Source organism: Macrosteles quadrilineatus, unplaced genomic scaffold (assembly GCF_028750875.1).
Source record: "Macrosteles quadrilineatus isolate MER2022 unplaced genomic scaffold, UCM_ALF_1.0 Scaffold_2__2_contigs__length_208266976, whole genome shotgun sequence".
Classification (NCBI taxonomy): Eukaryota; Metazoa; Arthropoda; class Insecta; order Hemiptera; family Cicadellidae; genus Macrosteles; species Macrosteles quadrilineatus.
In genome coordinates, this window is record NW_026542595.1 from 102781534 (window position 1) to 102853622 (window position 72089).

General features: G+C 32.6%; 1 protein-coding gene across 1 annotated transcript; it reads left to right on the forward strand.

The window, feature by feature from the left end:
* Positions 1 to 2959: 2959 nt before the first annotated feature.
* On the forward strand, positions 2960 to 32247 carry LOC128988017 (uncharacterized). Its single transcript, XM_054409189.1, has 7 exons — positions 2960 to 3249; positions 23679 to 23799; positions 24766 to 24853; positions 26032 to 26117; positions 28795 to 28902; positions 31582 to 31641; positions 32147 to 32247. Exons 2-7 carry the CDS (start codon positions 23695 to 23697, stop codon positions 32231 to 32233), a joined length of 534 nt encoding a protein of 177 aa, XP_054265164.1. The 5' UTR covers positions 2960 to 3249; positions 23679 to 23694; the 3' UTR covers positions 32234 to 32247.
* The last annotated feature ends 39842 nt before the right edge of the window (positions 32248 to 72089 follow it).

The window sequence follows — 72089 nt, forward strand, 5'->3', positions numbered from 1 at the left end:
ACACACAGACATCACTTCAAAAACCACTTTTTTGGGTCCAGGGGGGCCCAAAACGAATATATCCACTCAAAACTCAAACTCGAAAATTTTGACGAAAACAATACTTTCTCCATATACTATGGTATAGGGGGAGAAAGTAAAAGGGATACAGAGTCATGAGCTAATTTTGTATTTAAAAGTTGTCTCTTTGTACTTTGTGTATGCATTCACTGCATACTGTTTGTAATATCCACAAATAAAATCAGAACAAGAGGTGACTAATAAGCATAAACGACCAATTTAAGGACTGGAAAGAGAGTACACATTAACAAGAACGATGGAACGCTCCAGACTTAACGACCTGAGATGAAATTACTTTAACGGTTTCATTAAGAATACCGTCTACATTGATAACTTAATAGAGCTTTAAATTTGGCTTGTTAACTTTTCTCGTTATTTTTATAAACTTTTGAGATTACCTTCATAAGAAAAGGATTCTAGTTTTCGTTTCACCTAACTAAATGGTAGACAGAGGCTACTCTATTTTAAATTTCACCAAAAGGACAGCAATTCAAATTATTTTATTATATTTATTATAAGAATATCTGGCCCAATTATTTTATTAGTATACAATAGACATATTTGTGATTATTATTCATTAAACTAAAAAAAAAGAATTAAAACTAACTGGAAGTTTTTTTTACACCAATACATAGTGCCAATGCCAGCAGTAGAAATGAGATTGTGTAACTGTTATTGTTTAAGTTTAAGGAACCAAATATTTTTGTTAGCTATTTTGTATCAAATCTTAATACTGATATGAATACAATAATAACTAAGCATATACAGGAATTCAAAGGGTAGTGAATAATGATAGTTTTGGACGTTCTTATTATTTTTTAAAAGCGAATTGGCAGAAAATATGTCTTTCTAAAACGTCGAAGCTAGATAATTCCACAATAAATCCAGATATTTCTCCAAAAGAACATCCGACCTCAGAATAAATGCTTGAAAATCGAGTTATTTAAAGCACATTAGGTATGAAGATCAATAATACCTGAATCATTGAAAACAATTTTGAAAGGTTTTCAACGAAGGTTTCACACTTTACACTGTGTATATAAAAATTACATAGCGTACATTATATTCCTTTCCGTTGATTATTACTATAATAATAACTTACCTAAGAACACGTTTTACTTGTGCTACTAATATTCCTTTTAAACTATACAAACCTTTTAATCTATGTAAACTTACAAAAAAATCGATTTAAATATTACAATACTGGAAAACAAATTAAAGTTACATTAACAAATAGAACGGGGAAGTATATTACATTTCCCGCAAAGAATGAAGCAAGTATTGCTCGTTCCTCACGGGAATACAATATGATCCATCGATAAGATGTTTATTTGATATCGTGGTTCCGATTTGGTGAAGATATTGTATTGGTTCACTAGCACCTCACGTGTTTTATCATTGAATGTTGTTATTTTCAATACTTTTCAACAATAAGGATCCGTTCCTTATAGAAATCCCATATCTGTACATTATATCTTTTTACCGTTTGATAACCTATCAGTGCAATTGTTTAAACTTTTGATGTTTTTAAATCAAACAACATGGTTAGATGTTTGTACAGTAATAATGTAAAATCTATGTACATCAACTATTTTATTAACATTGCAAAACCCATAAAAACTTTTATATTATTTCTTGACCCGTAATTAGGTGAACCCTAACCCGCTTGGCCTTCTTTTGCCTGGTCTGTACAACAAAATATCGTGATTTCTCAGCTGTTTATTATTCGATCTTAATAAACATGGTGTTGTTTGGTAAGAAATTGAAGTAGGCCATTTATATAGTAATTTGAGTAATAAAAAATAAGCAGCCGCCATTTAAAGCCCAAAGAATATATTTCAATGCTTATTATTCTCTAATAGCTTATGACCCTTTAAAATTTTATACAGTAAAGATTTCATTAATAGGTTTTTTACTGTATTAGAATTTGATTATTTTATACTTAAATACGTAAAAAAACACACACAAACATACTATGGAATATATTACAATACGTAGTTTTTGGATGAAACGTAATTGCAATTTTTGTTTTATTTTCAAGTACACCCATTCCAAAATATTCGGAACACTGTTGAATTAGTTATTTAGATTTTTTGAAACCAAATCACCTTTGTATGAAAAATATCAAAAACAGGATTTAGAAGCGGAAACACATCAACACATTTTAATAAATATGAGTTTAGAATTAATTAAGTAAATTTTTTAGGTTTCATTGTCATATGTTTTTTTACAATTCAACAATCAAACAAAATTTCTAACCAGATATTATATTTTAGTGTTCTGACGTTTTCCTATCGCAACTGTGAAATAGCAAATCTAAGCAATCTTTGGTATTCGAAGTTAAATTCATATTTAACCATATATGTAGCCTAGTGTTTATCAAGTTCACCATCTGAATTTGGGTGGTCCTATACCCAGTGACTTTGATATTACACCAGATATATGGCTTTTAGTTATCAATTGAAGAAATGTGATTAGGGTTTGAAATTACCCTCGCAAAAACGCTGAAAAACATCAAAATGAACTTTAAAAGTTTCCAAAACTGCCTGAAATCTACTATTCAACTTTCTCTGAGGTCCTCAAACACCTGTTAAAAATTTATCACGCGCGACGGGACGGTCTTCAACTCCCACACAAAGTCAAAGCTACCGCACTGGTTACGCGATTAGCAGAGCTTATCCCAGAAAGTGAATATTTAAAGAGGACTATCTGCCACATGAATTATTCAGTTAGAATCTGTGTGGAAACGTCGGTATAGGTTGAGGTCGGGTGATGACGTAAATATATGGGGTGGTAGTACACCGACTGGCCGGCAGGGGCGCGTCGAACGATGGGGCGGATTTAACTCTCCCCTCACGCCACGGGAGTACGGTCAGTGTATTTCGTGCTGTGGTGGAAAACGCGTACTCTCCGCTATTTCAAAGTATACTCGGTATAATACGACTCGTAAAAGTATTTCCCTTGTAAACAATAATACTATAATACTTGTTACACCTCTTACAAATTAATTAACGTTTACTTAATTTCATTCTCGTTACAAATTCGACACGCGGATTTTCTTACAGGTAATGTCATAATGTCACAGGTTAACTATGACGTAATGATGCATTGATTTTGAATATTCTACAATTGCGACTTCACAATTACTGAAACAGGATGCACGGGTCCACGCGTTTGAGAATTTTCAGGGTAAGTTTTTTACCTAAATTCATAATTATAGTTTGAATTTAGTTTAACATAGAACCAATTTTAGAATTCATAATAGAAAGTTGTAATGCAAAATAAAAATTTACATTAAACATTATTTTAACTTTATAATCTGTTTATAAAATACATCTCAAAACAATAATATAGGAAATGGAAGAGCGCGATATTATAAACAGTTATCAGGGTGTGGTCAATGGACTTAGTTTACTGTAATTTGCTACTCACGGTCACTGTTGCTTCTATCTCTTCATTTTGTAATGTACTCGCCATAATTTTTCAATGTTTTTAAATTTTATATTTCACTTTAATAAAAGTAATTTTTTGCGGTTCTCACTAAAAAATTAGATTAAATTGTTTACCTCAAAAGACTTTCTGTTTTGAATAATTTTAATGAATAAAGACATGTTTTTAAAAGGTAATAAGTGGCGTTATAAAATAAAGTATTTCACTTTGGAAGTGGTATTATAATAATTTACATTATGGTAAATGTTGTAAATTAGTAATCACTCTATAACTATATAGCTGACTTAAGTCATATGATTATTCAATATTGAATACTATATGTTTAAATTATACAGAGTGGTTGAAAAGTCCCAGAACGGTATAATATATTTATTACCAAAAGAGATAAATTAATGAGACTTGATATATCAATAATAGCCATAATTGTCTACTCTTTTAGCTACTACCACTTATTATCCCTTAAGGGGAGCAGCACATGAGGAGTCCGACAAAATTCTTAAACAGTAGCATGGGTCGAGTTTGGTATGAAATTATAGGTATCCGTAATGGTTAAACACAATGCCACAAACCTAAACTCAAACGGAAAATGGAGAAAAATCACAGCTGTTAAAAATTCCTTGAATTTGTAATGCTTATTTTTATATCAGGCGCCCGCTGTAAGTCGGAAGAAAATCATAATCGTACGCATAGGTCTACATGCACATAAGATTAAGTTCTTTATTAGTAGAATACAGTGCAGCAAATTTTAGCTAAAAAAAAAGCCGAATAAAAAATGGCAGTCGTTCAAAGATTAAATATGACACAATCGAGAAATATTTGAAAGGCTGCCATTTTTGACTCGGTTGTCCGTTTGAGTTTGAGATTGCGGCAATGTATTTTACTAAATAAGGCCTTTAATTTGATACCAAACTCGACCTATGATGCTATTTGAGAGTTTAGTCTAACTCCTCGTGGGCCGAACCCCCTTAAGGAATAATAAAAGTGATAATAGCATAAAAGAGTAGACAGTTATTGCTATTATTGATATACCAAGTCTCTATTGTAAAATAATATATTACACCGACCGGGAACTTTTCAACCACACTTGTATTGTTTGATTAAATTAAAATTGAATAGTTTCACTTGATAAAACAGTAAATATTGCAAAGTTAACGTTTTTCAATATAAAACCAAACTGTTCCAGTTTGCATTGTGGTCCAGGCCATGTGTTACTTACCGCAACTTCGATTGATTCAGAATAAATGTTTAAAAGCTTTGTTGGTTAGTAGTAAATGTTATAGTATATTTATTTATTAAACCGGTTGCATTGTACGTGACCATTTTCTGTGAATTTTGAGGTACCTCAATATTTGTTGTATTCAACCACTCTCGGGGAATACAACTTCACTATTTCTGTCAGTTAATTTATTTTTTCCAGTTAATTTTGCCAGTTTGACTGACTGTTAGCTTAAAAGAAGGCGTCAAGTCGCAATCTTTTTGATTGTTAAGCCTTAAGAGAAAGGAAATCATACTTATTAAAATTAACAGAATGATTGGTCCAACTACACATATGAACGGTTTTTTTATATTAAGCATTAAGTTAAAGAAGTCTCGTTATATACTAAGTTCTGGAGTAACATTTTATTTGAAATATGAAAAGCTTAAATTCAAGGAAACCTAATATTGTTGAACAAGTAGATGCTAAAAAGTTAATTCACAACCATGTCCACAAAAAATTAGTTTATCAAGATATTTCAATGCGATCAAAACTGCATACCACTCAACCAAAACTAAATATTAATAATAATTGAGTGATATTGGGCAAAGGTTTTAGTTTTTATCCTAATAAATATTAGAACTATTCGCACGCTGCGTTGTAAAAACATATTCCGTAATACGTGAACGCGTTAAAATATAAAAGTGGTTTTTTTTTTATTTAAAGGCAACGTGCAATTTCTATTTGATAAATCAAACATTGCCAAATACGTACGCAACTAATATAAAATAAAAATTAAACAATAATGTATACTTACGGTTAGTTATCGTATGAATAAAAATATTTCAACACACTAAGGCTATAAGTAAAAATAAAATATTATTATTACTAGTTTAATACAGTTGCCGTAGCAGTGACAAAATTAAGATAGTAATTTATTAATAAAAACAAAGAGATAAAATCTTTTTTTGTTATTTTATGTGTATTTTCAATAAACCTGAGGAGTTGATAACAAGTTAAACAATAAAATAAAATATAGTTGATAGACAAAAGGTGTAAAGTGTTATTTATCATTGATAGAAGGACAAAGAGCAAAATGAGTAAACTTATTGCTTCTTGAACGATGTCGAGTTTGTTTTAGTCTTTTAGCACTGTTATTAACTCTTTTGTTGTTTCAATAAAGTTCTAAATGATGCCCTATAGATTGTTATGCAGTGTGATAAGTACAGCAACAATGTAATATATTAAATACAATTATAGATAAAGGAATGAAACTCAGTAAATCTTTTATAGCCATTAATGTCTACTCTTTAAAGCTATACTTTTTAGATAAATATGCAACAATGCAAATTAGATCATAGTCAACAAAGTTTAGAAACAGAGATACGATCATTTAAGCTGGTTTTGTCGTTAAAAAGGTGGTTCACGTTAGTTGTAATTACTTAGGTTGCGTTAAAAAACATCATGTTTCTTCTCTAAAGTCTAAAGAAGAGAAATAAAGTTTTGTCAAAAGCTTAAACTACGAGTGACACGTTCCACTTCGTTACATTTAATTTAGTAACTGCTGGTGTTGAGACGTATTCTTGGTATGTATTAGTAATCGGTTAAACAATGTCGAGTTTACCATCATACCTAACTATGAACCACATTTACTCATTATAACCATTAAATATTGGATAGTGAAGTAGACTTCCCATCTATATGGACCAGCTGTAGCAAAATTCTTTTATTAGAAAAGAACGTAGTTGTGCCGGTCACAGAATGCGCTAGTTTCTAAAATTCTATTGTATATCTTACTAGCTGTTGTACCCGTGCTTTGCAACGGGAAGGGGACAGGAAATAGAAGATTTTTGGTCTTTACGTTTGCTGTATAAAATAGTTACACCCTGTTGGTAAGCGTTATAACTTGTTAATGCTATTTAATACCATAGAACCAACTTGTGTATTTGAAACAGCTGACGAAACTATTTTATTCCTTTTAAATATGATTACTCATAAGGTTAACATGGGAAACTCCAGAGCCATTGGGGCGGAGCCCGAAAGGAATTTTGCGATAAGAGTGCGTCTATATGTTAATTGGGAATGTGAGCTATCATCATACCAAATTTCAGCCCAATCCGACCAGTATTTTTCGCGTTTACGTGTCACAAACATACATCCATACATTCTCATTTAAAATATTAGTAGGATTTTCTCTGTTGCTGACCAGGTTAATGAGTCATAACAGTTGCTATAACTGATCATACGTCATTCCCTAAGTTTGACTTGGTAAAAGATGGTGTGTATTTGACAGAATTTAGTAATTTAGATCAGCGCAATCTGTTGGTGGCTCATATCAACTACGACGATTTTTATAAAAATTCTGGCTATAAATTTAACATGGGGATGGAATGTCAAAGCTGTAATATAGCAATCGTAATTGAATAAAAATGGAATATTTATCACGTAAACACTGATTTTAACATCTCGAAACAAAGATTTTCTACAATTAATTACATGCCAAGAACTCCGAGCAATTTGGCTTTGTTCCACATTAACTTGGCCGATTACACCTATCGCTTACACTAAAACACGTGTTAGTGAGTAAAATACATTTTGTGTATTTACATTATTAATTGCATTTACTTGGTTATTTAAACCGACTTACATTCTTGTTTGTTGTTAATTACTGACTTTACCAATGGTTAACAATGTGGTATGAACACAGGATGAGAAAATCCATGATACAAAGCTATTGTACATATATTTTGTGAAATAGAATAACTATTGCTTACAGAAAAACTATATATTCTATGTTACTTAAGTATGGCTATAGAATAACTGCTTCATCAATTGAGTCCTATAATAAACAGTGCTTCATAAACTTGAAAATATCAAACATTTACCAATATATTCTCTTATCGTAAGTATGAAGACCGTTTGGCTGACATGAATACTACATATGTAGTACTCGTGTGTAAACAGATTATATTTATGCAACATTTCAGCTAATAGGGTCTGAGCACGACCGAAAGACAGACAGATACACATTTTGATAAGATATAACTAATATTATTAGTTTTAGGTATTATATTACGTACAAAATTAAATATAGTGTCCCAACACAGTTTAAAACATTGCCCTTAGACAACACATTTACCATAAGATATTGAATATAGTTTTAATATTTAGTTCAAGAATATCTGTAGTATTTTTATCATAATTTAGCTTGTTAAAATATCATTTTGAAAACTGAAACTAAAAATTTAAGATGATAAAATCTTAAAAATATTTTTTGTACAATTAGAAATCAGGATTTACTTTTAAAAACACGTTATCTATATATTAATAGGCAAGCATGTTTTTACAACATTTTCTCTCAGCTCGTGTGCATCGCAGGAAAAATATACGCATACTGTTAGAAAGATATTTTCCTGTAGATGGGCAGAATCCCTTTATAAACTAAAATAGGCTCAAAATAAACACATAAAATTAATTTGAAATTTGAAAAGAATTAACATGGCCCTTGTGAATTACCAGCTGGTGACGAAATAACAACGAAATATAAGCAAAAAATTAAGACAAATTAAATAAATTTCAATCGCACGTTTTATTTACAGCGTGGCCAAGTTATCGACCACTGAACGACCTCTAGAATTTCTAAATATGTTCAAGTTATATTTAAAAACCTTCGACATGCTGACTACCTTAACCAAATTAAAAAATTGATAATTTTACCATATAAGATACTTTTATATGATTGATAAAACGACGTTTGTCCTACATAGTAAACTATTACGCCACAATGTTGCTTTGAAATGAATATGCATGTAATGCGTTCGTAAAATTGAGTAAGATAATCTGAATAGGTTTTTTACTGACTAAGATCCTTTTTTTAAAAAGGACCGTTGTAAAACCTTCCAATTTTAAAGGATAGCTGCTTCCAGTTTCCATAAAAAATCTGCTAGCTCAGAATAGACCCGGAATCTATGTTAGACCATCACTATAACTACTCAGCAAAGCGAATTTTTTTTAAAATAAGAATGAAGGTAAAAAATTTACGTATACAACTGCATGAAAAAGTTACACTCAAAAAAGGTTTTCGGTATTACTTTATAACGCCTTAGTGTACAAAAGTTTGAATCATGCTATTCTATGTGTGTAAAAAGTTTAAATAAGTTCTTTTTCCAAGCTTAATTTGTTCCAAAATATACCAGAAGCTCCTAACTGTTATTTAAACGCTCCAAGTTGTTCGTAGTTACTTAGGACATAAACTGTTGTAGTTTGTTCCTTAGTGATTAAACTTGAACAAAGCTCTGACCGAAAAACTCTCTTGTCTCCTACACTAAAACAGACACTTTGCTTTCATTAGCATATTCTCAAATATTAACAGTAACCACACATTTTTAAAATGTTTAAAATGAAGAAATAATAATATAGGAACCATGTATCAATTGGTTTGAAAGGGATTGTGCGATGAAAAATAAACATATTCTATCGAGAAATATATTTCCTTGCTTTGTTCTTTCCAAACACCAAAAGCGTATTATATGTTGACCAAACATAATAAATAACAAAGATTAGAGCTCGTTAAATGACGGAATCAAGTTATAGAATATGCAATAACGTTTAGCAAGCTACAAAAATGAGAGAGTCGATTTAAATTAAAGAATAACAACAGAATTTGACATTGTTAAGGGGATCAAGTAATTCATTTATTTATTTATGTAACTTGTGCTTTTTGGTTATTAGAGATTCCGTGAATTATTATTATTAGTCTTTTATATTTTTATCAACAGTAATCGGTAGGTTTTATATACACTGATCCGGCAAAGTTTTCCAATATCACAGGGTAATATGATGTTTCAACGGCGTTTTAGGGAGCAACTCCGCCCTTACAGAATTTACTGACCTTCATAAAATGTTTGATAGGAAAGGGCCCTTTCACAAAACGTAAGAATCTTTATGATGTCACCACAGTATTACAAAAAAGGTCAAATGTACACTATAAGAAGAATGCTTTTACCTTGAATATTTTTACTTAAACTTACCTCGCAAATAAGAAAGAATTTTTATCGCTAGACTATTATAAAAACAGAATATCATGACAAAAAAGTATACATTAAGTTGTTATATGAAGTTTAGATCACAAGAACATAAGGTCGATTTAATGAACTCCTTTATATCCTAACCTTTCTATTGACAATATCAATCACAATTATATAGTGACACCACACGACCACAGGACCTTAAAAATCTTGCGATCTTTAGCAACGTAAATAGTGAATAAAGTTGACATGTTTTAGAAGAGATTTTAGTACAAATATAATCAGGCTAATGAAAATTCACATAGCTTGCTGCGGCGGAGGTATTGTGTGTAGTAGTTATTTTAATACATTTATTCAAGAAATGTAACTTGTTAATATTTTTTCACAAAATTCGCGATATTGTTTCTTTAGATAGCAAAGTTTCCATTCACGTCGCATGAACAGCCTCTGAGGTTAAAGTGGCGTTGCCTTTGAGCGCTTATGTTCCTTCTCTGCGAAATTTGCTCGTGCATAAAACATCAGTTGACTCCTTATGTTTACAGACAAAATCCTGGCTTTTTTCTTTTTGTGCAGTTTTTTTTTTATCAAAATTATTGTATTTTCTATGTTCCATGCCTTCTATGTTTTTCCAACTTACTTTAGCAATTTTATAATAGACATAATTCAATGGCACACAAATTGATATGAGCGTTGTAAATGTTTAAGCAATCACAATGTGTAACGAATGTGTAAATTTATAAGAAGAGGCTGTAGAAGCCTATTAAAAAAAAGTGTGATTTCATAGTTCATGTACCGTGGTATGAACGATGAGAGTTGAAAAAAACACAAGTTCTAACATGATGAAATATTATTTACTAACTAGAACAAAAAATATTCAATATAATATTAGTACGTAAAATGGAGCATAACCAAATCGTATTCCGTGGTTGTTAAGTTGAGATGTATGATTTAATTTAAGTTGTTATATGATAATATATTGTTTCCAATATGAGTTAATCGACATGTTAATTATTAATAGTCATATCACAGATTTTAACTAGGAAACAGGCAAACTTAGATACAAATCAAATATTTGATGATTTACATAATTGAAAGTTTTCTCAATTACGATTTTAAGATGACATATTCAATTATAAGTTTTTTACTAAATCACTACTATAGCCATAATCATCAAACACTTAAGATTTGCTAAGCATTACACCTTGATGTCAGCTACAAGATATATCTCCGTTTAAGATGAGCGTCCGTCCTACGTGACGATGAGACTAAGTGATACAGTTGATAATTCATCATTGTGTATAACTCAACTACTTAAATGCCAGCTACAAGAAGCATCACCGTTGTAGGAAAGATCAAGTAGCGTCTTATATGAGTTTGTGACCAAGTAAAACAGCTGATAGTTCATCATTGTGTAGTACTCAGGACTTTGATGTCAGCCACAATACACATCACCGTTGTAACTAAGATCACGTAGCGTCATACGTGACTATGTGACCAAGTAATACAGCTGATAATTCATCATTGTGTAGTATCAGGACTTTGATGTCAGCCACAAGACACATCACTGCTGTAACTAAGATCACGTAGCGTCATATGTGACTATGTGACCAAGTAATACAGCTGATAATTCATCATTGTGTAGTACTCAGAACTTTTATGTCAGCCACAAGACACATCACTGCTGTAACTAAGATCACGTAGCGTCATATGTGACTATGTGACCAAGTAATACAGCTGATAATTCATCATTGTGTAGTACTCAGAACTTTTATGTCAGCCACAAGACACATCACTGCTGTAACTAAGATCACGTAGCGTCATATGTGACTATGTGACCAAGTAATACAACTGATAATTCATCATTGTGTAGTACTCAGAACTTTTATGTCAGCCACAAGACACATCACTGCTGTAACTAAGATCACGTAGCGTCATATGTGACTATGTGACCAAGTAATACAGCTGATAATTCATCATTGTGTAGTACTCAGAACTTTTATGTCAGCCACAAGACACATCACTGCTGTAACTAAGATCACGTAGCGCATATGTGACTATGTGACCAAGTAATACAGCTGATAATTCATCATTGTGTAGTACTCAGAACTTTTATGTCAGCCACAAGACACATCACCGTTGTAACTAAGATCACGTAGAGTCCCACGTGACTATGTGACCAAGTAATACAGCTGATAATTCATCATTGTGTAGTACTCAGGACTTTAATGTCAGCCACAAGACACATCACCGCTGTAACTAAGATCACGTAACGTCATACGTGACTATGAGACCAAGTGATACAGCTGGTTATTCATTATTGTGTATTATTCAGAACTTTGATGTCAGCCACAAGACACCTCACCGCTGTAACTAAGATCACGTAGCGCATATGTGACTATGTGACCAAGTAATACAGCTGATAATTCATCATTGTGTAGTACTCAGAACTTTTATGTCAGCCACAAGACACATCACCGTTGTAACTAAGATCACGTAGAGTCCCACGTGACTATGTGACCAAGTAATACAGCTGATAATTCATCATTGTGTAGTACTCAGGACTTTAATGTCAGCCACAAGACACATCACCGCTGTAACTAAGATCACGTAACGTCATACGTGACTATGTGACCAAGTAATACAGCTGATAATTCATCATTGTGTAGTACTCAGGACTTTGATGTCAGCCACAAGACACATCACCGTTGTAACTAAGATCACGTAGAGTCCCACGTGACTATGTGACCAAGTAATACAGCTGATAATTCATCATTGATTAGTACTCAGAACTTTAATGTCAGCTACAAGACACATCACCGTTGTAACTAAGATCACGTAGCGTCATACGTGACTATGTGACCAAGTAATACAGCTGATAATTCATCATTGTGTAGTACTCAGAACTTTTATGTCAGCCACAAGACACATCACTGCTGTAACTAAGATCACGTAGCGTCATATGTGACTATGTGACCAAGTGATACAGCTGGTTATTCATTATTGTGTATTATTCAGAACTTTGATGTCAGCCACAAGACACCTCACCGCTGTAACTAAGATCACGTAGCGCATATGTGACTATGTGACCAAGTAATACAGCTGATAATTCATCATTGTGTAGTACTCAGAACTTTTATGTCAGCCACAAGACACATCACCGTTGTAACTAAGATCACGTAGAGTCCCACGTGACTATGTGACCAAGTAATACAGCTGATAATTCATCATTGTGTAGTACTCAGGACTTTAATGTCAGCCACAAGACACATCACCGCTGTAACTAAGATCACGTAACGTCATACGTGACTATGTGACCAAGTAATACAGCTGATAATTCATCATTGTGTAGTACTCAGGACTTTGATGTCAGCCACAAGACACATCACCGTTGTAACTAAGATCACGTAGAGTCCCACGTGACTATGTGACCAAGTAATACAGCTGATAATTCATCATTGATTAGTACTCAGAACTTTAATGTCAGCTACAAGACACATCACCGTTGTAACTAAGATCACGTAGCGTCATACGTGACTATGTGACCAAGTAATACAGCTGATAATTCATCATTGTGTAGTACTCAGAACTTTTATGTCAGCCACAAGACACATTACTGCTGTAACTAAGATCACGTAGCGTCATATGTGACTATGTGACCAAGTAATACAGCTGATAATTCATCATTGATTAGTACTCAGAACTTTAATGTCAGCTACAAGACACATCACCGTTGTAACTAAGATCACGTAGCGTCATATGTGACTATGTGACCAAGTAATACAGCTGATAATTCATCATTGTGTAGTACTCAGAACTTTTATGTCAGCCACAAGACACATCACCGTTGTAACTAAGATCACGTAGAGTCCCACGTGACTATGTGACCAAGTAATACAGCTGATAATTCATCATTGATTAGTACTCAGAACTTTAATGTCAGCTACAAGCCACATCACCGTTGTAACTAAGATCACGTAGCGTCATACGTGACTATGTGACCAAGTGATACATCTGATCTGATACATCTGATCATTTATCATTGGGTAATCCCACAAACTCCGTCCATCCTATCCGTACAATACAAGATAGAGCATAGCTTTTTTAAGCATGGCTTCTTGAGACACACGTAGAAAAATATTAATAAGGATAATTGATGTCTGAAATCAATTTAGTAATAATAAATAGTCTATATAAATTATTTTTCTGAATAACAATATACAGTATACTGCAATTTTAATAATTGATAGAAAAAATATGTAATTACTTTTTCAGAGTAGTTTTAAATAACTCTTTATTGACAATGCTACATCTCTCTCTTTAAATGAAACACTTACTGTGAGTTAATTCCCAAATATTTTAGGATGAATCTGAAGTTTTTTTTTACCTTTTTACAAAACTGAGTTACGATGAATACAATCCATCAAATGATATTGTGGTCAATGATACAGTTTGGTTGAAAATCTGACCGTTCAATATTAGGTTATCGCTATTGGTTATTCATTGGCCTCGTTTCCGGTTTGGCAAGTTGCGCAAGTAGTTGTAGTTATACTTTGGTGGTTCAATAATTTTCTATCTTAGGTTATGGTATAGTAACCATCAAGAATTTGGCCGTAGGCCAAAATCAGTACCCTTGGACTTAAAAATACAAGTAGCTGGTTTAGACTAATCAATTTACTGGAAGTAGAAATTTGTAATTTTGTAAAGTGTCGGTTTGTGCCCACATTACTATATGTTGAAAACAAAAAACAGTAGTATTTTTTAAAGGATGTATTTTTATTTAAATATGTTATTTTACAACACCGAGTAATATCAAATTATAACAATTATGTCATTATTGTACAATACAATGTTTCGTTAAACTTTGAATATTCAACTGTGTAAATATACAATTTTAGCTAAGCCTTTCATGTTGTAAAATCACGAAAATTTATTCTACAACACACTTCTGTCATACAAGAGTTCAATTCAATCAAAATGTAAATGTAGAAAGATCAGTTCCCGACTTCTATCTCATAAATATTTCATAAATGCAACCACTGCGAAGCTCTTAGCGAAGAGTTTTCATGCTTTAAGCTTCATTAAGAAAATATTTTAACAATTTACCATCAATAAATCATGTTACTGCTATATTCTCTAATGATTTCTATCAACAATACTGTTTGAATTGCGTATTCAAACTTAAATGAAATATTAGTATAAGATGCCCTGTTTATCTATTTTTATTAGAAATATCAGTCGTTTCTTTAGTCCTGGCTATTTAATTATCAATCAAGAAAATATATGCTGCTTATCATGAAGGAGTTTAATTAAAAGCCCAGTGTTCAAGATAAACTTGGACAATGTTTCGGTCTATCAAAAAATTACTGATTTTCAGAATCGAACTGGGGTTTTATATTACTAAATGAGCACCATACCCATTCAGCTACCCATAACAAATTAAAGAGTTAATTTATACAATTTGATAAAACATAACCCGCCAGAGCAAACTTGCAGACTTAGCGAATTTATATTACTTGACTGAATTTTCAACAAAATATTCCTTAAAATTATAAGATTTATTTCCTATTTTAAGAAAAGAGTTCAAAGTTTAAAATTGAATGAGTACTTAGGTTAGCTGCTACAGAAAAGGTAATAAGGTGTTTTTTTTTATTGAAATGTTGATAGCTTGGTATGAAATGAATAAATTAGTCAAATTCAATATGAATATAACCATAAACAACCAAATTACTACAGTTCATTAATACTCCATTAGAACAACATGGAAATTTAAAATTTTAAATAAATAGTGAAATGTTATGTTTTACGGTAAAAAAGGGGATAACCAATATTTTTACCCCTTAAAACCCACTATAAACCCCCGTTCCCATAGTCAGACCCCCGTTCACGCTGGTTCGCGAACTCGTTCAATTAAAAATTGGTTTACACGTTTCTACCAAATTTCATCAAAATTGGATTATTGGAGTCATCGAGTTATCGCACTAACTGACAAACACAATTTATCTCAATAATATTACACAAATAATATTAATAAATTTGAAATGATGGTGTTTTTGCCCATGGGGACCTCAAAACTAAAAAAAGTAAATCGGTCCCGGGTCCATGTCTTACCATGAGGTCTATAGTAATAGCTTATTATGTATACGGGAAATTCGCTAAAATATCATCAATTATTTAAATACTTTTGGTAACCCAAATGGACAATTATTCAGGATAACACATACACATAATACTACGAAACAATAATGTCCAACAAGGACACACTAAGTTATACACCTGAAAGGTTCCGGAAGGTTATTGGATACTGGCCGGTGTGACAGTGCCAATATACTTTCATGTCAGCCCAAGATATATACAGCACAGCAGTTATTGCAGTCACGCACCCTCTTCCGTCAGTTACGTGATCATAACACAGAACGGGTCACTTGGTTCAGACACTCATTCATCATACTCACCTGCTAAGTGAGTGGTTCATGAATGATGCTGACGCAAACCACAGTTTTAAATACAGTTCAATTCACGTTCTTACGAACAACACTTTCAAAGTTGTCAATGAAGTAAGGATTTGAACCACGAATATTAGAACAGAAATGGATCATAAACATAAGCAATATCTTAATTCTTCCGAATGTATAATAATAGTCATAACAGCTGGTATAGTTTTGACAGTTACATTGAAATATTGTTAAAATATTTTTACTTTCGAGCCAATGACGTAATTTGTATATGTTAATGGTCCATATTGTTTCTGTTGAAATATTCGTGATTTAGGCTCCATTTTGCATACTTAAAACTTACAAACTGATGCTCAGAAAAGAATCAAAACCATCTACCACATCCGCAACTGAAAATGAAATGAGGGTAGTAGGGCTGAGTTTGTTTTGATCAGTTGGCAGCACTTGAGAGCGCCGCTGCGGCGCGTCGCAGAGTATAAAAGCTCCTATATCACGCAATGCACTTAGAGGCCGCACGTTTCTACGCCGTCCTGCATCTAGCCAGCTGTCAGCACCCATTTAAGTCAATGCATTTATAGGGCCGCAGGCCGCAGTGGCATGCGGCGCGCCACAGAGTAGAAAAGAGCTTCAAAGCGGCATCAGTTTTACATAACGTTTGACAAATAAAAAAAAAACTTCATAATAATAATATTTCATACGGTGGTGTGGTTATACTTTTTACTAACGTTTTTGTCAAGAATATTTACCTAACCCACCATGTTAAACTTCCCTATCCCAAGCGTGATGTATACAACTTCCTTACTTCTCGAGTGATGTAAAGTTGAAAAACACTCACTCGGTGATGTAATGAAACCCATTTAAATAACATTGAGTGGATAACTTAAAAAATACACTTCTATGGAGCCATCGACGTTCAACGCTAGAAATCAGCTGTGTGTTTGGATTTTATTGTTATGCTTTGAAGAATTTTCCAAACCTAGCTTTTGTTTGTAAATGAACGTTTATGTTAGAAGATGAGTGAAATTGATAATGAAGCATATTGCTCGTAACCTCCTGAATATTGTCGGGTCAGGTAAAATCTTGTACGTTACACGTTACGCAAGAGCGTGTTTACATCACTTCGGTGAATTATGCAACTCGCCTTCGCTCGTTGCACAACATTCACCTGCGTGATGTAAAAACGCTCTTACTACACTTGTAATGTAAATAGCTATTACACAATAAATAAAAACTTAGTTTTTCTGGCTCTAAAACTTGTTATTTTAGTCCAGGTTTAAATATGTATGAACAAAAATTATTATTTGGATATTTTTTTCTGTTTGTCAAGGTTATCAAAATGGTTCATGGCAAAGAAACAATTTCACAAATGAACAATTAATTTGGATTTCTGAAAACAGACTCGCAGGCCTTTGGCGGAAAACTTCAATAAGATTAAAGCGGTGGTTAAGGCTAGAAAGAATAAAAATACATAATTTAATTTTTTCTTACGTATCACACTCATTCACTATATTAATGTTTCTTTTATCGGGAATTTGTATATTAATAACTTAGGAATAGTAAAAAATATCTATGTACCTGAAACCATTCTCTTTTAAAAATACAGAGCTTTCAAGTCAACACATTGGCATTACCTATCGTTGTTGTAGTAGCTATAGGCAAAATGTTTACACTTGGTTTTAAGAATATTATAACTAAGGGGTTGTTTTAGTAACTATTAAAGGTCCAGGTCAACATTCCATCAATGGCCATTGATTATCAGCTTCCATGTTATGATCTAATGTTTTAACACCAACCTTAATCTGTAAATCCACCTGGATAGAAAAATATATACATATCAAATTATGCGAACCTTCCTGAATCAGATAATTCCCCCCATATGGTAAAATAATAAATACCTAAGTAGAAATGTTTATTGCAGTTTTAAAATATATGTAAATTTGAAAACCAATTAATCTCAAGATTAACGATGCTGAAACAAATGCGGGAACATGCGCGAAATTGCAAAGAGTAATACATTAAACCATCTGATTAAACAGTTCATTTAACAAAACTCTTTGAGAACAACCAAGTTTAATGTACGTTCACCCAACTAATCCCCTAGCGTGGTTAATCCTCTCCATTAGTAAATGTACAATTATAATTTTTAATATAAAAGTGTTTTAATACTATTATTTTAATATTTGAAAGTAGATTTACAAACTTAAAATCAGTAGCCATGATTTTTTAATGCTATGGTAAAGTTAAATCAACTACTTGAATTTCTTAGAGTTTGGGAAGAATAAATTAAATCACTTAACTTTTAGAATTTACTTTATTTGTCTTTGCAAATTAAAACAACGTGTTTCAATTCTGTAACATTTCGTTCCCACCATCATGTTATGTAAGCTCTTTCTCTTTTTAGTCAATTTGCAGGTTATTTGCAATTATAATTATCAAGTTTTTATGGCCACAGTGAAATTATATACTAAAGACTATTTTGTATCATTCTACCCCCAAATTTGAATAGGTATAAGTGCAACGAAAAGATGATTCATGATGCATTCAAAATAAAATCAACCCAACCTGTCAACTTCTATCCGAGCTGTCAACCAGTTATTTTAGAAGGCCTTTCCTACTTGACTCTGTCAATTGAATTATTCACGTGTTTGCTTAGGTGCATTTGTGGAAGTTAGGTTATTTTACCCTTGATGGGCGATACATAGTTAAGGCCTAGCTACTAGTTTTGGAAATGTCATAATATGAGAATCGTTCCATCCTCCAGATACTACTACATTTACACCGCTTTAGTTCAAACCATAAAAGTTTTAGGTGTACATGTTGACTGAAAATTAAAATAAGATTAGCATATATAACTTTTCACAAAAAACTTAACTCTTTTCTCTTTGCACTAAGTGTAATTAAAAATACATATACTGATATTTGAGAACTAGTATATTATGCCTACATTGAATCAAGACTTAGATACGGGGATACAATCCCAAGACAAAACAAACTTTATATAAATTATCATTGGAAAAAATTTACTATAGCATCATAGCAGATTTTTTTCTGCATGATCTCTAAAAGTAGATTGTACCACTCATTAAATAAAATCTACCGCAAAAATTACTGTAGTCAAATCGAATGCAGGTAATAGCCTGCCCTGATACAGACCAGATTGGTATTTCTTTATGTACCGTAGTTTAAGCCTGGTTTTAAAAATTTCCAGAAGAGCACATTTTTTTTCATTTGTAATATATTTACTTTTTGATGTTTTAATTGTAGTTGGTGTTATCATAATGAACTTTGACAAAACTGCTATCTATGTTCATTGTACTACAAAAAAGATGTTATGACTTAATAACGAATTTGAATTTCATATCACCAACATGGAACATCAGAATTAAGCTACATCACATAACGAGATGACCTGTGTGCAAATTTGTATTTTAATTGAGTTCGAAACGAGCTTCCGGGGCAAAACAAATAATGCAATACAATTTTACTTTTACCGATTATGTTTCTTTGAGACAGTTATTATATGTGAATAAACTACTACAATAAATTTATTTCTTTCTTTTATACATACTATAAAAGAATGAGTGATTTGCCTATAACAGTTTACAGTTACCAATAAGTAGCCTATTTGAAAACAATCATCATAACTGTTTCGTCTCCTGTGTACAATCTTTGATTCAAATGGTTCAACTGAAGGATCAGTTGTTCACATTTGAATTACTTTATAACGTAAAAAAGAAAGTTGGTCAGCATCACAGAATCTTCAAAAACTAAAAGGGTGCGCAGTCTTAAAGGAAATTACCTTTTTCCTACAGTCACCCGACAAAGTTGGCTTCCTTGTACTGTTTATAGTACAGAAAGCTGTTAATTGCTGCATATTTATACTTTGCCGTACGGTTTATACTTTGCCGCACATCAGGATTCCAACGAAACAACACAAAACGGCGTGGTTCTATTGTGCACGTAATCCGTGTACGCTTGGAAATAGGTTGGCAACACTTAAAGATAATAATACTATGAGCAGCTGATTGACTATTATAACTTCGATTTAACCTGTCATTTCTTGTTTATAGTTTCGGTATTTCTGAACTTCCTGGACTTTTCTTTTAAACGTTTTTAAAACATTCCTACGATCTTAATAAACAAAAAAAATACATGTAAAGCATTTTTTAGGCGCGGAAACCACTTCAAATTACAAAAACATACGGAACTATATTCTCAAAACGCGGAGCACATTTCTTGCCGAGGAAAAATAGCGGAGTGATACGGACCGCGAGTACTACTTTCTCTAAGGGCACCATTTGTGTTGCCAGCTGAATCTAAAAACGTGTTGTATAGTGTTTGAAAGACTAATTATTTATATGATTTATAGTGACTGTAGGAAAAATATAATGTGTAACACGAGTGAAAAAGGCCTTTGCTGCACTCGAGATCATTCCGCACTCGCCTGCGGCTCGTGCGTAAACATTGCTCTCGTGTGCAGCAAAGTGCCACTTTCACCACTAGTTACACAAATAACTATTGCGTTACAATTTGTCACTCCGCTGAAGCATAAGCTTTCAAACAAAAACTCTATGGTAAAATTTATCTAAGTAGGAGGGATGAAAAGAGGTTTTACAGAGAAGCCATTTATTTTAATAAGTATATACGAGATGGATGAGAAGAATACTTGCACTATAAAAGTTGTGTGGTTGGTGTAAGTGTTAAGCAACATTCTCTCAGTTTAATCTCGAGTGTGGAGAGTGGGGAGAAGTGTAAGCGACGTCTTGTGGTATCATGTCAACGTAAACATGAACTAACGATAACTCAACAACACCTGTCTAAGTTAAACAAGCAAGCGGGATGATCGTACTTAGCTTAGGTTGGCTCAAAGAAAATTGATGTTTTATGTCTTCTCTCATCTTTAAAGCTGTTTAGAATAAGGAACACCTTTGTTGAAATGGTTTATTCAAGATAGAGGTTTCAATTGGATTGTTAACGTGTATGGAAACAGACTTGAGTTAAAATAAAGATAACACTTTCTACCTATGTTTATAAAACCACACGTTTGTCTGTTACTTTAAGTTCCAATAATGCATTCCAGCATTTATGCATTTCCAAATTATCCATTCAATCGACGTAACCATTAAAGGTAATTTTGACAGGTAAAACAAATTGATACCTTAGATCAGTGAAGAACTGGTCCAAAGGTTTTAAACCATGAAATTGCTTTTTCCGTCACGATTCGACACTAAGATAAAATAACACATAAATCTTAAAAATCTGTGAAGTTGGCACCCTTGGCTATTGTTAGTTCTGAAAACCGTTCTGATTTCTACTTCATTTTGGTAACGCGTGTACGAGCTAATGCAGTACGAATTTCTCTCATTCAAAAGGTAAAATGTGTGTTTCGCTCTTTGCTAATATTTCGGAGGACAGGTCATTGTTTATAAATGTTTCAATATAGTTATAATAATTATAAATTAGTTTGATGAAAAAGAAGCGAGCAGTAAATTGAAAAACTTCCTCTTCAGGGCAAAAACATACTTTAAATTTTCCTCAGCCAGAGGACAATAAATCTATGATTGAGTTTGTTAAATTGTCTGGTTACAGGTCTCGCCTTCAAGTGTGAAAGTCGACGATTCGGTCCCTAGCGTAGTTAATTGTGACTCCAATTTTTTGGGGGGATTTTTAGTAATGTTGCTATTTAACAAATTTCGACGAGAGATGGTTACAAGTATAGGTTTTGGACCGGTCCCTTAAGTAAATGCCAAAATACCATTGGCGTTAAAATACAAAAGCGTTGTTGGCCATACACACTATGCTCGCCAAGTTTGACAAACGTTATCTTATCTAAATAACTTGAAGCACATGAGAGATTTGTGTATGCAGAATTATGGAGAATGAAAGATGACAACAGTTACGCATGTCAGCTTCTGTCGCTGGCATATTAGCTCAAAGATCATTCATCACTCGTCTTCGGTGATGAGAAGCATCCAGATTGTACAAACGATTCACATTGGTCTTTCAGTTAATACTCGTACTTATGATTGTGGTTAAAGCTTTCGGTGGTTACGTATCTATAAATATTGCAGTAGTCTTACCGATGTTAATTGGTCGTTAAAATTGCTGACTTATAGTAATAGTGTAGTAATAGTTGTTATTCTATATTAATGATAGATTAATTGCGTTGTGAAATGTGTTTTACGAGATCAATGTTTGAAAATGATTTGGTTTAAGGAACAATATAAAAAAATAATACTAATCTTTCTAATATAACACATAGACTGGTAAAAGCTCAAAGTTTGAAGCCAGTCTACTGTCAAAGCGATGAGAATAGATTAGTAATGGACACCGTGATAAGACAATATTTAGAGGCCCACTTCTTGGGCAGGGATGTGCGGCAATGAGACATGTCCTCGTGGGCGGGTTGTCTCAGACTATTGAAGTCTCCTGGTCAAAGACATTTGAGAGTATCTTTGCCTACCAAGGGTTTGATCCTGTCAATCCTGTCAACTATGTTCTTTGAAAAGTCACAGTTGGCCAAATATATACCAGGGAGCACTTAGCGTAAGAAAGAGGGAGAGACTACTGTGATACTGCCTGAGAAGACCGACTTTGCTGAGTATCTGCAAAGTCCTCAAACTGCAAAGTTGGTTAGTTATTTGTCGGTGTCTACTGCCTTAGAGGGACAAATATGAAGAAGATCCTTGGGAAACTGCCAAACGACATTTCTAAGTTCGTCATCCGCAAGTGCAACAGATATGCAATTGATAAGGATTCAGCAAAGAGGCCAGCAGGATCTTCTCTAGCTAGAGAAGTTATGACATTGTACAGAATATAGCTTGTGCTCCTAGTTCCGTTTGTCAATACTATCATGCCGGAGCTGCCAGGCATTGTTGACGCTGGCATGATCTTTCCAAAAGGACTGCTACACAACATGATCTCGGCAGTGTGGCTCAAATCAGGTGTTTAAAATCCCTTTGAGAGGTTTTCTACTACATCGCCCACATGGTTGATGAGAAAGTGGATTTAAAGAAAGCAACTGACCCTACTGTCCTGATGAATTCACAGTTGAATTCACTGAAATCTGAATTTTACTCAATCGAGTTCAGAGTCAGGCAGATGGTTTAGAATGGAGCAGGGGTGTTTGGTGAATGACAATAGTTACACACTTGCAAACCTCAGGGTTTAAGACGAACTGCCGGAATTGTTCCAGTTTTGGGTGGGGGTAGATGCTGGTGTCCGGTTCAAGGTCCAATGAAATATTTTCCAGAAATCAAAGGTGAATGTGTATCTATTTTATGTGCCATATGCCTGACATAGATTGGGAATAAATTTACTGAAATAGTTCGTGTAGTTTAAACGTTTCCATTTTAATGTTAGGAATACGTTTTTTTTACAATTAAATTAAGTCAATTAATGAATTAATGCAAATGGAGAATTTTGAGTGTTTTTAAATTATTTATCAAATATTGTCGGTTCATACAGTGACACAGACTCCTTAACCTTTTTCAGACCATGCTGTAGGAGCATGAAGACGACGATTCTGTACCCGTATGCAACTCTGTATAGCGGCCGCGGATGTCTCAACTTCCACGCCAAACACGCTGCAATTACTGGAGGAGTATATACACTGGTGAGTAAACTAAAACGTGACGAGTAACAAACTGGAAGGCAAGTGCACATTGGCGAGTAACATCTATACAAAATCCAGGCAAAAGAAATACGTTAGGGGTTTGGAGTAATTTGGTGTCAGGAATTATGTAATAGAGGGACAACACTAAGTATGAACATTATTTTGTCTCTTGTCCTTTTCCTTGTTTTTCCTTTAGTTCACAATTAAAAAAAAAACATACTGTAGGACCAATACCATCAGGGCTCTGTTAGTTTAAAACATATTAAAAATTTGCAACAATAAGATAACAACAACAAGATAACAGCAACTTATCATGACTACACTTTGTCACACTCGGGTTGACCGATGGACCCGAGAATACCTGATGGCGAGATATAGCGAGGGATTATAGGGTTGGCCTCAGATAGTCCAGGGTCCATCGGCCAACCTGAGTTTGACAAAGTGTAATTACATTCACGGTATCATCTAGGAATCTTTCACATAAATTAAATAATAAATAGCTTTAACTCTTTCATTCAGGTTGAAAAGCTAGCCATAAACTGATTAGGTGATTAGTTTATTGATGAACTAAGTACAAGGAACTATGGTAAGGATACTTTTAACCATATCCTAAAGTCCTGCTTAAACACTGGCAATTTCAAATTGTAATCAGTTTGTGCTATTTAGCATTATAAAATCATTATTATAATCGAGGAAAAATTGATTGACGAATTTAAATAAATCCTAAAAGCAACCTACAAAGTAATTTTAAACAAGTTAATCTCTTCGGTAAAACTATTGAAAATACCATATACACCTTATAACAACATCGAAACAACAACAAAAAACATAAGACATTGTTATGTTATTTAACGAAATCTTCTATATAATAACGCACCAGAATTCTGTTCTAAAATATCAATGATGTGAACTGTTAGTATTGGATTTTTTTATTGCAATACATATTATCTTAATGTTATTTTTCAGAACATATCAATACTGGTCGTGCTGATATACAGTTGGAGAATAAGCACGAATTTTAAGAAGTTTTCGGATCTCCAAGATGTTTATTATGGTATGTTGAAAGAAAAAAAACATAACGTACTTAACGTTTTACTTATATTTTTGAATATGTTAAGTCAAGCGGTAATTATATTTGATGCTTGTATTACTATCGAAATTACAGAATCGTTTTATTATTATTTAAAATGATACAATGAAATATATTTTATATAAATGACGAGGTTAAATCTGTGGGCCATATTTTTGAATGTTTTTACATTTTCCAAAAGTTGTATTTTTAGATAGGCCATTTAATTGAGATCATTTACCTAAAATTGTTTTCTAATCTGACAACTCCTTCTAGTATAAAATAAATAAAATATAAAACGCCACAACCAGGAAATTAACAAAATTTTGGACTTTTCTTTTTGTTCCTGATATTTACACTTTTAATTTTGTATCATAATTATGTATAATGAAGGTATAAAGTAGAGTACATTTATTTAAAACGAAATAAATACTTTGCCATTTTTATATTTAAAACAAAATAATAAATTAGGGTAGTTATAGGAATTTTACTTCTGCCAACCAGCTGTTACATCACCTGCGATTATCTCAATTCCGTGTTTTAGGTTATTATTGTACAAAAGTTAGAATAACTCCTTTAGCTTTATAGTTATAGTATTCAAATTTTCACCAGCGATTTGTTGTATAGTATTGAAGGATTGTGTGTATAGTACACCCTGTAGCATTGCTTTTACTAAAAATATTTACGTTTACGCTAACAATTTTTTCAGTTTTTTTAAATATTTTTAATAAAGTGTCCTAAAATGTTGTTATTTGAGTTAACATAACGATTATACACAGGATGACTCATTATTTCATTCTGGATCAAGAAATAAATAGAATATGTCATTCCGTTCAGTAGTTGAAGTTATTCTCAATACCGAATTCTAAAATAATTCTGTGAAAAAAACTAAAAACACATATAAATTTAGTAAATAAGTCATAAATTCAATATTTTTGGACCTAAATCTTCAAATTAAGTCGAGTATAAACAAAATATACTAATTAGGTTTACAAAAATAAAAATAAAAAAAGTTGGAGATAGTGGCGTATCCCCTTAATAATTTATAAAAAAAAATAAAGTGGACATTTTATTAACTATGCATTGCATAACAAATTGAACAAATAAGTATTTGAATATTTTACTGTTACTGTATATTGATAAACAATATATTTATTTTTCAGGTGTCCAGATAGCATACTTTGCTATTATCGGTACTCAATTGTTCATGATCATTTTGAGTATTGTTTTGTTCTTCGGAATATACAAGGTAAGTTTAGGATAGTAGTAGTAAACATCAATACTGGATATAATTATTAGATTTTATGAATTGTTTTTAAATCGTTGATATTAAATCGTTGTTACGATCGACTTTCTTTTATCTTTTCCTAGCGTAGAGTATTTTAATATTCAGGAAATGTGTAGGCTTACTAAATATTTTTATAACCACTATGTGTTTAATTGAGTATATTTATTCTTCATTTTTAGCATATAAAAGACATTTTTATTTAGAAAATTCATAATAAATTGAAAATAATTTGCAATTAAAAATAATTATTATGAAAATGTGTTTAAACAATATTTTTCTTGGCTTAGTTTTATATTATAATAATGTTATCATAAAACTGTTTTTCATGCGTTTACCAACAATAAAATGCATGGAAAACAACTTCAACTTCAAACATAATTTAAATTTACAATTCCACAATCTAGAGAAAAAGGAAATTTTTTGAATATTTTAAACCGAGGAAGAACGAAACGCGAAGGTATGTGTGAGACCAAAACTAATTACAGTCTGACTGCCTACGCCCGTGACATTTTAAATGTATTTTTCCAGTTAGCATGTGATTTGTTTTACGCAGACACTTGAAAATCACCAGATATTACGCCTTAAATATAGGCGTCAGTTTAAAATCTTTTAAGCTTAATAATTGCCTAATTTTTATTCCTATAAATGATTTATATGAAGAAAATATTATGTGTTAATAGATTATCGTGATGAGTATTTTCGTAAATTCGAATGAAAATTCTTTAAAATGTCAACAACCCTCGAAAAAATCACTTTAAAATTATTTACATCTATAATTGTATTTTCTAATTAAGTTTTTTTGCCAACCGTTTATTATTGAAGCGCTATGTGATGCGCCACGAATCACGTGACCTAAATGCTACCAAGTAGAACTCAAAACATGCCTATACTTGAAACCACTTTGGGAGAAGTGAGAAGACACGCGGCCATTTTCTGTTAGACCATCTCTCGTTTAAAAACATTGTATAACTTAGTTTGAAGTAGTGTTTCCAAGTTAATATTTCAAGTATCGTTTACAATAAAAAAATTTTGCTCATTTATCCGTCTGATTTTCCAGTTTGTTTTCTGAATTCCAAACAGGCTAACTCAAGGTGGAGTAATGGAATAATCTGCATTTTATTGAGTTTAATATACCTTGTTGACAAAATTGGGTCAACTTATAATTCAAAACTGTATGAATTAAACTGATTTTGTCCTTATAAACCTTAACCTCCTTTATATAGCTTTCTTATCTTTAGAATTAATTTTGAATCAATGGTAAGTTAAAAAAATTAACATACTTTATTACTGCGTGTCTTTCAAAGGGTGTATTTGAATTACATTTTTTGGGTTTATGTAGGTAAAATCGTCCATTTTCAAGTTTAATTTTAAACCACTTAGTTATACAAAATTGAAGCTGGGTAAAAGTTATTATAAGTATGACTATAGCAATCATAGTATTTGGTTAACACTTAAGGCTAGAGTCGAAAACAGCATTCAGGACCTTAGAATCCTTTAATATACAAAATTCCCTAAATAAAAATTATTTTTACTGTACAATATTTGCATAATTTTGTTCACAGTCAATAAATAAAGCTAATCTAAAATTTTCATTGTAAAAGAAGTGATTTGAGACTAAGCTTACATTGTGTAAATCTTCTGACCACGGCCAGCTCAGCTGCGATCCCTAACATAAACGGCTTAAATCAGCTTAACCTGGACCCGGCCTAACCCTCTGCCGTGGTATTCCAAATTGTCTCTGATTTACAACTGACCCAATTGCCTGAGGTTGGATGAAAAAGAAGTTCTTTAGCTTTTCAGCTTTCAATAAATACACAATATTGAGCTGGGCACAGTTTGTTTTTAAAGCGAATAAAGGTACTGGAGTAAGCACGCACATTCAATGTTTTCCAGCAGTTCCAATCAGAACAATCAGAATGTAGCATGTTTCTCGCAAAAAACAATTTTCAACCACCCCACTTCAGGAAGAATGTTATATCCGTTTAGCTTCGTTGTCAGTTTACTCATATGACACACGCATTCAAAACATGATACGTTTTCTCAAAACAGTGTTTTGCATATGTAATCTGTGTACCAAATTTAAATTTACTACAAAAATCAATCATCAAATAATAATTATTTTGTAAAAAAACAAAATGGCGGCTGAACAGGTAATTTTTGTGTTATTGAAATTTTAAACATTATATTTTAGTTTGTTTTAAGTGCAGGAATAATACCGTGAAAGGCCGGTAGGGAGTTTGGGAACACCCTATAGCTCAACATCCTGAGGAAAATCAGTGGATTTGTTTTATGATTAATAAGATGTTTTGAAACGGAGGCCACTCCTCTTTATCACTGCGTCTTAAAAAATTGTTTTGGCTAATGAAAAACATATTCTTAGTCAGTGACGCAGTACCACATTATAACACGAATAGACTTTTATTATTATTTATAATTATAGTATATTATGTTAAGTTACTTATATTGACCTGATTCGCTCTGTAAAACAATTATTCGTACTGAGAGACGCACATTTTTTTTTAATTTTTATCTATTTATAATACGGCTTACGATCCATATCTTAACGTAATGGTATATATCGATCTGTTGTACATATAAACTGTTCATTGTAATGGAATTCTATGTTTGTTGTTTGCAGGAGAACGGAGGCCTAGTCGTCCCTTGGATCATTGGAGCCATCACGTTTACGTCGTTGGAGGCTGTGGCTATGGTCTACTCAAACGTCTTGAGAGACCATGTCAACCGGGTAAGAAAGTTGGGATGGTCAAAGAATTAGTATTTTCTTTAGTTATTTTTTTTTTAATATTCCCAGTTTTGGTTGCTGTATGGGGAAAACAATTGAGCAATGAATTAATTGATTTCCTCGTGTGTTCCTTCTTTTCCGTATCTTTTGGATAAACTATTTTAGGTTTATTTAAACATTCTGCGAAATCTCTGTATATTTATTCCTTAGGTGTAGAAAATCACAAAACACAATGTAGATGTTTGGGTTGAAATAATTGGTATTGTGTTTGTGTGTCCGTTTGTTATCTTTATGTTATTTACAATTGTCGTCACAATTAAATTTTTACGCAATCTTTTTATATAATACTACTCCAAATAAGAGCGTTATACTTACATCAAAAAACTACCTCTTAAGTCATTTGATGAGAAATTTTACAAAAATCGTAAACGTTTTAGAAAGTGTAAAGATATACTCTTGCTTTAGGCCGATTTCCGTGCGAATTTCTAGCTACTTAACCGAAGGAACAAACAAAGTAGGTTCAGGGAGCTCATATACCACATATACTTACATAACTGTTTACATTGTTTCTTTCCCACACTATAGTTCAACATTGACGGATATAAAATATTTTATATTCTTTAAGAATAAATTAAACACCCAAACCGTCAACCTTCAATAACTAATTACCTTTAAGTTAAAATACAAATACTCGTATCTGCTAATACACTAAAGCTTTGTAGGGCATCTGCAATCATATACAGGTATACTTGAAGTAAAATCATCACAATTGTATGTATAAACTGTACAATATGTTTGAAAGACCTGTGTAATATGTTTATAAAAAAATTAAAATCCTGCAGGAGTGTCATATACATTTATGAACGTTGTTTTATTTACGTTATCAATCTATCGAATCTTTATTTCCAAGTTATAATTATAAAGTTAAAACTAGTTTTATTTCAAAACAATCCTTAATCGAGTTGAATTTATGATGGTGTTGAAGAAAATCAGAAGGCAAAAGGTCTAAGAATCAAATGTTATATAACTTTGTATGTAAACGTACATACAACACATACTATACGTACGTACATACATGTATGGCTTAAAGATTACTTGCTAAATTACTAAAATCTCGATATTCAAAGTAAACAATGGAAAACGATTTATAACCAAGGTGAAAGCAGTAAAACAGCGATGGGATGTTCATTTCCAACCTCATTACAATAGAAGGGAAAACAATGAAATGTCATTTGAGATATTGTTCCCGCCACATAACAATATCTTCCAGTCAATAAGGCAAGTTACTTTGCCCCAGACTGTGACAGCTTAATTCGCACTTTATCACTACAAATATTATTCGTGGTATTTAGGTTAAAATTTAGTGATTTTTTGCCTGGAATAGTGATATTCAATATAATTAGGTTGTATTTCAATTTAACTAATTCCAACTTTCACGTGTGGCCAAGGCGCTTTACCGAGATATTTTTTAAATGTTACGCTTCTTTCAACCCTTCCCTAAAAAAAATTGAAATTTCCCGGAGTTTTTATACAAAAATTCACGTATCATTATTGTTAGTACTACAAGGTGTGCTACAAACGTTGATCTTTGATATTTTAAAAATCAAAATTATTCGACGGATTATATTCTATGAGCTCCGAATTGAAACTAAGCAAGAATATAATAACTAACGTCAATGTTTCATATTCAAAACTATTACATTGTAGCTGGAATAAGAGGCTAGTTTTCTGTAGGTGTTTTTAACTCATACAGTCCACGAAGGGGGTCAAACCTTACTTAAAATGTTGACCTCTTCCATCCACTAAAATACTATGCACAGTATGTAAGCATGCCTAATGCAATTATATTGTTCTGCAATTTCAGTTACTCGATTCAGAATCAGGTATTTAGTAAGTTAAACACTTTAACCACTCCTTTTAAATTAGTTGACTTTAAAGTATCTCTTTCCTACATTTTACCTTGTTTTACATCTAGATTATTTTCTCAATATTAATATGGATTTAACTTTATTACGGTCCCGGCCAGTGCTAACGGTCTATGTTTCCCATGGGTGATAATTCCCATGGAGGGACTTAAGGGACCTAGTTAGCCAAAGGAGAGTAGCAACTATATTTTTAATTAATTATACAGTATAAACAATTGTATAATAAAACCTTTATAGATTTGGTGAAAGATAAGATACTGTAAATGTTAGTTTAAGAAAATTACAATTTACTGTCAAGAATTTCATAGACTGTAAAATTAAATATTCCTCAAACTGAGCCCATTTAAAAATGCAATCACTCAAATGTAAGTAAGATAACCTGCAATTTCTCTAGCTGATTTAGTATTTTCTGATGGATATATTGTAGTTTCATAATATAGGTTCAAAAATCCTGGGCGAGAGTTTTGTATATGGTTATAGCATGAGTTTGAGCTGTAAATATAACAGAAAATATTTGTTAACTAAATTCTGGTTAAATGTCTCTCAACCCTAACTTACTGTCACATTCAATTTCTAAAAAAATCGATAGTTAAATGTTTTTAAAACATGCGTTTTCTATACTTAATATTTAGCGGTCTTCCTGATTGTCTTTGAATGTCAAAAGCCTACATAAGTACAACATAGACTGCTACTTTTAGTTGTTAGGATTTACGTTATCGTTCTTATATTTTTATTAATGTAATTTATTAAATTGCAGGAGTTTGACGCACTATGTAAAGCAGAAGTAGCTTTCTTCCTGGCTCGAGCCGTTTTGAACGTAAGTGCAATGGTATTTTAACTAAATGTAATTTTAACATAGACTTTCAATACAGATTTTTCTTTGGAGGAAACTCTTGTTGTATTTATGAATTTCATCGGATAAAGTAAGGTAAAATAATGACGTTAGAAAATAATTGAATATTCATCAGGAAATTATAAATGGTGGAACATAATTGAATGTTAGTGTTACAAACTCGGATGTTCACATTACTTTTCCTATAGAAATCTGATTCTAGCCTTTGCGGCATTGATACTATAGTAAATAGTACAGCTTTATAATGGAACACAGCCAGCTCGTTTATAATGAGTAAACTACCGCCTCTACTACAGATGCGTGTTGTTGTTTCATGTTACAAGATTTGTCTATATACGGTGTGTTGAGGTTCTACAACATGATCAAAGCTGGAATCACCTGGAAGGGACCTGAGGTTATAGAACTGTGATACCAGGTAGCTGGTAGTCTACCGCACACTACAGTTGTGTGTTGCTTTTTCATGTTATAGGGTTTGTCAATATACGGTGTATTGAGGTTCTACAACATGATCAAAGCTGGAATCACCTGGAAGGGACCTGAGGTTATAGAACTGTGATACCAGGTAGCTGGTAGTCTACCGCACACTACAGTTGTGTGTTGTTGTTTCATGTTACAGGGTTTGTCAATATACGGTGTATTGAGGTTCTACAACAAGATCAAAGCTGGAATCACCTGGAAGGGACCTGAGGTTATAGAGCTGTGATGCCAGGTGGCTGGGAGTCTACCGCCTACACTACAGTTGTGCGTTGTTGTTTCATGTTACAGGGTTTGTCAATATACGGTGTGTTGAGGTTCTACAACATGATCAAAGCTGGAATCACCTGGAAGGGACCTGAGGTTATAGAACTGTGATACCAGGTAGCTGGGAGTCTACCGCCTACACTACAGTTGTGTGTTGTTGCTTCATGTTACAGGGTTTGCAAAAAACGGTGTGTTGAGGTTCTACAACGTGATCAAAGCTGGAATCACCTGAAAGGGACCTGAGGTTATAGAGCTGTGATACCAGGTAGCTGGTAGTCTACCACCTACACTACAGTTGTGTTGTTGTTTCATGTTACAGGGTTTGTCAATATACGGTGTGTTGACGTTCTACAACATGATCAAAGCTGGAATCACCTGGAAGGGACCTGAGGTTATAGAGCTGTGATACCAGGTAGCTGGTAGTCTACCACCTACACTACAGTTGTGTGTTGTTGTTTCATGTTACAGGGTTTGTCAATATACGGTGTGTTGACGTTCTACAACATGATCAAAGCTGGAATCACCTGGAAGGGACCTGAGGTTATAGAGCTGTGATACCAGGTAGCTGGTAGTCTACCACCTACACTACAGTTGTGTGTTGTTGTTTCATGTTACAGGGTTTGTCAATATACGGTGTATTGAGGTTCTACAACATGATCAAAGCTGGAATCACCTGGAAGGGACCTGAGGTTATAGAACTGTGATACCAGGTAGCTGGGAGTCTACCGCCTACACTACAGTTGTGTGTTGTTGTTTCATGTTCCAGGATTTGTCAATATACGGTGTATTGAGGTTCTACAACATGATCAAAGCTGGAATCACCTGGAAGGGACCTAAGGTTATAGAACTGTGATACCAGGTAGCTGGTAGTCTACTGCCTAGACTTCAGTTGTGTGTTGTTGTTTCATGTTACAGGGTTTGTCAATATACGGTGTGTTGAGGTTCTACAACATGATCAAAGCTGGAATCACCTGGAAGGGACCTGAGGTTATAGAGCTGTGATACCAGGTGGCTGGCAGTCTACCGCCTAGACTTCAGTTCTCTTCACCAGAAAGTTGCAGTAGCGATCAAACCTCAAGTCGGATCTGGGAAGATCTATGATATTATGGACAATATTCAATTTATATGCATTATGAGGCTCTTCAAATTATGAAAATTCATTGTTTCATAACGCATACAGCTTAAATGCTAGTTATTTTTTGCATTGTTAGATGCTAACTTGTATATTTTGTTCACAACCGGGTTGTTTAAGCCGCCTAGAACTGAATTCCAGACATAAATCTCTATATTTACCGAAATACTTCATGCATTTTTTAAATTGTTTTTCAGTTCTCCCTGACCCATATAGTTGTTTATGAAAATAGTAGTCTGATTAATCATTTTTCCAGTCCAAGATTAATTCTAGTACCCATTTGTTTCGTCTATAAAACAAAAACCTCCAGAACTGAGTTGAATTAGTTTGAATATTCTTTTGAACTGACGTTTTTGCCTGTTTTACCAAAGTATTCATGAAATAATATTGGTATTGAACAATATTGAAGGATTATGTTTTATGGTATATTTGAATTGACGTTGAAAAGCTTCGTGGATATATTCCGATTGTGGTTGTGGGTACGATAAGCTGAATTGCTGCGTTTAAATTCCACAGTACTCAAACCTGGCCTCGTTTAAAAACGTTTTGTTAAAACTACGCTTTTTAGTGAGATTTTTTAGATAATTGAAAATGACTGTGTATGTAAAAACCGAATGGTTTTAGGGGTTTAACAAAATCATTGAAATTTGTTTCAATGAAATAGGCTTATTTGCCATTTACTCTTTAATGGAACTGTTAAAAAATTTGCAATCATATTAGAACTCAACGTTGGTCTTAAGTTAATTGGATTTCATGAAAAGTGATGACGACTACTAAAAGTTTTAGTGAAGTAAGGAAAAATGTATAACCGAAAAGCCTTGCCCGAACCACACGGTACCTAATATGTAGCCCAGTCATATTATTATATGTATGTATGTTGTTATATGTATGTTATATTATATGTAGGCTGACAATGCAAAAAATAACTTGTTTTTGATATAACCATTAAGAATCATGCGCCATGCATTACTTATAATTTGATAAATGTGAAAAGTGTAAAAGTATTCCTAGCTTTGACGTTAGTATTGTAAACGTGCCTTAATTTATACGTAAGTATTTGAAAGTCAGATATTTAAAGCGAGTAGGGTTAATAATAGTTGTGTCAATATGCACAAAATTGTACTATTACAAAATCCCTTACAGATTATTATAATAAAGAAAATTTGGACATCCAGTAGATACAAGCTTAAGCTACAAATATACTCGCAATTTGTTTGTTATAACTAAATCAAAACAAATAGAATTAAAAAATATCATAGCTTCATCCATAAAAAATTACGGTTCTAAAAAGTTCTTGATTATACGGGTTTTCGGGTTTTAATCTTTAATATTTCTTATCTAGATGATTGTAACTTTAAAACAGTTATTTTAATATTTTATTATTATTAGAATCTTAGTTCTTTCATTTTTAAATTTATTTGTACTGTATATACTTTAAATGAAAATATTTGTCCTTATCATTATTTATGTAGTTTGTCGTGTTAGATGTGTACAAATTGTGTAACATAAATAATTAAATGGTTCTGATAACCAGTATAGATAGCTTGTATGTTCGTAGTATGCTTGTATATATTTTACAGTTACTTTGTACAAAATGTAAACTATTGTTATAGAACAAAACTGTGGACAGTATATTTTAAACATCTAAGTTGTATACAAATTGTATGTGAGTGATACATAGGTAAAACACTGCTGTGTATGGTTATTTTTCCCCTTTCCCAACGTCGGTTGCCCGAAAACAAGGTTTAAAAAATTAAAACATAAAACATACTAGGTAACAGCTAAATTAATAAAATAAACAGATATGTTTATTATATATGTTATATTAATTGAAATAGCCAATTAAAAATTGTGACAAATAGTAACATTAATTATGGCGAAAAAGTTATGATTTGAAAATGGTGACGATATTTTAATACTCTTTTTTAATACGATATTTCATGTTTAATTAAAGTTAATTGTGTTTTTAAAAATATATTTTTGAAACTATTGCCATGTAGCCGCAAGGTAGTACGCTCAGAATTATTAATGAGTTTTGAAATTAAAAACGAGATTAACTCTCAATTTTCAATGCATCAAAGAGCATATTTATAACCAAGTATCATCAGGAATAAAATTAACAATTTATTTCACTTTACAGTTTATAATTATATTTTCTTTTTTTTTATCGATGCAGTAAAATGCGTAGTAAATTCTAAGTTTAATGGATGTATAATTTTTGTAGTAAAAGAAATAATAACTGTGACGAAAATCTGCAAAATTTTTAAGATTTTACTTACTGTAACTACTAGAACCAATTCCTTAGTTTATTGTGACCAAATGATTAGAAATTAAAAATGTATTTTTCTGCAGATATGGTTATGTTTGCTATATATGCCTGTAACATCCAGTAGAAATAGAATATAAGGTTATAGAAGTCACTGAACTCTAATTGCTATTTGTCCAACACAAGTTTTTCCTTTACAAGTTTTTCTCCTTTTTTGTTTTTATTTACTCTAACAGCGTTATGAATACATAATTTTTATTTGTCATGAAAACTGAGTTATTTTTCGCTTGTCTTTTTAAGGCTATACAACTTATCTGAAACATTAGTTAAATTGTGCATAGAAACATCATAGCTAAGTAGATTGGTGATGCTTATTACGCTTAAACGTATAAAATACCAGTTAATTTTTGGACTTATACTTGGAACAAAAATAAATAACTCATACTTTAGTTAAACTAACAACTAATCCAAGGACATTAATTCAAGTCATCAAAAAAGTCAAAGCTTTCGTTAACCATTTAACAGCTGACAACTAAATGTTTAAATAGACGTAACGTTATTCAAATGAGGAGAAAATTGAATCAGGGATCAACAATGATTTAAGGGATTTACAGTGTAGGTCACGTAGAACTCGTGGCGTCTACGTGATCAGAGAACCTGGCTATGTGACCATCGCCCGACACATTGTTGAAATGGGTAATGACGCGGAATCTCATACTTTTCAACTATTCTTATATTTACGGAAGCTGTAAAATGCAGTACAAAGAGGAGTTTGTCTTCATATTTTATTACTTGGCTTATTTAAGGAATGGATACAAAATTTCTCAAAGATTTCATTGGAAAAATGATTTGTATACACCAATGACTTGGACATTTTTGGTGGTAATGATTGATGTAATATAATATAGTCTTAAAAGAGGTAAAATAAATCTTATATAAGTATATAAAATTTCATAACAAATATCATTAATTTGTTAAACAATTTTAAGAATGCTTAAATACTTTCAAAGTAGTGGGATTATTATTAGAAATATTTTAACTTGTATGTCGTTTTGGAGTATAGAATGTTTAATGGAGAAGATTTGACAATTTTAGGACCTTTATTTCCAAATAATAAAAAAGAAATTTTTTTCTAAGGTTAAAGTCATGGTTTGTACTTAAGCTTCTTTGAAAAGACCTTAATCTACTGACGAATTTTAGGTGACGTATGAGTTTACTTATCAAATAAATAAACTATTATACTTGTTTACAGTTTCAAGATATTTGAAATTACTATGTAATGTAAATATATTGTGTACTAAAAAGATTTGTAATGTTCGTATGCAATTTAGTACTTATTTAATAGAAACTTCTTTATTTACTTATATTTCCTTCTTTTTAAAATTACAATGAACAAAATACCTTGTCCCGACTGAAAGTGCATTTATATTAAGTAATAAAATATAACATTTACTTTTTTGTAACAAAATCTTGTCTTTTATACAGGATTTAATTTCAACCTTTACCTTTATTTGGGAGTAAAGTGTAGAGTGTTTGTGTATAATAAATAAAAAATTAAGATAGAAAATGAAGTCATTGTAACTAGAAGAACCAGAAAGGAATGTTTGATTTTTTCGTTATTATAAATTGATTAACAATGGACAGCTGTTGTTAATATTATTTTACGCCGGCTAAAATAACACATTAGCTAAAAGAACTGGACATAAAAATACAAAATAAGAATACGTTAAATAATTTTATGCAGATTGGGCATGATAACATTATCCACAACGCTTTATAAAAAAATGTAAACCAATGTAAATAAATCCCTAGGGTAACAATCTAGCTAGCATACGTGATCCCTGTTCCTTGTAGGCCGATGTCCCTATAACAAGCCCTGTGTTAAGCCCCCCTCTAATGCAAAACAAACATGCAAGGATAATCTTACATGTCCCTTATCAGGGTCTCACCTAAAACCTTATATTTTATCCTTTCAATTTAAGCTTCCCCTGTTAACACTGAAAAACATTTTCAATGAACATTTTACAGACATATTCCAACAGTTTATATGTTTTCAATTTTTGTAAAGTTACAGAAAAAACTACTATGTAATTAAGTGTGTTTATAGTTTATTTATAAATGTACACACGAGTACAGGGTGGGGCAACATAACTTCCTTTTTTCAAAGCTTAATAAAACGCATTGTATGAGTCAGACAAACTTTATTTGGTTTTTACAATGTAAGAACATTCCTAAAGTTTTGTTTTACGTAGTTTTGAAGAGTAAATCATGAAGGTGTCCCCCATTCTAGATACATTGAGTATACCGATTTTTGGTGATTTCTAGTGTTTTCCATTACCCTTTCAAGCATAGCAGGCGTTATGTTGGCAATTTCTTCCTGGATCTTGTTTTTTTTTAATCTTGAAGGGTCCCTGGGCTGTCCACATAAACGCGGGACTTAAAAAAAAAACCATAGAAAAAGTCGCAAGAGGACAAATCGGGAGATTGAGCCTGCCATATAATGGGACTCCAGTTTTTCGTTTTGTTGCACTTGCAGTTTGTTTAAACGTATTGAACCACATAACAATTGATTTGCGGTCCGGTACAAGGGCCAACGGGGCTAAATTAAACCGATTCTGAAAGGCGCGCTGGGTCCGCGCTGGGTTGCGATCGCTGAACATCCCCTCGAAAAGTAGGCCTGAACGGCAAACGCACGCTCCTCACTGTTCCAACGCATACAGACGACTTAACTGTACAAGGAGAAAACTTTATAGCTTCGCCTCTCGAAGAAGACTGCTAGCTCTTCGCTATGACATGAACAAACAAAATGGCGCACATTTAAAAAAAGGAAGTTATGCTGCCCCACCCTGTATAATAAAAAATGTTTTCGGAAATTTTTTTTGTAAGGATCCATCTATTTATTTTTGTCCATAAATTCAAAAGCTATTAAGAATATGCATTTTTTTACTGCGACGACACATAGTTGTAATAGGTTTCAATAAGTATATTTTTTATTTTTCTGAATATACGATTAATATTTAAAACATATTTCATCAAACAGAATTCGTTTACCAGGAAATTTTTCACAATCAATAGCGCAAATCTACAAATTACCATCATCCCATCCCTATATAAACTCCTTGATAATTATATTGCACAAAGTGTTGTTTTTATGCACTAACTACAATCGTGAATTCTATCAAACAACACTATAATGTTAATAGGTAATAATTGATGTAATAGGTATAATGTTAATCGACAGAATTCATGTTTTTTAAAGTGAATCAGTATGAGTAAAATAATTTTAACTGAAATGACGACTATACTAAGGTAGGTATTTTAAGCCAAATATGACTGGAGATGAATGTAGGATGAGGAAGTGGCACGATTCTGTAGTCTTGTTACAGTGAGGCCGAAATTAATGTTAATGAATAGCCCATACAACCAATGGCGACTATCAATTATCAATTATCAATTATTTAAGATGGGGACGCCACTATGTGCGTATTTTAACCCAAATATGAGTGAAGGATGAGTGTAGGATGAGTAGCGCGATCTTGTAGTCTTGTTAGTGACTAAGGCCGACATGTTCCTTAGACACAGCTGTTAATTAATAGCCCATACAGCTAATGGCAACTAAGGGACCTACAGTTTATTGTGGAATCCGAACCACATTTTTTTCTCGTAATTAACGAATTGGTCTAATTATTAGGATAGTACTGCGTATAGTCGTAGTACTCACTAGTGCGGACGTTAATCCACACCAGGGAGCATCGCATCTACAGTGCATCCCTATAAATATACTAAGGGAACTACAGTTTAGAGTGAAATTTTAACCACATTTTTGCTTTGAATGTGGTCGTTGGGAATGGGATAGTGGTAGTAATCACTAGTGCGGACACCATGGAGTATCTCATCCACAGATCAGGCCTATAAACATCCACATTGGTCACCTCTAGTAACTGGATTTCAGGACGACGTGACGCCAAGGTCTCGGTCTACACACCTTTCTTGCATGGATTTGATTCGAAAATATACCTAGCCTAGTTATCCTTGGACATTACAATTTAAACATAATGGTCCTGGAAAAAAAATTCACCTGATCTTTGTAACAAGGGTACTACCTAACCTATGAAAAACTCACACTGTATTCATCTTCACTTGGATTTTGCGACGCGATCTCACATTTTCAATGCCTTTAACAGTTCGTCGCGTCACCGACTCAACTCATAAACACATGGTATACGTACATATTACACAAAAAATGAAGAATTGTCGAATAATAATATCATTTTCAAACAGGTGTATGCAAATTTATCTTACTAATTAGTGACAAGCTAGCAATATCTTGTCGAAAGGTAATTTATAACGTCAGAGGAGCGAAATACACCCTAATTATCATTTGTTTACCGTTTTAGCACACCTGAGACTGTTGTACGTTTGTTTAACTTAATTCCAGAAGAGTTAGTTCGCCTGAGGAATTATGATTTGTTGTTTACGCAGATACTTTATGTTTTAGACTTACATTTGCGTAGCTTCCTCTAACTTCAGTCGTGGTTGTGTGGCAACGTTGCACTGAGGGCTATTGTCGCGGTAAAAATAGTACTGTCAAACGTGTACAAATAGCGTATACACTCCATTAAAAATCAGCTGCTCCGGTAGGCCGGGTCTGCGGCGTTGCCACTTTTATCTCGCTGAGGCGTTGTATTGGAGGAGGCTATAGTACTTGTCATCCGGTATTTCACAATTATCTTGACTGTGATCATTTAAGAGCGGTACTCATGGTCAGAATGCACAGGTTTAAATTCTGACATTCAAAACGCTTTTAACTGTTTGTCAATTATTTAAAAGTTACGTGTAAATATAAATGTTTCGTGTGTCAGTGTATGTGTATATGTGAACTTCAACGGTGACGAATGCTAACAACAGTAATTAAAATTTGACAATGGGGCTGTTGGCCCCGAAACTATAGTCATTATAAAAGACGACTTGGATTGAGGACGTAAACAAGGTATTTAACCTATTATTATTATTATTATTATTCAACCCAGGAGGCAAACATGGATAAAAAATAATCTAACCATTTTTATTTTGTAAAAATCTGGTCTGGGAACATCACAACAACCAAAAAAGTTAAAGATAGTTTTTTCCTTTACTTTCTTAAGTACTCTTACTGTTTATGCAAGTGATCAAAGTGTAATTTTCTATTTCTTGTCGGTATATGATTCTATTATTTATGGTATGTTTTGGAGAACTTAAAAAAAGATCTTCTGTGTTAATTTTATGAATGGATTTCAAACCAATGGGGGTTGGATGTCCCTGTCATTTTGAAGGAAAAAAACTAACGCATAAAATAGAATTTGAAAAAGCTCATCCATTGACGGATTATTATCCAAACGACATCATAACACAATCACACTTTAGTCATGATTATAACAAATCACGGTTAATCAATATTCCAAAACGACATAATTTTTTGTTTGTAGTATTTTTTATTTGGTAACCTATATACTTTGTTGCCAGAAATCATAGCATGGGGATATTGTTTGAGATATAAACTGTATTCAATTTTAGTTTCAACGTTTTTTGTACTCTTCGTAATAACTGCTGCCAGACGAAAATTTTTAATACGAATTGTTACCTATTACCTTTTACATTTCAAACACCATACATTCTTGTGTGAGTAAAAAAGAAAGCATTTTTACTTAGTAAAATAAAAATGATCTTTCTCTGTGGGTCTGAATGATGGAGGATAATCCGTGCTTAAAATTGAAAGACAACATCGCCAAAGTAAGCTGTACGTACATTCACGAGGGTCTTGTAACCTGTTTATCTCTTGTAGACCGTTGTTCTCCTGACAACAGCTATAACTCATCCCTTGTTTTGTCCTCTACAAGACATTATATCTTCCTAGGAAGACATTTTATGTATTCTCTTGAAGTATATATCATTATGGTTTATGTAATATTCGAATAACTAAATCGTTAAATGTGCTCCTTTCCTAAAAGTTATAATTAGTCCCTATTTATGGAACTCTTATATCTGAACAAAAACGGGTGAATATTATCTTATTTAAAATACTCGTAGAAGTTGTTGGCATATTTCAATTAGGATTCTGGTACATTTGCATTTAAACACTTGGAACATTTCAGCAAACACGAGGAGTAAGTAAGTAAAAAAATGATTTTTACTGTCAAATATTATTGGCTTTGCCGGGATGTGAACCCACTAACATTACTGCTTCGATTTCACAACTCACCGTACAACCAACTGAGCCAACTCACCGATTCAAGTCAATTTAATTCTGGTCAGATATAAACTAGATTTACAGGTAATAAATAATCTCCGGATTATTTCACTGTCGAATATGAAATATTGCAACAATATACGATATTAATTTCTTACGAATGCTTCGAAAATATTACATGTAAAACACTGTAGTGGTCCCTTGTTTGACAAAAGCACTATAATATCACAAGACTATCTTGGAATAAAATTGTGAATATTGTTATGACGTACAACACATAATATTAATATGTGCACCTTAGATTTTTTAATTGAAACATGTCATATCTTTTTTAACCCATTTATTACAAATTTCAAAAGTTTAAAACGTGCTTTAGTTTTATAATGATTATGTAAAATATTTCAAATTCTTGTTTAGTAATAATCATCGATCAATAGAAATAGTTACAAAATAATTTCGAATAGCTTGGAAAGAAATTCAATTGCAAAGAGGAATTTGACGGTAATAACTATATCTGATAATTTACTTGCAATAGGATGCAGCACATAGAAGGTTTATATTATAAACAATAGTATATTTCACCCAAGAAGTTCAAATATGTACACTAATCAGAACATTATTCCCGAGTATCTTAAAATTAATGTATAAATAATAATGTTAACATGTTTACCCTTTGATTAATGCTATGTTCTCATAAAACTATAGCAAAGATACTTTTTTTTTCTTTTAAAATTATCAGACAGTCCAAGGATAGCTACATTTTGGTGTAACTATATATTTATCTCGTTGTTACTAGGAGGTGGGTTATTTATTATTTACTATTGTTTTTATTATTTTTACGTTCATTTTAATGCAGTTTAAGCCTTCTTTTCAATAGAAAAGTAAGGAATGAGCTATTACAGTACAAGAATTAACTGAAGTTATCAATTTTATGAAGCAATACCGAAATTTTAACCCCCAAAAACTCTTCCTTAGTTTCAAAGTCCGACGCATCACTGACTTAAAAAAACATATCATGAACTTACTTCACCTGAATTAGTTCCATCGTGCATTTATCTTTATCTTCTTCCGGAACTTTCCACCCTATTTTACTAGACCAATAAAATTTTAGATTTATACATACTAAATTCATATTAGCTTTAGATACTTCTAATACTAACTACTTTCTGCTTTAGATCCTAACAAGTTAATGTTCCACAACGATATTAAGCTTCTTGTCAGTACATCTGAAATTAAGATTATCTAGACTGTGATGAGTACAGTTCACTACATTCCCAAGGTATTTCAAATACTTGACATTCTTAAAGTATCAAAATATTTGCTCTTTAAAACATTTTTGACTGTATCAAACAGTCTGAAATATTATTTAATATAATCTGATAGGTTTTATCTAAAAACCAGATTAAATCAATAAGTAATGCTATTCTTTTATAAGAAGTCATAGGCTAGTATACAATTTTGTTTTACATCATAAAAAAGAATAGCGCAAGATATTAAGGTTTTTAATTTATGAAACTGATATTGCATAGGAATAAAAGTATGGATGAATAAATATTATCATTTTACGCTTGGTATTTAGCTATCAGTATGTAGTAAAAATGTAGTAAACATGTTCAAAGTTCATTTTTAATTTGTCAATTACCATAAATTATTACTATCAGCTTATAGTCTTCATAGTATTTAAATACATTGTTTGAATTTGTAATCAAAATGTAAAAATACTTTGTATCTATAACTCAAGGTACAAAGTTTTTATTTCAAATTGTAGTGAATCGCATAAGCGTACATACCCATTAATTGTAATTATCGTAAGAAAATTAACTAAAGTATTCTTTTTCCTTGTTGACCTAAGAAAGGACCAACTATTTTTTTAGTTGCTTGTATTAATTATCCAATATGTATCCAATTTAGTGGAATAGTGGCGATACTGACCAAAGTAATTTAATTAGTACATTTATATTAAAAAGCAATCGAAAAACTATCGAGTAACGTTAAATACGATGTTACAAACTATAGTGTGGTAAGCGATTAATGATTAGTTTCATTTTTAAACATTATACAATTATTTTAGAGAATAGTTACGAAAAAAATTATACATTATTACATGTACAAAACTTTCCAACATAATCCTAGATTACAATTGTATAGTACAGCACACAATTTCACTCATGTCATTGGAAGATTTTCTCGTCGGTGCTCTTTGTGGATTTGACATTCTGTGTTTTTGACAGTTGAAATGAGATAACAGTTTGTGACTAAAGCCTTTCACAACAGTGACTGATTTTCATTTATAAGAAATAAGAAACATTATAATTTATTAAAAAATAACTCACTACTTGTAACTTAAACTGGTTTAAATTTACGACTCAATCAATGTCAACAAAATACGAGTAATAAAATCAATGGTCATTAATCAAAATTATGTTTCTTTCTACCATATTTATTTACTCCGAGTGGGCTCTCTAGAGGACCAAGAATAGAATTCACTCCTTATTTCAAGATACATTTTTTCATTCCTAACCGTTCGTTCTAGGTTTCCTGATTATTTCTTCTTTATGTTAATAAAAGGAGAAATTCTAAGAGTCTAAATTGTATCTCAATTTTACATTTTTGGTCGTGTTTATGTTTATTATTATTTTTAATTCGCTCCACACGAAAGATAAAATTTAATAACAAAACAGAAAACAATTTCTTACGCCAGCGATATTATATTTAGTTTGTGGTCTTAATTAGACATACAAAGTTTAGATGCAATAATCTTGTATTCAATCGAAGTTCTTGCATTAATGTCAATCAAATATATATTTATGTTATTGGAGTAATTAAGTAGATGAAAGGTCCATTCTAAGTTATGTGAAGTATTTTAAATTAAGTAAACGTCATTAATTATTAAAAAGTACTGCTTTGTAAAAAAAATATATATATATATATATATATATATACTTAATACAATAAAGGTTTTATATGTAATATCCTTTTTTGTCAGGTCCTACTTAATTTAACTTACGATTTAGGTGTAATTTTAAAGATTATAATCTGGCGGAGTGAAGAATGCTAACTAAAAAGGTAATTTTATTCATTCATCTTCGCCCTCTTGCGTTTTATTTTAGTTCACTTTTAAAGATTTAAGAATGCGAAGTAACTTGGTATAACAGTTTAAAATGTGAATTGTTGTTTTAAAAAAAGAGCTGAGAGCTGTATGATTAACCAGAATCAGAGTTTTTGTAATCAAGAAACAAAATAGTCGATGAAAGTTTATTTTAAATAGCCTAGGTTAATTTTAGTGGTAGTTCTAACCTGATTAAGAAGGATGAATCACTTTATGTTATAGATTTAAAAATAGGAGATTTAATTCAACGTGAATTAGTCGTTTTATTCACCCATTAATTCTCCTTAACAAACATAATCTTTTAAATGTGAAATTGTACTTTAAATATAATGGTAGGTTTAAATGTTATTTGCAATGTTCCAAAATACGGGTATCTTGGGCAAGTAGGATGGAAATAGTGTAAAACAACAACCTGTTTTGCTGACCTAAAGATCATTGTTGCCCTAAAAAGGTCACTAAATTGTACCTCAAAGTCCGTAGTTAAAAGTGCTGCGAGACAAGATCCCTTTACCTAACTATAGAATTTAAACCTCATTCGGACTAGAAACAATGTTTTTGTTTAAATAAACAGTTTGCATTTTCAAAACAAAGTACACCTACTAAGTATTGTTGTTATTTTAACCCGAAGCTACGTAAAAACCCAAAAGTGAACCTCAGGTTAGGAGGAAAGTTTTACCTTTGATTTGAATTGTTTTCTTATATCTATCTCATGACATTTAAATAGATCCTAAACAAAAAACAAATGTACCTCAGTTACCCATAAATCCATACAACAATGATACATTTAGTTTAATTTACATGCAGATATTTTAATGCGTCAAAGAAATATATAGCCCGTCAAAGGTTGTGGAAAATCAATGGTAAAATTGGTTCGTAATTGTAATATTGGCTACCATTTTGGATAGAGAAGAGATAGCGAACTCTGGTTTTCACCATTCTTTAGGTTTTTGTAAACACTTCAAAATGAGGTGTCACTTGATGGGGGTTTACATTTAAAATATTTGAGTTACCCCCCAAATCCCCCCTTTTGGGGGGAGACTCAAAAATTTCAAAATCATAAAAAGAAACTTCCTGCTAAGATTGCACGACCCCCAAAAGGATATCTCTGTATATTTACTTGGAAAAATATTAGATGGGGGGGTCTTGACTTTTTATTCACCCTGTATGAGGAGTTTATTTATTTCATGAAACGCAAACTCTGGCTTATTCATATAAACTGAAACCCACATTTAGCTTGCAACCAACGTATAACTTGAATAAGGAGGTAGGCAGCCATTGTCAAAGTAGTCAGTAGTATCATTTATTCTGTATATCATCCCAGACTCTGCGTTTATCTGGGGCTAGCCAATGGTTTTTTAAAGCCAGTCCTTAGTAGACGAAGGGCCAGGAGATAAGTTCCATAACACAAACTATAGTCATGTTTGATAGCTAACCTCTTCGTTCAAATGACGAACACATGGCCCGGCGTTTCAAATGTGTTACACCACTCTATTTCTGGGCCAATCTACAGCTGCACAGAATGTTTAATACAACTAAATTGTAGTACGTTTGAATATAAATTTACTGAGTACTGTTGAAACCCATTTATATTATTTTTGTATATCATGTAGCACAATTCGCCTTCTAAATATAATCTATGGTATCCGGGCCAAAATTTATGTTTTGTTGTATAAAGTAATTTGACGCTATCTATCCGTAATCACGGTAAAAGATAAAGAAGACAAGTATCACGTAAGTAAGTAAGTACTTTCGAATGAAATAAAACGCACTGTTAACATTTTCGAAAACCTAGTTGGCGTGTGGGAGCCGGGAAGGTAGGACGAGTTGGCGTGTGGGAGCCGGGAAGGTAGGACGAGTTGGCGTGTGGGAGCCGGGAAGGTAGGACGAGTTGGCGTGTGGGAGCCGGGAAGATAGGACGAGTTGGCGTGTGGGAGCCGGGAAGGTAGGACGAGTTGGCGTGTGGGAGCCGGGAAGGTAGGACGACCTTCACAGCGTGTATCAGCTGATCATGGTAGCAGTGGAAGGCGGTCAGCTGATCATGGTAGCAGTGGAAGGCGGTCAGCTGATCATGGTAGCAGTGGAAGGCGGTCAGCTGATCATGGTAGCAGTGGAAGGCGGTCAGCTGATCATGGTAGCAGTGGAAGGCGGTCAGCTGATCATGGTAGCAGTGGAAGGCGGTGTAATGGTAAATTCAATGGCAGCTACCAAACTTATTTGATTAGAGTACATGACGTCAAAAAGTATAATCTAACAGTGTGGATCAAACTAAAAGATTTTATACAAGTAACCAGGAGAATTACAAATAGCCTTGATACTCACACAATGAATTGAGTTAATGAACTACATAACAAATTAGTTATATTTAGCATCAATCTTCATTAAATTTTATCATTCATTTAAATTTTACATACATAAAATATTAATCATTCAACCAAAAGTATGTAAACAACTTTACCAGAATATTCCCACAATATTTGTACCGTTATTTATAATTTGTATAGCAAAATTATCTTCACCAATTAGATTATATGTTTGAACAAAACATTTTTGTCAAAAGAAGTCTTACTTTACCTCAATAATGTTTATTTTTGTTGATAATAATGTTACCAAACTTGAAATTCATTTAACTAATTTCTATTTAATCGTGAAATGAAGCAATCAAAACCGATGATTACTGCTGTCATTCATTGAATTGGAACGTTTGGTATTTCGTCGATTCAGACTCGATTATTCAAAAGTATTTTATTTGAATATATACAGGGTGAGTCTTCTAAGCTGTCCTAAACAGATTACAGACGAATAGAGGCTTGACATATAGAGATGAAACAAAACTTTTCCCCACTAGTTCATACCCAAGGAACAACGTAAAAATGTTTTTACAATTTTTTAAATACAGGGTGTTCAAGAAACTGGGGGTCATGGGTTCGAATCTCATGATCATGATGTATTTTTGATTCATGTTTGGGGTTTTTATTCTCCTTTTACACCAATCCGCCTTACCCGCCAGTCTAAAATGAAGTCCCGATGATGGTCTACAGTTAAGGGTGCTTTTTCAGCGAGTTATTAAATAATTCCTTCAACTTATTCAAACTTACCCAAATCTGTAACTTCACTAGTAAATCATTCTGATATTATATTGTAAGGCGTAATTTTTACAGATACTTATATGTTTTATTTTGCTTCTTGGTGGTGGGTAAGGCGGAGCAGATGGTGCGGTGGGGGGAGGTCCTGGGGGGAGAAACGCCATCATCGGGACTTCATTGTAGACTGGCGGTAGTGGGCAAGGCGGATTGAAGAAAAAAAGAAAAAGTTTCTCCCCCCAGGACCTCCCCCAACAACACCATCTGCTCCGCCTTACCCACCACCAAGAAGCAAAATAAAACATATAAGTATCTGTAAAAATTACCCCTTACAATATAATATCAGAATGATTTACTGGTGAAGTTAGAGATTTGGGTAAGTTTGAATATGTTGAAGGAATTATTTAAGAACTCGCTGAAAAAGCACCCTTAACTGTAGACCTTCATCGGGACTTCACTGTAGACTGGCGGTAGTGGGTAAGGCGGATTGGTGTAAAAGGAGAATAACAACCCCAAGCATGAATCAAAAATACATCATTGGTGGCTAAACCTGTAAATAGGTATTTTTTTAATTTTTCTGAAGAGAAGTTGTTTTAAAAATATGATAATGATATGAGGATAGTGAGATGTAATTATACTATCTGAATTGTTGACTATTTAAGGGAAATCAAAAGTTCTAGACGATACAATTTTCATTTTAAAGGGTTTGACAAATATTTGACCAAGAGTTAAGTAATTACGTAGTGGTAAAATTGAGTCTGGGATCAAAAACAATCGGATGACTTTAACAACGAGAGCAAACGTCACTAAGAACCAGTGTGATGTCAACGTGACTACGTGACCATTACTCAACAAGTTGTTGAGATATCTAATGACGCAAAGCGTAGTACATTTCATCAATCTCCGTGATAAGTAGGTGGTCATTATATCCGGGATAAACGAACGTACTGAACAGGTTACTGCTAGATTTTTGAATATCTGTTATGCCACAAGAAATGTGTTTTTAACCTAAATATGAGTGAAGGTTAAGTGTAGAATGGAGTGTGATAACATGTGTAGCTTTGTTACGGACTAAGTCTAGCTGTTTCATTAGTCAGGACTATTCAAAACCCTATCATCCAGGACAGCTGGGTCTAGGTTCTAACCATAATAAGATACCATACATAACACAAATGAGACTTGCTAATTACCATAGAAGTTAAACAATGTTTTGTCGTAAGGTGACTTGTAGATAAATTTATTATGTTGCTAAGAGCAAACTGCAGCCAATTACCTTTCCTTTTAACACACATGTGACTGCTCTTATACGAATTATGTAATACTGGGTGATACATATTCACACTGTTGGGTTATATTTATTTAGATATATGGTTATGATATGTGATTTAACTAGCTATGAACAGAAATCTACCTTTTTCAAGCTAATCTATACTACAAGACCCCAAGCTGTTTAAATTAGTGAAGTGACCTTTATTACAAAAACACCCTTTAATTAAAGCTATCATTATGCTAGTGATTGCAAAATGCACAGGTAAGTCGTTATTGCGATACAAGATTTCACGAAACACCTAGAATCTTTAAGAAGATAAACATAATAAGACATTTGACATTTTAATATTAATATATTAGTTGCTTAAAAATGGTTAAAAATAGGTAATAACTTATGATTAGTCATACGCATTTAGGGAGTAGATTCTCACCTATAGATGGAGGTAGACTTGATTTTACAAAACCATTTAAATTAAATAAACAATAATAAAATAAATAATTACGTATGATAAAACCTTTGTAATATAATATCACAGATAAAGATATTTTTTTTTAAATAGCTTTTCCAGCTAAATGCCATTAGGCCCGAAATGTGTCAAATGTCGAGGAAACAACAGGTAGCCTGAATTATTGAGTAGCTCTCATCTGATACTGTGAAGAGGTGAAATGGAAGTAGAAATATGAACATGAAAGTAAAAAAAAAAAAAATCTAATTCATTTTAGCTTGTACCGCATTCAAGCTAAATCAAACAAGACATTATCATAAGAAAATGTTTTTAAGTTAAACCAGTATCTTGTAGGCTCCCTAAAAAGCTAATGTAAACAAAATTATTTAAAGAAATTAAGAATCAAATAATCTGTATGTTAAGACATATATCTGTAGATCATATCTTTTCTGTAAACAACACTCTCTTTGTGTACTATGGTTGTTTTTTTTTTTTCAATAGGAAAATTAATTTCTTCCAAATATTTAATTACACCAATGGCAACAAACATATAAATGTTTGTGATTAAACGCTTCTTTACTAAGGTAGCTTTGGTTGTTGTTAGTAATAAAAAAATGCTTCTCAGTATGGAGTTTTGGATATCGTCAAAGCATCAAGGGTCTGTTGAGATCAGTTTGGTTCTTGGTAAAAACATCTACGGTAGCAACCGGACCCAATTCTTATTTCTAGCTTTAAACTCCTTTTGCACAGGTCCAACAAAATAAGTGTAAAGACATTTTATTGACTAAACCCAACCTCAGATTCATGTTTATGGCCTACATTGGAATAGAAATTACAATTAGTCTAGTGTAAGTTTATGGGGCGGTATTCCTCCTAATGGTGTGATTTTGTTTACATAGCCTATCAGAATAGGCTTATTTTAACGTTCAGCGGGTTCATCACTAAAGTATTCATTTCCTTCTCCAGCTCCATGTAAAAGTATTCAATTGTTAATAGCAGGCCTATTACATTTTAAATTTAATGAATACATTATCATATTGTTTGAAAAATTGTAACGTTTCTTTTATTTATTGTGAAAACTAACTAAAGTAAAATAAATATTAGTTAACTTTCTATTATGTAAATAGACTAACAACACAATGTTTCCAATTCAGTATTTAATGTTCCCAATGCATTTGTTATACTTAGATGATTAAACAACATGTGTAGTTTAAAACAACTGTATTATTAAAATGGAAAATAAATTACTACGAATAAAGATATACGATCAAAACTACTTATCATAGCCCCATGTTTTATTAAAGAAAAACGGTTAAAAATAATTCGACTCATGTTACTGAAAGGATTTTCTTGTCAGTAAGCTTTTGTGGTTTTCACATTCTATGATTTTGCCAGTTGAAATGAGATAACGGTTTGTGATCAAAGCTACACTAAACAAACAACTGATTATCATGTGACGGCTGAAATAGAAGTTTCATTGATGTGTCGATGTGTTAAGCCCACGAACATTGCAACAATAACTTTATTGATCATAAACGTAAACAAATTATGTTCATTATAATGTAAACATTCAATATGCAGTTGCTCTAAGTTTTCTTTAAACGTTTTCATCAACATCTTGGTCAAACTCAACTCTTCGTCAAATATTTGTCAAACCCTTTAAAATGAAAATTGTATCGTCTAGAATTTTAAATTTCCCTTAAATAGTCCACAATTCAGATAGAATAATTACATTTCATTATCCTCATATCATTATCATCATCATATAATTATCATATTTTTTAAACAAATTATCTTAAAAAAATACCTTTTTACAGGTTTCGCGACCAATGATGTATTTTTGATTCATGTTTGGGGTTTTTATTCTCCTTTTACACCAATCCGCCTTACCCACTACCGCCAGTCTAAAATGAAGTCCCGATGATGGTCTACAGTTAAGGGTGCTTTTTCAGCGAGTTATTAAATAATTCCTTCAACTTATTCAAACTTACCCAAATCTGTAACTTCACTAGTAAATCATTCTGATATTATATTGTAAGGCGTAATTTTTACAGATACTTATATGTTTTATTTTGCTTCTTGGTGGTGGGTAAGGCGGAGCAGATGGTGCGGTGGGGGGAGGTCCTGGGGGGAGAAACGCCATCATCGGGACTTCATTGTAGACTGGCGGTAGTGGGCAAGGCGGATTGAAGAAAAAATGAAAAAGTTTCTCCCCCCAGGACCTCCCCCAACAACACCATCTGCTCCGCCTTACCCACCACCAAGAAGCAAAATAAAACATATAAGTATCTGTAAAAATTACCCCTTACAATATAATATCAGAATGATTTACTGGTGAAGTTAGAGATTTGGGTAAGTTTGAATATGTTGAAGGAATTATTTAAGAACTCGCTGAAAAAGCACCCTTAACTGTAGACCTTCATCGGGACTTCACTGTAGACTGGCGGTAGTGGGTAAGGCGGATTGGTGTAAAAGGAGAATAACAACCCCAAGCATGAATCAAAAATACATCATTGGTGGCTAAACCTGTAAATAGGTATTTTTTTTTTTTTTTTTCTGAAGAGAAGTTGTTTTTAAAATATGATAATGATATGATGATGATAATGATATGAGGATAATGAGATGTAATTATACCATCTGAATTGTTGACTAATTAAGGGAAATCAAAAGTTCTAGACGATACAATTTTCATTTTAAAGGGTTTGACACATATTTGACCAAGAGTTAAGTAATTACGTAGTGGTAAAATAGAGTCTGGGATCAAAAACAATCGGATGACTTTAACAACGAGAGCAAACGTCACGTAGAACTCGTGTGATGTCAACGTGACTACGTGACCATTACTCAACAAGTTGTTGAGATGTCTAATGTCGCAAAGCGTAGTAAGTTTCATCAATCTCCGTGATAAGTAGGTGGTCATTATATCCGGGATAAACGAACGTACTGAACAGGTTACTGCTAGATTTTTGAATATCTGTTATGCCACAAGAAATGTGTTTTTAACCTAAATATGAGTGAAGGTTAAGTGTAGAATGGAGTGTGATAACATGTGTAGCTTTGTTACGGACTAAGTCTAGCTGTTTCATTAGTCAGGACTATTCAAAACCCTATCATCCAGGACAGCTGGGTCTAGGTTCTAACCATAATAAGATACCATACATAACACAAATGAGACTTGCTAATTACCATGGAAGTTAAACAATGTTTTGTCGTAAGGTGACTTGTAGCTAAATTTATTATGTTGCTAAGAGCAAACTGCAGCCAATTACCTTTCCTTTCAACACACCTGTGACTGCTCTTATACGAATTATGTAATACTGGGTGATACATATTCACACTGTTGGGTTATATTTATTTAATTATATAGTTATGATATGTGATTTAACTAGCTATGAACAGAAATCTACCTTTTTCAAGCTAATCTATACTACAAGAACCCAAGTTCTTTAAAATTAGTGTACCTTTATTTCAAAAACACCCTTTAATTAAAGCTATCATTATGCTAGTGATGGCACAATGCACAGGTAAGTCGTAATTGCGATACAAGATTTCACGAAACCTCTAGAATTTTTAAGAAGATAAACATAATAAGACGTTTGACATTTTAACATTAATATATTAGTTGCTTAAAAATGGTTAAAAATAAGTAATAACTTATGATTAGTCATACGCATTTAGGGAGTAGATTCTCACCTATAGATGGAGGTAGACTTGATTTTACAAAACCATTTAAATTAAATAAACAATAATAAAATAAATAATTACGTATGATAAAAACTTTGTAACATAACATCACAGATTAAGATAACATTTTTTTTTTAATTTGATACAAAAAATAGCTTTTCCAGCTAAATGCCATTAGGCCCGAAATGTGTAAAATGTCGAGGAAACAACAGGTAGCCTGAATTATTGAGTAGCTCTCATCTGTTGCTGTGAAGAGGTAAAATGGAAGTCAAAAATTGAACATGCAACTTAAAGAAAAAAAAAACTATTTTTGATTGAATTCAAATTCATTTTAGCTTTTACTAGCTATTTACATTTACACAAAACATTTAATTACACTAAAGGCAACAAACATATAAATGTTTGTGATTAAACGCTTCTTTACTAAGGCAGCTTTAGTTGTTAGTAATAAAAAAATGCTTCTCTGTATGGAATTTTGGATATCGTCGAGGCGTGAAGGGTCTGTTGAGATAAGTTTGGTTCTTGGAAAAAAAAACATCTACGGTAGCAACCTAACCCAATTCTTATTTCTAGCTTTAAACTCCTTTTGTACAGGTCCAACAAAATAAGTGTTAAGATATTTTATTGACTAAACCCAATCATAGATTCATCTTTCTGGCCTACATTGGAATAGAAACTACAATTAATCTAGTGTAATTTTATGTGGCGGTATTCCTCCTACTGGTGTGATTGTGTTTACATAGCCTATCAGAATAGGCTTATTTTAACGTTCAGCGGGTTCATCGATGATAGTTTCGACCACACTAAAGTATTCATTTCTTTCTCTATCTACATGTCCAAGTATTCAATTGTTAATTGTAGGCCTGTCACATTTTAAATTTAATGAATATATCATATTGTTTGAAAAATTTCAACGCTTCTTTCATTTATTGTAAAAACTAACTAAAGTAAAATAAATATTAGTTAACCTTCTATTATGTAAATAGACTAACAACACAATGTTTCCAATTCAGTATTTAATATTCCCAATGAATTTATTATACTTAGATGATTAAACAACATGTGTAGTTTAAAACAACTTTATTATTAAAATGGGAAATAAATTACTACAAATAAAGACATACGATCAAAACTACTTATCATAGCCCCATGTTTTATTAAAGAAAATCGGTTAAAAAACAACATAATTCGACTCATGTTACTGAAAGGACTTTCGTGTCAGTAAGCTTTTGTGGTTTTGACATTCTATGATTTTGCCAGTTGAAATGAGATAACGGTTTGTGATCAAAGCTACACTAAACAAACAACTGATTATCATGTGACGGCTTGAATACAAGTTCCATTGATGTGTCGATGTGTTAAGCCCACAAACATTGGAACAAGAACTGTATTAATCATAAACGTAAACAAATTATGTGCATTATTATTTAAACATTCAATATGCAGCAGCTCGAAGTTTTCTTTAAACGTTTTCATCAACATCTTGGTCAAACTCAACTCTTGGTCAAATATTTGTCAAACCCTTTAAAATGAAAATTGCATCGTCTAGAACTTTTGATTTACCTTAAATGGTCCACAATTCATATAGTATAATTACATTTCATTATCCTCATATCATTATCATCATCATATAATTATCATATTTTCAAAACAACTTATCTTAAAAATATAAAATAAAAAAAAATACCTATTTACAGGTTTAGCCACCAATGATGTATTTTTGATTCATGCTTGGGGTTGTTATTCTCTTTTTACACCAATCCGCCTTACCTACTACCGCCAGTCTACAATGAAGTCCCGATGATGGTCTACAGTTAAGGGTGCTTTTTCAGCGAGTTCTTAAATAATTCCTTCAACTTATTCAAACTTACCCAAATCTGTAACTTCACTATTAAATCATTCTGATATTCTATTGTAAGGCGTAATTTTTACAGATACTTATATGTTTTATTTTGACTTCTTGGTGGTGGGTAAGGCGGAGTAGATGGTGTGGTGGGGAGAGGTCCTGGGGGGAGAAACTTTTTCTTTTTTTCTCCAATCCGCCTTGCCCACTACCGCCAGTCTACAATGAAGTCCCGATGATGGTCTACAGTTAAGGGTGCTTTTTCAGCGAGTTCTTAAATAATTCCTTCAACTTATTCAAACTTACCCAAATCTGTAACTTCACTAGTAAATCATTCTGATATTATATTGTAAGGCGTAATTTTTACAGATACATATATGTTTTATTTTGACTTCTTAATGGTGGGTAAGGCGGAGCAGCAGGTGTGGTGGGAGGAGGTCCTGGGGGGAGAAACGCCATCATCGGGACTTCATTGTAGACTGGCGGTAGTGGGCAAGGCGGATTGGAGAAAAAAAGAAAAAGTTTCTCCCCCCAGGACCTCCCCCCACCACACCATCTGCTCTGCCTTACCCACCACCAAGAAGCAAAATAAAACATATAAGTATCTGTAAAAATTACGCCTTACAATATATTATCAGAATGATTTACTAGTGAAGTTACAGATTTGGGTACGTTTGAATAAGTTGAAGGAATTATTTAAGAACTCGCTGAAAAAGCACCCTTAACTGTAGACCATCATCGGGACTTCATTGTAGACTGGCGGTAGTAGGTAAGGCGGATTGGTGTAAAAGGAGAATAACAACCCCAAGCATGAATCAAAAATACATCATTGGTGGCTAAACCTGTAAATAGGTATTTTTTTAATTTTTCTGAAGAGAAGTTGTTTTAAAAATATGATAATGATATGAGGATAGTGAGATGTAATTATACTATCTGAATTGTTGACTATTTAAGGGAAATCAAAAGTTCTAGACGATACAATTTTCATTTTAAAGGGTTTGACAAATATTTGACCAAGAGTTAAGTAATTACGTAGTGGTAAAATTGAGTCTGGGATCAAAAACAATCGGATGACTTTAACAACGAGAGCAAACGTCACTAAGAACCAGTGTGATGTCAAAGTGACTACGTGACCATTACTCAACAAGTTGTTGAGATATCTAATGACGCAAAGCGTAGTACATTTCATCAATCTCCGTGATAAGTAGGTGGTCATTATATCCGGGATAAACGAACGTACTGAACAGGTTACTGCTAGATTTTTGAATATCTGTTATGCCACAAATATGAGTGAAGGTTAAGTGTAGAATGGAGTGTGATAACATGTGTAGCTTTGTTACGGACTAAGTCTAGCTGTTTCATTAGTCAGGACTATTCAAAGCCCTATCATCCAGGACAGCTGGGTCCAGGTTCTAACCATAATAAGATACCATACATAACACAAATGAGACTTGCTAATTACCATAGAAGTTAAACAATGTTTTGTCGTAAGGTGACTTGTAGCTAAATTTATTATGTTGCTAAGAGCAAACTGCAGCCAATTACCTTTCCTTTTAACACACATGTGACTGCTCTTATACGAATTATGTAATACTGGGTGATACATATTCACACTGTTGGGTTATATTTATTTAGATATATGGTTATGATATGTGATTTAACTAGCTATGAACAGAAATCTACCTTTTTCAAGCTAATCTATACTACAAGACCCCAAGCTGTTTAAATTAGTGAAGTGACCTTTATTACAAAAACACCCTTTAATTAAAGCTATCATTATGCTAGTGATTGCAAAATGCACAGGTAAGTCGTTATTGCGATACAAGATTTCACGAAACACCTAGAATCTTTAAGAAGATAAACATAATAAGACATTTGACATTTTAATATTAATATATTAGTTGCTTAAAAATGGTTAAAAATAGGTAATAACTTATGATTAGTCATACGCATTTAGGGAGTAGATTCTCACCTATAGATGGAGGTAGACTTGATTTTACAAAACCATTTAAATTAAATAAACAATAATAAAATAAATAATTACGTATGATAAAACCTTTGTAATATAATATCACGGATAAAGATATTTTTTTTTAAATAGCTTTTCCAGCTAAATGCCATTAGGCCCGAAATGTGTCAAATGTCGAGGAAACAACAGGTAGCCTGAATTATTGAGTAGCTCTCATCTGATACTGTGAAGAGGTGAAATGGAAGTAGAAATATGAACATGAAAGTAAAAAAAAAAAAATCTAATTCATTTTAGCTTGTACCGCATTCAAGCTAAATCAAACAAGACATTATCATAAGAAAATGTTTTTAAGTTAAACCAGTATCTTGTAGGCTCCCTAAAAAGCTAATGTAAACAAAATTATTTAAAGAAATTAAGAATCAAATAATCTGTATGTTAAGACATATATCTGTAGATCATATCTTTTCTGTAAACAACACTCTCTTTGTGTACTATGGTTGTTTTTTTTTTCAATAGGAAAATTAATTTCTTCCAAATATTTAATTACACCAATGGCAACAAACATATAAATGTTTGTGATTAAACGCTTCTTTACTAAGGTAGCTTTGGTTGTTGTTAGTAATAAAAAAATGCTTCTCAGTATGGAGTTTTGGATATCGTCAAAGCATCAAGGATCTGTTGAGATCAGTTTGGTTCTTGGTAAAAACATCTACGGTAGCAACCGGACCCAATTCTTATTTCTAGCTTTAAACTCCTTTTGCACAGGTCCAACAAAATAAGTGTAAAGACATTTTATTGACTAAACCCAACCTCAGATTCATGTTTATGGCCTACATTGGAATAGAAATTACAATTAGTCTAGTGTAAGTTTATGGGGCGGTATTCCTCCTAATGGTGTGATTTTGTTTACATAGCCTATCAGAATAGGCTTATTTTAACGTTCAGCGGGTTCATCACTAAAGTATTCATTTCCTTCTCCAGCTCCATGTAAAAGTATTCAATTGTTAATAGCAGGCCTATTACATTTTAAATTTAATGAATACATTATCATATTGTTTGAAAAATTGTAACGTTTCTTTTATTTATTGTGAAAACTAACTAAAGTAAAATAAATATTAGTTAACTTTCTATTATGTAAATAGACTAACAACACAATGTTTCCAATTCAGTATTTAATGTTCCCAATGCATTTGTTATACTTAGATGATTAAACAACATGTGTAGTTTAAAACAACTGTATTATTAAAATGGAAAATAAATTACTACGAATAAAGACATACGATCAAAACTACTTATCATAGCCCCATGTTTTATTAAAGAAAAACGGTTAAAAATAATTCGACTCATGTTACTGAAAGGATTTTCTTGTCAGTAAGCTTTTGTGGTTTTCACATTCTATGATTTTGCCAGTTGAAATGAGATAACGGTTTGTGATCAAAGCTACACTAAACAAACAACTGATTATCATGTGACGGCTGAAATAGAAGTTTCATTGATGTGTCGATGTGTTAAGCCCACGAACATTGCAACAATAACTTTATTGATCATAAACGTAAACAAATTATGTTCATTATAATGTAAACATTCAATATGCAGTTGCTCTAAGTTTTCTTTAAACGTTTTCATCAACATCTTGGTCAAACTCAACTCTTCGTCAAATATTTGTCAAACCCTTTAAAATGAAAATTGTATCGTATAGAATTTTAAATTTCCCTTAAATAGTCCACAATTCAGATAGAATAATTACATTTCATTATCCTCATATCATTATCATCATCATATAATTATCATATTTTTTAAACAAATTATCTTAAAAAAATACCTTTTTACAGGTTTCGCGACCAATGATGTATTTTTGATTCATGTTTGGGGTTTTTATTCTCCTTTTACACCAATCCGCCTTACCCACTACCGCCAGTCTAAAATGAAGTCCCGATGATGGTCTACAGTTAAGGGTGCTTTTTCAGCGAGTTATTAAATAATTCCTTCAACTTATTCAAACTTACCCAAATCTGTAACTTCACTAGTAAATCATTCTGATATTATATTGTAAGGCGTAATTTTTACAGATACTTATATGTTTTATTTTGCTTCTTGGTGGTGGGTAAGGCGGAGCAGATGGTGCGGTGGGGGGAGGTCCTGGGGGGAGAAACGCCATCATCGGGACTTCATTGTAGACTGGCGGTAGTGGGCAAGGCGGATTGAAGAAAAAATGAAAAAGTTTCTCCCCCCAGGACCTCCCCCAACAACACCATCTGCTCCGCCTTACCCACCACCAAGAAGCAAAATAAAACATATAAGTATCTGTAAAAATTACCCCTTACAATATAATATCAGAATGATTTACTGGTGAAGTTAGAGATTTGGGTAAGTTTGAATATGTTGAAGGAATTATTTAAGAACTCGCTGAAAAAGCACCCTTAACTGTAGACCTTCATCGGGACTTCACTGTAGACTGGCGGTAGTGGGTAAGGCGGATTGGTGTAAAAGGAGAATAACAACCCCAAGCATGAATCAAAAATACATCATTGGTGGCTAAACCTGTAAATAGGTATTTTTTTTTTTTTTTTTTCTGAAGAGAAGTTGTTTTTAAAATATGATAATGATATGATGATGATAATGATATGAGGATAATGAGATGTAATTATACCATCTGAATTGTTGACTAATTAAGGGAAATCAAAAGTTCTAGACGATACAATTTTCATTTTAAAGGGTTTGACACATATTTGACCAAGAGTTAAGTAATTACGTAGTGGTAAAATAGAGTCTGGGATCAAAAACAATCGGATGACTTTAACAACGAGAGCAAACGTCACGTAGAACTCGTGTGATGTCAACGTGACTACGTGACCATTACTCAACAAGTTGTTGAGATGTCTAATGTCGCAAAGCGTAGTAAGTTTCATCAATCTCCGTGATAAGTAGGTGGTCATTATATCCGGGATAAACGAACGTACTGAACAGGTTACTGCTAGATTTTTGAATATCTGTTATGCCACAAGAAATGTGTTTTTAACCTAAATATGAGTGAAGGTTAAGTGTAGAATGGAGTGTGATAACATGTGTAGCTTTGTTACGGACTAAGTCTAGCTGTTTCATTAGTCAGGACTATTCAAAACCCTATCATCCAGGACAGCTGGGTCTAGGTTCTAACCATAATAAGATACCATACATAACACAAATGAGACTTGCTAATTACCATGGAAGTTAAACAATGTTTTGTCGTAAGGTGACTTGTAGCTAAATTTATTATGTTGCTAAGAGCAAACTGCAGCCAATTACCTTTCCTTTCAACACACCTGTGACTGCTCTTATACGAATTATGTAATACTGGGTGATACATATTCACACTGTTGGGTTATATTTATTTAGATATATGGTTATGATATGTGATTTAACTAGCTATGAACAGAAATCTACCTTTTTCAAGCTAATCTATACTACAAGAACCCAAGTTCTTTAAAATTAGTGTACCTTTATTTCAAAAACACCCTTTAATTAAAGCTATCATTATGCTAGTGATGGCACAATGCACAGGTAAGTCGTAATTGCGATACAAGATTTCACGAAACCTCTAGAATTTTTAAGAAGATAAACATAATAAGACGTTTGACATTTTAACATTAATATATTAGTTGCTTAAAAATGGTTAAAAATAAGTAATAACTTATGATTAGTCATACGCATTTAGGGAGTAGATTCTCACCTATAGATGGAGGTAGACTGGATTTTACAAAACCATTTAAATTAAATAAACAATAATAAAATAAATAATTACGTATGATAAAAACTTTGTAACATAACATCACAGATTAAGATAACATTTTTTTTTTAATTTGATACAAAAAATAGCTTTTCCAGCTAAATGCCATTAGGCCCGAAATGTGTAAAATGTCGAGGAAACAACAGGTAGCCTGAATTATTGAGTAGCTCTCATCTGTTGCTGTGAAGAGGTAAAATGGAAGTCAAAAATTGAACATGCAACTTAAAGAAAAAAAAAACTATTTTTGATTGAATTCAAATTCATTTTAGCTTTTACTAGCTATTTACATTTACACAAAACATTTAATTACACTAAAGGCAACAAACATATAAATGTTTGTGATTAAACGCTTCTTTACTAAGGCAGCTTTAGTTGTTAGTAATAAAAAAATGCTTCTCTGTATGGAATTTTGGATATCGTCGAGGCGTGAAGGGTCTGTTGAGATAAGTTTGGTTCTTGGAAAAAAAACATCTACGGTAGCAACCTAACCCAATTCTTATTTCTAGCTTTAAACTCCTTTTGTACAGGTCCAACAAAATAAGTGTTAAGATATTTTATTGACTAAACCCAATCATAGATTCATCTTTCTGGCCTACATTGGAATAGAAACTACAATTAATCTAGTGTAATTTTATGTGGCGGTATTCCTCCTATTGGTGTGATTGTGTTTACATAGCCTATCAGAATAGGCTTATTTTAACGTTCAGCGGGTTCATCGATGATAGTTTCGACCACACTAAAGTATTCATTTCTTTCTCTATCTACATGTCCAAGTATTCAATTGTTAATTGTAGGCCTGTCACATTTTAAATTTAATGAATATATCATATTGTTTGAAAAATTTCAACGCTTCTTTCATTTATTGTAAAAACTAACTAAAGTAAAATAAATATTAGTTAACCTTCTATTATGTAAATAGACTAACAACACAATGTTTCCAATTCAGTATTTAATATTCCCAATGAATTTATTATACTTAGATGATTAAACAACATGTGTAGTTTAAAACAACTTTATTATTAAAATGGGAAATAAATTACTACAAATAAAGACATACGATCAAAACTACTTATCATAGCCCCATGTTTTATTAAAGAAAATCGGTTAAAAAACAACATAATTCGACTCATGTTACTGAAAGGACTTTCGTGTCAGTAAGCTTTTGTGGTTTTGACATTCTATGATTTTGCCAGTTGAAATGAGATAACGGTTTGTGATCAAAGCTACACTAAACAAACAACTGATTATCATGTGACGGCTTGAATACAAGTTCCATTGATGTGTCGATGTGTTAAGCCCACAAACATTGGAACAAGAACTGTATTGATCATAAACGTAAACAAATTATGTGCATTATTATTTAAACATTCAATATGCAGCAGCTCGAAGTTTTCTTTAAACGTTTTCATCAACATCTTGGTCAAACTCAACTCTTGGTCAAATATTTGTCAAACCCTTTAAAATGAAAATTGCATCGTCTAGAACTTTTGATTTACCTTAAATGGTCCACAATTCATATAGTATAATTACATTTCATTATCCTCATATCATTATCATCATCATATAATTATCATATTTTCAAAACAACTTATCTTAAAAGTATAAAATAAAAAAAATACCTATTTACAGGTTTAGCCACCAATGATGTATTTTTGATTCATGCTTGGGGTTGTTATTCTCTTTTTACACCAATCCGCCTTACCTACTACCGCCAGTCTACAATGAAGTCCCGATGATGGTCTACAGTTAAGGGTGCTTTTTCAGCGAGTTCTTAAATAATTCCTTCAACTTATTCAAACTTACCCAAATCTGTAACTTCACTATTAAATCATTCTGATATTCTATTGTAAGGCGTAATTTTTACAGATACTTATATGTTTTATTTTGACTTCTTGGTGGTGGGTAAGGCGGAGTAGATGGTGTGGTGGGGAGAGGTCCTGGGGGGAGAAACTTTTTCTTTTTTTCTCCAATCCGCCTTGCCCACTACCGCCAGTCTACAATGAAGTCCCGATGATGGTCTACAGTTAAGGGTGCTTTTTCAGCGAGTTCTTAAATAATTCCTTCAACTTATTCAAACTTACCCAAATCTGTAACTTCACTAGTAAATCATTCTGATATTATATTGTAAGGCGTAATTTTTACAGATACATATATGTTTTATTTTGACTTCTTAATGGTGGGTAAGGCGGAGCAGCAGGTGTGGTGGGAGGAGGTCCTGGGGGGAGAAACGCCATCATCGGGACTTCATTGTAGACTGGCGGTAGTGGGCAAGGCGGATTGGAGAAAAAAAGAAAAAGTTTCTCCCCCCAGGACCTCCCCCCACCACACCATCTGCTCTGCCTTACCCACCACCAAGAAGCAAAATAAAACATATAAGTATCTGTAAAAATTACGCCTTACAATATATTATCAGAATGATTTACTAGTGAAGTTACAGATTTGGGTACGTTTGAATAAGTTGAAGGAATTATTTAAGAACTCGCTGAAAAAGCACCCTTAACTGTAGACCATCATCGGGACTTCATTGTAGACTGGCGGTAGTAGGTAAGGCGGATTGGTGTAAAAGGAGAATAACAACCCCAAGCATGAATCAAAAATACATCATTGGTGGCTAAACCTGTAAATAGGTATTTTTTTAATTTTTCTGAAGAGAAGTTGTTTTAAAAATATGATAATGATATGAGGATAGTGAGATGTAATTATACTATCTGAATTGTTGACTATTTAAGGGAAATCAAAAGTTCTAGACGATACAATTTTCATTTTAAAGGGTTTGACAAATATTTGACCAAGAGTTAAGTAATTACGTAGTGGTAAAATTGAGTCTGGGATCAAAAACAATCGGATGACTTTAACAACGAGAGCAAACGTCACTAAGAACCAGTGTGATGTCAACGTGACTACGTGACCATTACTCAACAAGTTGTTGAGATATCTAATGACGCAAAGCGTAGTACATTTCATCAATCTCCGTGATAAGTAGGTGGTCATTATATCCGAGATAAACGAACGTACTGAACAGGTTACTGCTAGATTTTTGAATATCTGTTATGCCACAAGAAATGTGTTTTTAACCTAAATATGAGTGAAGGTTAAGTGTAGAATGGAGTGTGATAACATGTGTAGCTTTGTTACGGACTAAGTCTAGCTGTTTCATTAGTCAGGACTATTCAAAGCCCTATCATCCAGGACAGCTGGGTCCAGGTTCTAACCATAATAAGATACCATACATAACACAAATGAGACTTGCTAATTACCATAGAAGTTAAACAATGTTTTGTCGTAAGGTGACTTGTAGCTAAATTTATTATGTTGCTAAGAGCAAACTGCAGCCAATTACCTTTCCTTTTAACACACATGTGACTGCTCTTATACGAATTATGTAATACTGGGTGATACATATTCACACTGTTGGGTTATATTTATTTAGATATATGGTTATGATATGTGATTTAACTAGCTATGAACAGAAATCTACCTTTTTCAAGCTAATCTATACTACAAGACCCCAAGCTGTTTAAATTAGTGAAGTGACCTTTATTACAAAAACACCCTTTAATTAAAGCTATCATTATGCTAGTGATTGCAAAATGCACAGGTAAGTCGTTATTGCGATACAAGATTTCACGAAACACCTAGAATCTTTAAGAAGATAAACATAATAAGACATTTGACATTTTAATATTAATATATTAGTTGCTTAAAAATGGTTAAAAATAGGTAATAACTTATGATTAGTCATACGCATTTAGGGAGTAGATTCTCACCTATAGATGGAGGTAGACTTGATTTTACAAAACCATTTAAATTAAATAAACAATAATAAAATAAATAATTACGTATGATAAAACCTTTGTAATATAATATCACAGATAAAGATATTTTTTTTTTAAATAGCTTTTCCAGCTAAATGCCATTAGGCCCGAAATGTGTCAAATGTCGAGGAAACAACAGGTAGCCTGAATTATTGAGTAGCTCTCATCTGATACTGTGAAGAGGTGAAATGGAAGTAGAAATATGAACATGAAAGTAAAAAAAAAAAAAATCTAATTCATTTTAGCTTGTACCGCATTCAAGCTAAATCAAACAAGACATTATCATAAGAAAATGTTTTTAAGTTAAACCAGTATCTTGTAGGCTCCCTAAAAAGCTAATGTAAACAAAATTATTTAAAGAAATTAAGAATCAAATAATCTGTATGTTAAGACATATATCTGTAGATCATATCTTTTCTGTAAACAACACTCTCTTTGTGTACTATGGTTGTTTTTTTTTCAATAGGAAAATTAATTTCTTCCAAATATTTAGTTACACCAATGGCAACAAACATATAAATGTTTGTGATTAAACGCTTCTTTACTAAGGTAGCTTTGGTTGTTGTTAGTAATAAAAAAATGCTTCTCAGTATGGAGTTTTGGATATCGTCAAAGCATCAAGGGTCTGTTGAGATCAGTTTGGTTCTTGGTAAAAACATCTACGGTAGCAACCGGACCCAATTCTTATTTCTAGCTTTAAACTCCTTTTGCACAGGTCCAACAAAATAAGTGTAAAGACATTTTATTGACTAAACCCAACCTCAGATTCATGTTTATGGCCTACATTGGAATAGAAATTACAATTAGTCTAGTGTAAGTTTATGGGGCGGTATTCCTCCTAATGGTGTGATTTTGTTTACATAGCCTATCAGAATAGGCTTATTTTAACGTTCAGCGGGTTCATCACTAAAGTATTCATTTCCTTCTCCAGCTCCATGTAAAAGTATTCAATTGTTAATAGCAGGCCTATTACATTTTAAATTTAATGAATACATTATCATATTGTTTGAAAAATTGTAACGTTTCTTTTATTTATTGTGAAAACTAACTAAAGTAAAATAAATATTAGTTAACTTTCTATTATGTAAATAGACTAACAACACAATGTTTCCAATTCAGTATTTAATGTTCCCAATGCATTTGTTATACTTAGATGATTAAACAACATGTGTAGTTTAAAACAACTGTATTATTAAAATGGAAAATAAATTACTACGAATAAAGACATACGATCAAAACTACTTATCATAGCCCCATGTTTTATTAAAGAAAAACGGTTAAAAATAATTCGACTCATGTTACTGAAAGGATTTTCTTGTCAGTAAGCTTTTGTGGTTTTCACATTCTATGATTTTGCCAGTTGAAATGAGATAACGGTTTGTGATCAAAGCTACACTAAACAAACAACTGATTATCATGTGACGGCTGAAATAGAAGTTTCATTGATGTGTCGATGTGTTAAGCCCACGAACATTGCAACAATAACTTTATTGATCATAAACGTAAACAAATTATGTTCATTATAATGTAAACATTCAATATGCAGTTGCTCTAAGTTTTCTTTAAACGTTTTCATCAACATCTTGGTCAAACTCAACTCTTCGTCAAATATTTGTCAAACCCTTTAAAATGAAAATTGTATCGTCTAGAATTTTAAATTTCCCTTAAATAGTCCACAATTCAGATAGAATAATTACATTTCATTATCCTCATATCATTATCATCATCATATAATTATCATATTTTTTAAACAAATTATCTTAAAAAAATACCTTTTTACAGGTTTCGCGACCAATGATGTATTTTTGATTCATGTTTGGGGTTTTTATTCTCCTTTTACACCAATCCGCCTTACCCACTACCGCCAGTCTAAAATGAAGTCCCGATGATGGTCTACTGTTAAGGGTGCTTTTTCAGCGAGTTATTAAATAATTCCTTCAACTTATTCAAACTTACCCAAATCTGTAACTTCACTAGTAAATCATTCTGATATTATATTGTAAGGCGTAATTTTTACAGATACTTATATGTTTTATTTTGCTTCTTGGTGGTGGGTAAGGCGGAGCAGATGGTGCGGTGGGGGGAGGTCCTGGGGGGAGAAACGCCATCATCGGGACTTCATTGTAGACTGGCGGTAGTGGGCAAGGCGGATTGAAGAAAAAAAGAAAAAGTTTCTCCCCCCAGGACCTCCCCCAACAACACCATCTGCTCCGCCTTACCCACCACCAAGAAGCAAAATAAAACATATAAGTATCTGTAAAAATTACCCCTTACAATATAATATCAGAATGATTTACTGGTGAAGTTAGAGATTTGGGTAAGTTTGAATATGTTGAAGGAATTATTTAAGAACTCGCTGAAAAAGCACCCTTAACTGTAGACCTTCATCGGGACTTCACTGTAGACTGGCGGTAGTGGGTAAGGCGGATTGGTGTAAAAGGAGAATAACAACCCCAAGCATGAATCAAAAATACATCATTGGTGGCTAAACCTGTAAATAGGTATTTTTTTTTTTTTTTTTCTGAAGAGAAGTTGTTTTTAAAATATGATAATGATATGATGATGATAATGATATGAGGATAATGAGATGTAATTATACCATCTGAATTGTTGACTAATTAAGGGAAATCAAAAGTTCTAGACGATACAATTTTCATTTTAAAGGGTTTGACACATATTTGACCAAGAGTTAAGTAATTACGTAGTAGAAAATAGAGTCTGGGATCAAAAACAATCGGATGACTTTAACAACGAGAGCAAACGTCACGTAGAACTCGTGTGATGTCAACGTGACTACGTGACCATTACTCAACAAGTTGTTGAGATGTCTAATGTCGCAAAGCGTAGTAAGTTTCATCAATCTCCGTGATAAGTAGGTGGTCATTATATCCGGGATAAACGAACGTACTGAACAGGTTACTGCTAGATTTTTGAATATCTGTTATGCCACAAGAAATGTGTTTTTAACCTAAATATGAGTGAAGGTTAAGTGTAGAATGGAGTGTGATAACATGTGTAGCTTTGTTACGGACTAAGTCTAGCTGTTTCATTAGTCAGGACTATTCAAAACCCTATCATCCAGGACAGCTGGGTCTAGGTTCTAACCATAATAAGATACCATACATAACACAAATGAGACTTGCTAATTACCATGGAAGTTAAACAATGTTTTGTCGTAAGGTGACTTGTAGCTAAATTTATTATGTTGCTAAGAGCAAACTGCAGCCAATTACCTTTCCTTTCAACACACCTGTGACTGCTCTTATACGAATTATGTAATACTGGGTGATACATATTCACACTGTTGGGTTATATTTATTTAATTATATAGTTATGATATGTGATTTAACTAGCTATGAACAGAAATCTACCTTTTTCAAGCTAATCTATACTACAAGAACCCAAGTTCTTTAAAATTAGTGTACCTTTATTTCAAAAACACCCTTTAATTAAAGCTATCATTATGCTAGTGATGGCACAATGCACAGGTAAGTCGTAATTGCGATACAAGATTTCACGAAACCTCTAGAATTTTTAAGAAGATAAACATAATAAGACGTTTGACATTTTAACATTAATATATTAGTTGCTTAAAAATGGTTAAAAATAAGTAATAACTTATGATTAGTCATACGCATTTAGGGAGTAGATTCTCACCTATAGATGGAGGTAGACTTGATTTTACAAAACCATTTAAATTAAATAAACAATAATAAAATAAATAATTACGTATGATAAAAACTTTGTAACATAACATCACAGATTAAGATAACATTTTTTTTTTAATTTGATACAAAAAATAGCTTTTCCAGCTAAATGCCATTAGGCCCGAAATGTGTAAAATGTCGAGGAAACAACAGGTAGCCTGAATTATTGAGTAGCTCTCATCTGTTGCTGTGAAGAGGTAAAATGGAAGTCAAAAATTGAACATGCAACTTAAAGAAAAAAAAAACTATTTTTGATTGAATTCAAATTCATTTTAGCTTTTACTAGCTATTTACATTTACACAAAACATTTAATTACACTAAAGGCAACAAACATATAAATGTTTGTGATTAAACGCTTCTTTACTAAGGCAGCTTTAGTTGTTAGTAATAAAAAAATGCTTCTCTGTATGGAATTTTGGATATCGTCGAGGCGTGAAGGGTCTGTTGAGATAAGTTTGGTTCTTGGAAAAAAAAACATCTACGGTAGCAACCTAACCCAATTCTTATTTCTAGCTTTAAACTCCTTTTGTACAGGTCCAACAAAATAAGTGTTAAGATATTTTATTGACTAAACCCAATCATAGATTCATCTTTCTGGCCTACATTGGAATAGAAACTACAATTAATCTAGTGTAATTTTATGTGGCGGTATTCCTCCTATTGGTGTGATTGTGTTTACATAGCCTATCAGAATAGGCTTATTTTAACGTTCAGCGGGTTCATCGATGATAGTTTCGACCACACTAAAGTATTCATTTCTTTCTCTATCTACATGTCCAAGTATTCAATTGTTAATTGTAGGCCTGTCACATTTTAAATTTAATGAATATATCATATTGTTTGAAAAATTTCAACGCTTCTTTCATTTATTGTAAAAACTAACTAAAGTAAAATAAATATTAGTTAACCTTCTATTATGTAAATAGACTAACAACACAATGTTTCCAATTCAGTATTTAATATTCCCAATGAATTTATTATACTTAGATGATTAAACAACATGTGTAGTTTAAAACAACTTTATTATTAAAATGGGAAATAAATTACTACAAATAAAGACATACGATCAAAACTACTTATCATAGCCCCATGTTTTATTAAAGAAAATCGGTTAAAAAACAACATAATTCGACTCATGTTACTGAAAGGACTTTCGTGTCAGTAAGCTTTTGTGGTTTTGACATTCTATGATTTTGCCAGTTGAAATGAGATAACGGTTTGTGATCAAAGCTACACTAAACAAACAACTGATTATCATGTGACGGCTTGAATACAAGTTCCATTGATGTGTCGATGTGTTAAGCCCACAAACATTGGAACAAGAACTGTATTGATCATAAACGTAAACAAATTATGTGCATTATTATTTAAACATTCAATATGCAGCAGCTCGAAGTTTTCTTTAAACGTTTTCATCAACATCTTGGTCAAACTCAACTCTTGGTCAAATATTTGTCAAACCCTTTAAAATGAAAATTGCATCGTCTAGAACTTTTGATTTACCTTAAATGGTCCACAATTCATATAGTATAATTACATTTCATTATCCTCATATCATTATCATCATCATATAATTATCATATTTTCAAAACAACTTATCTTAAAAATATAAAATAAAAAAAAATACCTATTTACAGGTTTAGCCACCAATGATGTATTTTTGATTCATGCTTGGGGTTGTTATTCTCTTTTTACACCAATCCGCCTTACCTACTACCGCCAGTCTACAATGAAGTCCCGATGATGGTCTACAGTTAAGGGTGCTTTTTCAGCGAGTTCTTAAATAATTCCTTCAACTTATTCAAACTTACCCAAATCTGTAACTTCACTATTAAATCATTCTGATATTCTATTGTAAGGCGTAATTTTTACAGATACTTATATGTTTTATTTTGACTTCTTGGTGGTGGGTAAGGCGGAGTAGATGGTGTGGTGGGGAGAGGTCCTGGGGGGAGAAACTTTTTCTTTTTTTCTCCAATCCGCCTTGCCCACTACCGCCAGTCTACAATGAAGTCCCGATGATGGTCTACAGTTAAGGGTGCTTTTTCAGCGAGTTCTTAAATAATTCCTTCAACTTATTCAAACTTACCCAAATCTGTAACTTCACTAGTAAATCATTCTGATATTATATTGTAAGGCGTAATTTTTACAGATACATATATGTTTTATTTTGACTTCTTAATGGTGGGTAAGGCGGAGCAGCAGGTGTGGTGGGAGGAGGTCCTGGGGGGAGAAACGCCATCATCGGGACTTCATTGTAGACTGGCGGTAGTGGGCAAGGCGGATTGGAGAAAAAAAGAAAAAGTTTCTCCCCCCAGGACCTCCCCCCACCACACCATCTGCTCTGCCTTACCCGCCACCAAGAAGCAAAATAAAACATATAAGTATCTGTAAAAATTACGCCTTACAATATATTATCAGAATGATTTACTAGTGAAGTTACAGATTTGGGTACGTTTGAATAAGTTGAAGGAATTATTTAAGAACTCGCTGAAAAAGCACCCTTAACTGTAGACCATCATCGGGACTTCATTGTAGACTGGCGGTAGTAGGTAAGGCGGATTGGTGTAAAAGGAGAATAACAACCCCAAGCATGAATCAAAAATACATCATTGGTGGCTAAACCTGTAAATAGGTATTTTTTTAATTTTTCTGAAGAGAAGTTGTTTTAAAAATATGATAATGATATGAGGATAGTGAGATGTAATTATACTATCTGAATTGTTGACTATTTAAGGGAAATCAAAAGTTCTAGACGATACAATTTTCATTTTAAAGGGTTTGACAAATATTTGACCAAGAGTTAAGTAATTACGTAGTGGTAAAATTGAGTCTGGGATCAAAAACAATCGGATGACTTTAACAACGAGAGCAAACGTCACTAAGAACCAGTGTGATGTCAACGTGACTACGTGACCATTACTCAACAAGTTGTTGAGATATCTAATGACGCAAAGCGTAGTACATTTCATCAATCTCCGTGATAAGTAGGTGGTCATTATATCCGGGATAAACGAACGTACTGAACAGGTTACTGCTAGATTTTTGAATATCTGTTATGCCACAAGAAATGTGTTTTTAACCTAAATATGAGTGAAGGTTAAGTGTAGAATGGAGTGTGATAACATGTGTAGCTTTGTTACGGACTAAGTCTAGCTGTTTCATTAGTCAGGAATATTCAAAGCCCTATCATCCAGGACAGCTGGGTCCAGGTTCTAACCATAATAAGATACCATACATAACACAAATGAGACTTGCTAATTACCATAGAAGTTAAACAATGTTTTGTCGTAAGGTGACTTGTAGCTAAATTTATTATGTTGCTAAGAGCAAACTGCAGCCAATTACCTTTCCTTTT

Coding starts and splice junctions, on each gene's coding strand:
- LOC128988017 (XM_054409189.1), top strand. CDS start 23,695: ATGAAGACGACGATTCTGTACCCGTATGCAACTCTGTATAGCGGCCGC. Junction 23,800..24,765: donor CTGGAGGAGTATATACACTG/GTGAGTAAACTA, acceptor GTTATTTTTCAG/AACATATCAATACTGGTCGT. Junction 26,118..28,794: donor TGTTCTTCGGAATATACAAG/GTAAGTTTAGGA, acceptor TGTTGTTTGCAG/GAGAACGGAGGCCTAGTCGT.